This window comes from Larus michahellis, chromosome 7 (genome assembly GCF_964199755.1).
Source record: "Larus michahellis chromosome 7, bLarMic1.1, whole genome shotgun sequence".
NCBI classification, from domain to species: Eukaryota; Metazoa; Chordata; class Aves; order Charadriiformes; family Laridae; genus Larus; species Larus michahellis.
Genome location: NC_133902.1, coordinates 50,738,183 through 50,810,271, shown reverse-complemented (window position 1 = coordinate 50,810,271; position 72,089 = coordinate 50,738,183). Strand labels below are relative to the sequence as shown.

Sequence of the window (72,089 nt, the reverse complement as noted above, 5' to 3'; positions counted from 1 at the left end):
ACGAGCTGTGTGGATGTTAGAGATATCTAAAGAGATATGGAACATTTCTGTTCAATCGGGGCTAATTGTGCAGACCCTCACTCGTCTGCTAAATCCCTCTAACTTTGATTTGGAGTCATGGTGGGAAGCGTTATTATGGTCATGAATTAAAGTCTGTAAGTTGTGTCCCCTGATTCTAGCAAGAGACGACAGCACTGGCAATTATATGTGGTCAGACTTGCATATTTGGATCCTAATGTCTTGAAGATGTTTTTAATATAAATTGATTTATGAAGCTGTCTTCTATGCAAAAGCAGAAAATGTGTTAGAAAAGATGAGAATGGCTCCTCTAGTGGCATTTTTTTTCCCTATGGCCTTCATTCCCTTGTTTGCACCAAATTTCTTTCCAAGTTGTTATAAGTATGATGAATGCATTGCTTGGAGTTATGTATAATCTTTCCAAGCATGAAAGCTAACTGCATATTTGTATGCTTTATCTTTTACATACACTCTCATACAGGACTAGTTGTTTGGAATCTAAAATTCTGGGAAGCTAAATAAAGCGGAGGCATTGCTGCTTCAGTTTTAGCCCGTTGTTGGTATGTCAGTTTTAACACAAAATAGTCTGGCTCCTAATTGTCATAGTTCTGTCTGCAAAAGCCCTTGCGTGGGCACAGCTAGGCTGGCAGGTAAGTGCTTTTTTGCTGATGCACTGTCTGGAAGCTAGTTTAGGCTATACTGACAAAAGAGCTCCTGCCAGCATGAGCTGAATACCCATTTTGGAGGGGTTGCTATTATAGCTGTTAACTGCAATACCAGCAAATGCTCAAGCCAGTAGTTCTTAATCTTTCTTATATTGGCAGGGATTGACATAATAACTTCTCCTTTTACAACAGTGATTCTTGAATCTGCAATTGGTATATAGTGGCAACCTTACCCATTGTCCCAGCAGCTTCATTTGCTGACTTAAGTAAAAAGACTTTTGTGATATGCACCCACACCTTCACTCATCACCTTTTACATCATCATGCCCAGCTGCGCGTGTGTATATTAAATGAACTTGTGTATCAAGGGAGCTGGTGGCATTCAGGATGCATTTCTTCTTAGTTTTCTTTCTAAGTTAAGAGACTGAGACTTACAAATTTTATCTGATCTCATTGCCTGAGGTGTTTGTAGTTTTAATGAGAGCTTGTTTCTTACCTTCCCTTGAAACAATAAAAATGCAGAACTGGGACCCTAAATTAGGCTGGTGCTTTTATCATTATTTGTTTGCTAATTATGAAACACTTTAAAAAGTGAATTCTACAGTCAATACTGACGTGAATGACCCTCATAAAAAACACTAGTGACATACCATCACTGACACTGACAGCTATGCTCTCTCATACCTTGTTGACAGTAGGTAGTAATTCTCTTTGTAAATAGTCCAACTGAAATAAATGAGACTGCTTGAAAAACAGCAGATACTGCTGGATAGTGCCCTTTTAAATCAATGAAGTCACTTGTAGCACAGCTTTTGCCAGCAAGAACAAGGATGGCAGAATTTGATTGTCAGGCTTACTTACATGTGGCAATTGCAGGGTCAGGATTAAATTTCGATGTGAGGTGTTAGAAATCAAGTTCTGTTGATGGTTGGTTTTTTAGTTGGTTTTGACTTTTTTTCCTCCCCTCTCAAAGTACTGTGTATAATGTATGAGTAATTAAGCCTGATCCAAACCTTATCAGTTTCGTGAGAGTCCTTCCCACTACTTAGATAGTGTCAGGCTCCAGAGCCCCAGTGGTGCAGTGTTGGTTTGTGCCTTGGCCTGTTCAGCCTTTCCAACCCACGAAACCAGTCAGGTCAACATGGGAGAGAAAACAGATTCTCATTTTCTCTGCAGGAGTCACAGGCCTTCTATTTTTTATTTCTGCCTCTGACTGTGCAAGTAGAAGAGATGGGTCAGGAAACAAAGTGCAGCTGTCCAGAAGAGTGGCAGCAGATGTCACACAGGAGAAAGACGAGGCAGGAAGCAAAGTGGAGTGCCTAGTGATTTCCTGGGAGAAATGCAGAGCTATTCCTGTCTACAGAAGAAAATCCTGTGAAAGAAAGCAGGTGTTCTTCTCCCTGTCAAATGTACTGTGTGTCATATTGGTGGAGCATCCAAGAAAGTGTAGACATTCCTATGTTTTGATCCTTCGTTGTGCATTTCAGTTTCTCGTGTTCTTGTTCAAAGACCAAGAAGTATGCCAAAGCTTCACTGAGGCAGCAATGATCTTTTTCGTTGCTGAATCACACTGTAATAGGCAAAACTCTGAATTTGTGATAGTAAGCCAGATTTCATTGATGTTTATCATCTTTACTGTTGTTTAAATCAGAAGTTATTGCAGACCCCGGAGGTATAGTACAAACACACACAGAGTACCTGCCATGAAGGACAAGTAATAGCAATCACTAAAGCTCTAAGGAACATCTTAAATCAAGGGATTTCATCAGAAGCTCTGTGGTGGCATGTTTTTTATAATGCCGCCAGGAGCACAGGAATTGGGAGCATACAGGTATTCAGTAGTAGCAATGTACTGGGAATAGACAAACAGCAGAAGTGGCATTGAACTGTTACTGCTGATCAATGTAGAGAGGAATGAATTCTGAAACCAAACTCCTTTGTGTCTGTAGAAGAATTTGTGCTTGAGAGCTCTTTTCCTTCATTTCACTCTCTTCATGACACTCTCACTGGGAAGAGGTTGTCTCTGCACTTTGCAGAGCCTGTTGTCCTCGAAATAGCTGATTTCATGAATTTAGAACCTAATTCTGGACCTGGAGTAGCAGTCCTATCATACCATCTTTTTTCCCTACTGCTCCTGGAGCAGAGCCTGAACGGAGGGAAGGAAATCTGTGCCCAGTGCATAGTGTGCTGCTAGCCACTGAGTGAGAACAGCATGTGACACCGTGCAGAGGTACTCACATATGAGAGATGTCCCCAGTATGAACTTGGTCGTCTTCATGGACTGCTTTAATGTACAGTCTGTGACCATCTTTTCCCCCATCAGAACCTGTTCATTAGTGCTCATCAGTAGGCCCAAAATGGGGGGAAAGGTTTTATGTTGGGCTTGTCCTTTCTTCCACGTGGTACAGGGATAACAGTCAGGTATTGTGACTTAGGTTAGAAATTGGAGTCATGCAAAGGCTCCAGGATTGGCACTGGAAGCTGCAGATTTGGTATAGTCAGAGCTGTGTTTAGTTCAGGAAGATCACAAGTGACAACGCTGGAAAGGAGCTACATTATCTTCTTGGCCTGTGCTCTTGTTCAGACAATGCCAAATTGCCGTGGATTACCCCAGTCCTGCATAAGGGGAGGATCCTGTAGCATGGTTCCCCCACCAGCACTGTGTACTGCAACAGTGTTTGCCTGCAGTGGACTAATTTACTTTCCATGTACTTTGCGTGGGTTGGCTTATAACAAACAGCCTTGACAACATAGTCTTGGGGGCTGATAGTTGTAGCAAGGATAATCTTGCACCAGCCAGGCCAGGGAGATGAGTCAGGTCTGCAGCAAATCATATAGAGAGCAATAAAATAAAAAAAATTGAAGTTATAATGAAAGGTTGGACTTTCCCATCTTTGCAAGATGCTCTGATACATATTTTCTGATATGAACAGCACTTCAGATTAAATCAATTTTTAACTTCAAAAATCTAGTGGACTTGTGCCCTGATGAATCGGGCCCCACAGCAAGGATGAGATGCTGGCAGTCCTGTAGCAGGTGTGTATGGTGACCAAGCAGGGAGGGAGCACAGAACTGCAAAGCTGACGTGTTTACAGGGTGATTGAGCACAGGAGCACTGAGCACCGGGCCTTGCTAGAAGCCCTGTGTAAAGTCTGGCTCCTTTTGTGATGGTGCAGGCCAGGAGCAGCTGGCCAGTGGATCACAGGTCTGCCAAGTGGCAGCGCTCATGCCGGGGGCTGGCACTTGGAACGGTACCCCACGCCGGGAATGCCCGAGAGGCTGGTGTCGTGGCGGGCGAGCCTGATGGAGCGCCAACTGAGTGAGGGTCATTCACAGCGTGTGCAGCTGGTCAGCTGGAAGCAATTTACAGGGTGAGCATTAGACACTGATGATCACGGAAAGCTGAGCTTTCATACAGCTCCCAAGGTTAAATGCTTGTCTGAGTCCTGTTGAAGGCACAGGCTGAAGGACCTTCCTGAGCAGGATACTACTTACCTTTTCAAGAACATTTTGTGTATCCTTTTCAAAGGATTTCTTATGGAAAATTGAAGGAAAATATCTCCAGTCTGCCAGGGATATTTATACAGTTTACTTAATGAAAGGTTCCATGAGAGATCCCATTATTTTTCCTAAAGCACCAGACCGCTATTTGCGCTTTTATTATTATTATTATTACTGTTATTACAACATCATTCAGAAGCCCCAGGCAGAACTAGTCAAAAAATAATTGAAAAAACAGCTATGACAACAGAGAAAGTAGAAATTATGTAGATAGGAAGACAACTGCTGTCCTGTAATATACGAAAAAACACCATGATCTATTTTCACTTGCTCTTTTGTATTCAGAGGCCTGATCTAACAACCAGTAGAGTTGTGGAAACTCCTGTGATTTCAGAAGGAGCTTGACCAGGCTATAAATGCATGCTTCATTAGGGAAAATACCTGAGGACTTTTATCAAAATAATTTAAATAACTTTTTCTCACCATATGAAATTAAGTGATAAAAGAGTTGCTACTAGTAAATTCTGCAGTTCAGTCACAAGCCTTCTAAAACCTGAAGTACTGAAAAGAAAAGGCTCTGATTTGATGATGGCACACTGCAAGCTCTATCTTTTGAGTGAGAGTTGAAGGTTAAATATAGTACCAAACTATGCCCGATGCTAGTGACAAAGTCCTTTGTATGGCTCTTCCCAAGAGGCATACTTATGTAGCTATTCCTCAGGGCTAAGACGTAATCTTTCAGGGTTGCTTGTCACAAATTTGTCCTCATGTCATACATTCATCCCTTTTTGCAGAGTGTGATTAAGGATGTGCAGAGCAACTCCTTCTGCAGACAAATGGTGTGATCCTTGCTACATGAGGGGTGTCCTATTTTAATTGTCAGGACAGATGTGATTTTCATTTTCCTCCATTATTTGCCTGTGCCCATAATCTGCTGCTCTTACATTCTGCAGCCATGTCTCATGTCTGAGGGGGAAGACAAGGATATCCATCTCGAAGAGTGATTGTCTAGCCATTGCCAGTGCTTCCCTCTCCGAGTTGCTGTTCTCATATTAAATAGAGGCCCTCCATCTATTACAAAGCTTGTACAAAGGTGGCACTCGCATGTGGAATATGTAGCTAATTCAACAACAACTCATCTTTGGAGTGGTGTCAAAGTCTTGCAGTGCCTGTGATTTACCATTTAGGCAAATTTTAGAGCCTCAGGTTGCATCCTTAAACTGTTTATTTTATTGCGTTGTCTTCTTAACTGTAGCACCTAGAAGAACCTTAAACTCGCAGATACTTTAATCTTCATATTAAAATCACAAGGGAGTATCTTCTTCTGGATAGACCCTAAGCACATTAATAACTTGTGCCCAGAACCTGTTTGCCACAGTCTCGCTGCCATCTGGGGCTCTGTGCTGTACTCACTGGAGTAGCTGACGTTTTCCCCTCTCTGGTGTAACTTCTGTTGAAGCTGGAGATTTTACTGAACGCTGATTGAAATGGTGTTTTTCTCTGGCAACGGAGTACTTCTGGTGAAAATAACAAGTACATCTGAGGGAAATAAAGGAGGACAGGTGACAGAAAAGAGAAAATGAGGACCAGAAAATGCTGCTTGTCCAGCAAAGCTTTTCTTTGATTACTACCAGAGAATTTTATAAGGTAATTCACAATGGTGGCACAGTGCCTGAGGGTACGTCACTTCGGGTGCATCCTTATGCTCCCATTGTCATATACTGTGTTGGCACTGTGACCAGGTTGCAGCTGGTGCGATACATGGCTCCGTGTCTCTCCAGGAGGGTGAAGTGCCTGTGATGAGATAGCCTCTGCCAAGGAAAAGCAGAAGGCACCTAAGTTCTGTCTTTCATAAGAGACTCTCCTTGATGGGTTTACTTTCCACTGAAATATTTCCAAAGTATTCAATTTTATTTCAGGCATTTAAGATTTGGGGGGGGGAAGTGGTGGTGGTGATGAAGTATCGGCATTTTCCAAAAAGCAGACCCATTTCTTAAAACTTTACTTTAATTGAAATTCCAGTCTTTTGTTAAATATGGGTCTCATGGGAAAATATTCCTGTAGATTTAGCAGAGGTTTTTGGGGTATTCTCTGTCCCTTCTGCAGAACAAGTGGTAGTGCCAAGTTCCTGTACCCACCAGGGATGGGATTTTGAGCTCTGCATCCAGGCAGTTAGTCTGAAGAAAATAGCTTTATGTTCTAGTCAAAGACCAGGCATTTGTTGCAGGTCCCTCCCTTACACCTTAGGGAGATGACACAAAGCGTCTGCAATGGAATGAAATTAATTTACGATGCAGGCCTGAGAAAACCTAACGGTCATGTAGCAGTGTAGGGGAGTCTACTTTAGGGACAGGCAGAAGGCACGTGCCTTTGTTAGCCTTCCTCAACAACCTGATTTCCTACGAGGTATCAAGGCATCCAATAAAATAAACTGAAAAAGAATGCCCACAACACACACGGCATCATTTACTCTTTATTTAGCTTTGTTTTTCAGTCACACTCAGGAGCTTTTCCAACATAATGAGAAGTCTAGTAATTTTGGCACTCTGGGGCATTTTCTTTCTTTTAGCATGTAAGGAATGGAGTTGGGGCCTTTTGTCGTAGGTGCACAGATGTCGTGCTGTCATTTAAAAGTAATACTTCACTCAAACAAACTGTCTTGGTAAAAATCCATGTTTGCTTTTGTTTTGAGGTGAAGGAAGCTTCGCATGAACCACAGATGGTGTTTACAGCTCGTCATGCAGCTATCGCTTTCCAGACAGACGGAGAAACATGGAGAGAACAGAAAGAGAAAAAGGCAGCTCTGATGGTTGGCATCTTAATTGGAGTTTTTGTACTGTGCTGGATCCCTTTCTTCGTCACAGAATTAATAAGTCCTCTCTGTTCCTGCAACATCCCACCCATCTGGAAGAGCATCTTTCTTTGGCTTGGCTACTCCAATTCTTTCTTTAATCCTCTCATTTATACAGCATTTAACAAAAATTACAACAATGCCTTCAAGAACCTTTTTGTAAAGCAGAGATAAAAGGGGTGAAAATGATTCCTTTCTTGCATACTACAGAGATTTCTTGAGAGACACATGCCTGCGATATGTACAGTTTTCATGCGCAAGAGCTACTTAAGAGGATTTAGGAGCAATGAAGAAGATGGAAGATGTTTGAATATAAATCTACTGACAGTTTACAGTTCCCTCTTGGAAATACATATATGCTGCTCCAGGGTTTGGCAAAGAAGCTCGAAGCAGTGAATACCTCCTGTCTGCTCTTTGAATCAACACGTGTTAAGGTCTGCAAGCAAAGCACTGGCTAATACCATGACTATCAAATCTAACCGGACTGATCTCATCTAACCAGCTACAGGTGCCATTCTGTAGCTTGCTCATCATTAGCAAAGGCACTGGTGGGAACTGCTAATGGAGCAATACTGAAATGTTTGTACGGGCAGGCTGCTGGCTTCATTTTTGAGATTTATTTGGAAAGGAGGGAATAAACATGCTGTATTCAATCAGTTGTTGCATTGATGTGAAATGAAAATGGATGTCTACACAGCTCAAAACCACACCCTAGTATGACTGAAGAGCTGCATGTTCTCTAACAAGCAGCACGGGAAGTCTTGGTGAAATACAGGCTAGTTGTGTCCCCTGGGGTTAAGTGACATTTTAGAACCAAGTGTACAATCATTTAGAGCTACTGGTAATATGCTTACACCTGCTCACGCAGGAGGAGGATCTAGCGCAGAGGTTTCACCTGGCATTTTATCCTCTTACTCTGCGGGGCTCAGGCTCTCCAGGCTCTCCTCTTTTCTGAAACCCAGGTGAGCTCAGGGTAGACACCTGATACCTCCCAGGGCAGGGGGACTGTATGCAGCATTATTTTATGCTGCCATAAAACTAAGCATGTATTTGTGTTACAAACACCAAACATGCTGTATTCAATCACCGGGTTTGCTGGCAGCAACATGTGTCTGCTTGTCAGAGGCAGGTGAGTACCTGCACTGCGCTGCCTGGGGTCCTTGCATCAGAAATGTTTTGCTCGTCGCCCTACCTGAGTGAATTCCACAATTTGCCAGCTTGCATCAGCTTTCTTCTACTGTAAGGAAGGTATTGATGCCATCAGGTCTAAGTGACTCCAAATACCCCAAAGTGACTCAAAACCAAGCCTTAAATTGTTTTTCCAACATCTAACAAACACTCCTGTCCCCGTAATATATACTTAAATAAATTAAAAGATAAGTATTTCTATACATACTGTCCAGTCTCTCTCTATATATATTTGTTCCTCTAGTGGGTTTTACTTCCTCCCCTTCCCTGAGGGAGGGATACTGGTAGTATCTTTGAGTATTTTTAGTGTGGCAGCTTTTTACTGAGACAGAGTCCCAGCACCCTCTCCCATCTCCTCCTAAAGCTTCTTTAGGTACCGTAAGGGCAAAACACCGTAGCTCTGATGGGGCTGGGCACCATCACAGCTCCTTTTGAAGCTGAGGTTTAACCTTCTACACTGCCTTTCTCTGCCAATTTTGTGTTTTCTGCTACTGAAGCAACCCTTTGATTCAAAGCATATCCGCAGGCAAACGCCACCAAACTGCACAGAATGACTAAAAGTTACAAATTACAGGCCCAGCAATATACACCACTGGCATCTGGAGGCCACTGCAGGGCATCACGCTCAGCCTCGTCTCTGACTGGTACCCAGCTAACGGGCATCGCATCGACGCGAGCGCTGACGGTGCACGTCCTACCAAAGCCTTGGCTCCCTGGCAGTCTCTCACAGGCACTGGCAGCTGGGGACTGACGTACTCAACGGCCGTGTTGGAGAGGTATTATCGAGTACCTTGTATTCTGAAAAACAGAAAAAGGATGCAGCCTTTACTTGCTTAAGTGTAAAGCAGAGTTTATTGCAGTGTAGCTTAATGTGATTCGTGTATCTGCTGATGTCAATTTGTGCTTAATGTCAGGTACATGGGCAACTTGGACCGAGGCAAGTTCCAGCTCCTTTCTAAATAAGTGATTTTAACAAATGCTGTCAAAGTGCACGTTCCTCCAGTTCCTTAAGGGAAGCGCCTGGCCTCATGGTGAGATCAGGCTGTACTTCACACCCTGCAGTACTGCGAAATTCCAGTGCAACCTGCTGTGTCTGCAGCCACAGGCATCTGTGTATCTTATGTACCTGCAGAGGATGCCTCTCACTTTCAATGGGAATTAAGAAATTTTGATAACCTAGAATTTAAAAAAGTTGTTAGATAGTGTCTCAGACTTTCAAATGCCAACTTAAATTTCCCTTGTGAATCTCAATTTGCCTCCATATGGAATAGCTACACTGCAAACTAGTGTTTGGAGGCTTAATTAAACTGGAATGAAAACACGTATGTAAGAGTCTAAAAGTTACTAAGACCTGCAGGCCTTATTCAGAACCATTGATGAATTTTTCAAGTGAATTGAATTTTTCATCTAAGATCGCCGCTGTTCTAAAAACCTTAAAGTCTAAACAGATGATGTGGAAGGAGAAAACGAAGAGATTGTCTTAAGCCAGTTATTGAAGAGCATACAAATCTCCTACGTGTGGCCACCTCTGAGGCTTCCAATAATCATGCTTTGGCCAAATGTTAGTGCCTGCACCCACCTGCCTTGTCAGACACGCAGTTACCAGCACCCGGCGATCCTGAAGTTAAGGCAGGTGACAGTCTGTGCCTGCAGCAGCAGCAGAGATCCTTGTTCCAACGGCAAGTGCCAGCTGACTGGAGGAACCCCAGGCTCCGGTTCTGGTGCAGGAACCCTTCCAAGAACCTACAGAGATTTTGAAGGTACATTTTACTGTGGCTCAGCATCTGGAACTTCAGAAAACACCATAAAGCTGAAAGAGTACTGAGCGGTGCAGCGTAGTTGTACACTTCCACTGGTATTGCCGCAAATGCTGCAGCTGGGCAATCTTCAGCTCGCTTTTGAACTGGTAGTGGGGCTACTGACGTAGCATACAATGCAGCTCTGCCCCTCCTCAACGATGAATTCAGCTTCCTCAAGGGTGAATCTGAACCTCTATAATTCTACTGTGAGACGTTCTCAAGACGTAAGTAGCTCAGTGCTCTGCCCAGCCGAGGATCTGTGACAGCAGGGAGTTGTTACAGAATGACAGGCTTCCACTGCAAGCAGCCTGGCTTCATACTCACCCAGAGGCGACAAGAAGCAAGCGGAGCTTTCATTTCATTACAGCGCAGGTGGAGAAGAATCGGCTTCCCACACTGGCTCTGTGCACGTCTGTGTTTAGAAGAGCAGCAATACATATTCAGGATTTAAAATCCTGGATTTTAATCACATGGAATCCGAGTTTAGTGTGAGGGGAAGAAATACGTTACCTGGGGTTATGGCCTGGCCTGGTGGATGCTGCTTCTCACTTAAAGCCAGCAGAGGTACCGCCATCCCCTGGCCGCCCGCACAGCCTTTTCCCCACGCATTTGTGTGCCAAACCCAGTAACCGGGTGCTATGGGAGCATCGCTGCTGGATAGTCATCAACCTTGATTAAAAAATAGTTGGAACTGTGGATAATTTTCTACCTCCCTTGGTACTTCATTTCTGTGATTAATTACTCTCATTATTAAAACTTGCAACTTTATTTTAATTGAAAAAAGAGGAAACAGTAAAATCAGGCCTGCGAGCATTCCTCTTTCTGGCACTTCAAGCATTAGTTTAGCTCTTACGTTATTGCTGTGTTGTGATCCTTGGCTTCAAGATGGACCAAAAAAGATACGGAAAATACAACTCCCAAGTGAACTAAGATAAATTATACAGTGTCCTGAATATTCAAATAGAAAAAAAATATAAAATCAGCTATTCTACAGAAACATCATTTGGCAGTGCTTAGATGTAGTGTCATTTATTTCCCCAAATACAAGTTGCGAGATTGGAGTACACCAGTGATCTCTGCTTGTACACAGTGGACTTCTAGCTTTAATTTTATCTCCTGACACTGAATCTACTCATGGAGACTCTTGCTTAGCAGAAAGGCATTGCCGCATCCTGCAGCTATACTGAAATTAAGGGCTCAGTTTGTTGTGCTGTTGGAATCTACAGATAGTGCAGAAATCCAAAGGCTTTGGAAGATGAATGTGAACAGAAAACACTCCTCTCTCCAAGAGACCCACATCCATCCTACAGCTTCCATGATGAAAGCTCTTCAGTAATTTATTATTGTACCCAGGAGTTCCTGATCTTTCCACCATCCTTCAGTCTCTCTGTCTAAATAGCTGTTTTACGTGAGAATTCCCGAACAATTCCTACGTGAAGACTGATGAAAAAAAAAAAAAACCAAAACCAAACCATGAAGGGATCATCCCTGAGAATACACAAACCCCTGCGAGCAGCGCCTCGTCATCTAGTCCACTCATTCACCAAGACACCAGGTATGAGCAGCAGATTCTGGCGAGACGCTGCTGCGTGCGATGTGGCCACCAGCCCCACCGGAAGAGCTGGCTGAAGAGGCAGCGCCCGCCTCGAGCCCCAGGGACCACAGCCGGAGCAGCTCTGATGCCAGCTGGCTGAGCCGGCATAGGCGGCAGCCGGGGCTGTGTAGACACCGCATGAATAAACATGCTTGTGTTCATAAATTTTTATAGAGAAAAGACTATCCTAAGAGTATGTCACCCACCACCGAAACGAGTAAGATTTGTATATCGCCTTGTACGTGCGCCCTACTTACATGCCTAATTTAGCAAAGCCGGTGGGTGTACCGGCCCCATTCTCCAGCTGTCTGTTTTGCATGAGTACCAGCAGCTACACCAAGTGGGACCTAAAAATAGTAATACCCTTTCTCTCATGCAAGTAATTTTATGTTTCTAAACAGATCTGAGCAGTTTTGCCATGTCCTATATGGCTGGGTATACCTGTACCATAGTTGTCTCCAGAGAATAAAAAATGCAACGTCCTACTTTGTCACACAGAAAAATGCTTTTGCGTGTCATACATTTCTCCCCCATAAAATGCTGTTTGGTTCGGGAGCCTACACACTAAGGTCACACTTCAGTAATCCGATTTTTCAAGAAATAAAGAGGAAGAAGGGAAGAAACTTTAAAAAAAAAATGAAATATTGGTCACACTTTAACTTGCCTTCAAAGATTTTCTTTTATTCAGATGAGTAGTGACTTGGTGCAGTGCTCCATTCGTTTTGATATGCTGTAACAAAAAGATTGGATTTTGTCATGCTTGGATTAGGTGTATGTCACTGATTTCACTCTCAGCAGGTATTTTACAAGTGCACTTGCGGAACTACGTTTAAAGGAAGCTGTCATGATCTGAAAGGTAAGTGTATGCCTTAAGTTCAAAGACTGTCTCAGCTTCTGAAACAAAGAGCAGACTTACTTTACAGGAGTTTATTCAGCAGCGGATCAAAATAACTACATTTATTGAAATGCAAATTAAAGCTCTAAGCAGGCTCTGTCAAATAAAAAAGAAAAGAAGCTCTGTTACAAGTCCTATAAATGTTATTTTACAAGCCTGGTAACACCAAACGAATTCAGGGCAAGATCTTTCTCTTTAAACAAAGAGATCCAGCAAAACTGAGGTAATATCCAGATAAACTCTTAGCTCCTCCCTTACAACCAGCTGAAATGGAGAATTAAGACAGATTCTGCTTGCTGTAGGTTTGTATCGTGCTTTGCGTAACACGTATCTATACTCAGAATTCAGTGCCTCGCCTGCACAGCTCCAGTCACCAAACTGTGGGCATTAAAAATATCTTTAATTCTGTAGATCAAAAATTAATGTAACAATTATGCAAAAAGACCTTAAATCTGCAGTAAAGACATGGTACACATTGAAGCTTATTGATTTAAGGGAAAATAACCACTTCAAAGCACTGCCCTCCTTTCTTTGAAAACTCCACTTAGAAGTTACCTCCCGATACTGCCCTTTATTTTGACAAATAGCTGTCATCATTTTCCTGGCAGCCAAAATTAACTCAGTTGTTTTCTGTTTAGCAGGATTGTCATGTTCATAGTGTCAAAGCATCTCGGAGACAGTTCCCAAAAAATCACCTTCCCACGAGTAGCCGTGCCATGAGACGTCCCTGCTCCTCCACACTAAAACTGAGTGGGGAAGAGCCTGATCTGGTGGTTAAGCCTGACAACCATCAGCGTAAGCAAGAGGAGGAACCAAGTCATCCCTTAGCAGAATTGCCTCTTTTGTTTTGATTTGTCCCCAGGTATGAGACGAAATGGTCCCCGCAACATACACAGCCTGCGACAGAAAGCCAGGAATAGCCGATGGAGCTTTTTCCATACCTCTCCGGCTTCTTTCGCTTTCACACCAGAGTTGGAAAGCAAAGACAGTGTCCATCTGCCCTGGATTTCAATCTAGTGTAGAAAGAAAGTGACTCGTTACAGTAAATTATAACCTGGACTCTGCTTTATTTTCTATGGGCAATAACTGGATCTTCACAAACCCCAGATTTATATCTTAGTCAAAATCGCTACCTCCTAGACACAGCAGTAGATCTAATGTTTTCATATTCCATGGTGAAGTTTCCAGGTTACTGTGTGTGTAACAGGTAAGTATGAAGTTGGATGTTATACTGAGCAAATCATCATTTAGTCTACATGTAAGTCCACTGCTTACCCTACCTAGGCAATTCTGCTTGACACTTAAAGCAATTTCAATGAAAATCGTAAAACACAAATTGAAATGTCCATTCAAGTTATTTGTTTTGAAGTGCATGGTATGCAAATACGTCACAGCTTGAATTCACAAACAGCTTATCTTGGTGCCGAAGTCAAATGATTCAATTTACAAATTAGGAAGAAAGAAAACTGTCATTTTTATACAGGGCAAGGTTTGTAGACATAAATAATGTCTCCTAATATCAAAGCTGACTAGAGAAAGTCTGCAAGTAGCACTCAATGCAAATTTCCTTCTTTGAAGGAAATCTGAATGCAATTTTTTCCTTCTTTGAAGGTACACAGAATTCAATTTTGCCTTCATTATTTCACCAGCTCTAGGAAGACTGACTTTTTGAATAGGTACAAGAGGAGCAGCCTGTCTACGTTCAGTCACTAACCAGTGTGGGGGAGTAAGGTACCAGCTGGCTCAGCACGAAGTTTGTCTTTCTGTTTGCACTGAAGGAACAGGAAAAGGGTTTCAGGTTGTCACAAAAACACAGTCTCATTTCTGAGAAGGTACATCCCATTGAACCTAGTCTACCACAGTTCTGGTAGCTCACCGCATTTTACCTGAACAGAACATCAACGATCTCCTTATGCAAGGCTTAACAAATGCCTGCGCTTCTCTATTTTCAATGCTGCCGAGTTTGCATAAATTCACATGCTACTATCAAACCTTCCGTTGTATTCAAGAGGAGTGGATTCGGGTATCGTAGCGTGATGGACTTGCACTGTCTCCACTGAGAATTCTGTATCTTAAGCGGATACCTATGGAATACAAATAAAGCCTTCCATGGACCTCCTTTCCATGCACCAGCTTTGATAGTTTGTGCCAAATACTGAAACACTAAGCTTACTAAAAGCAACAAGAGAAAACAAAACGTTACCCATTGCGATGTGACACATGAAAACATGAGTGAATATTGATACAATTCTTCTTGTCACGCACTCGTAATTCAAAAGCATAGTAAGGCTTCTAAAGCAAGTGCCACCTTAAAAACACAATAGCAGAAGGTCACTGGATTCCAAACATTCTTTATTTTATATTCTCTGCCATAGAAAGTAATTGACCAGCACTGTCATCAGTGTTACTGGGAAAGAAGAACGTGGGTTTTCTTCTCCTGAAGATGTGACGCACATTAAGAAGTCAGTCCAAAATCCTGATGTTAAGTACAAAAAAGCAACTGTTTGCATTATAAAATACTGTATATACAGATATAAAAGTGTTTCAGAAAGTGTTCCACAAAGTTTCTATACTTTCAAGGGCAAATCTTCAGCAGGGTAAATAGGTCGTTGTCTTCAAAGGTGAGCGTTGGTTCATTTGAGCAGAACGTCTGAATATTTATCTTCCCATATTACAGGTGACACAGACTTTGATTTTCATCCCAGCCAGGGATAACATGATGGTCCTAGTGATTAAGGTGTTTTTTCCTGGAGCTATTAATTTAACAAGCACACTCTCTATATATAAAAATGAAACTTCAAAGAAATTTATACAACAGCTAGACTTTATAAAAATATAGATCTATATTTTTACACCAGGAATTATCCAAGGTAAGTTTCCATTTTCTTATGTCTTAACCATTAGAAATTAATTTTTATCCTTTGGAATCTTATCTATGGCTAAAGTGTAAATTAAAATAATGTGAAGTTATTAGCTGGTGAAGAGAGTTTCAAGAATCTCATTCTGTGGGTTTTTTTGGCCAGAGTTTATAAACCACTGTATTCTGCAGTGCTCATCTTGTGGTACTGGACATATTACACAGTACATATTTACTTATTCCAGAATCTTGACCTAATTCAGTGTTAAAACCCAAATAAAAAACATCCCCGTTGTCCTTACTGTGGAAAAAACCCAAACCCAAATAAATAAAATTAGACAATATTTCTATTTTGCTGTACTGTGTTAGCTCTTTACTGTATAGTGGAGGCAATAATGAATAATACAGCCATGTGATGAAGGAATGTAAAACTGAATACATACTGGAAAAAGAACCAGACTTTTACAGCTGCGTGTATATATTTTTTTTATATATATCTCTATATATATCTACATTGCAGTTACAACTGTCACCTCACAAAAGAGATTCAATGGACTGAACAATCATCTCTAAACTTCACCAGCTGGAGTTCTTCAGGAAGAATTAGCTTTCAGCTTGGAGAGCAGCATTTCATTCTTACGGCATTCCTGTTAACAGAAAGCGAACAGGTAAGGACGTAGTTGCTCTTAATTCTACTAGCTGTATCTTCACATCAGCAAAACTAAACCCTTTTATTTTGAAAGATCTCCAGAGTCCAAAGTAGTCGAGTAAATGATGAGCTGAAGATAGTTCTCATTCATCCATAATGTTATTTCAATGGAAATAGTCATTAAAGTTTATGACATTCAACCCAAAAGGAATGCTGCTTGACCATTCGTCTGAAGTTGTTACAAGTAGCTAGAGCAAATCCACCTTTTTACTTATAAATTGAATAAATCTGAAATTGAGATTACTTCTAGGTGATCTGGAACTTCACAAGACAGTTTGCAAAAAAGTCAATATTCAGGGAACAACTCCAGGTCAAGAAATATATTTACACAAGTACATACCACCTGTTTACAACACCACAACCATGACTTCATTTATTTTTAAGGATAGCAAGGTTGAGTAGAAGTTCCCTCACGAGGCAGTGTCATTCATTTGTCACGGAGAATTCATTTGTCATTCATTATCATGGAGACAACAATTAACAGAAGCACATTATGATGAAAAGCTCGGGAAAGGCTAAATCGATGAAATGTTAAACAGCGCTTTCACAGCGGTTAGAAAACAGGGCTGGTTCCTAGAGGTATTTGTAACTACGGAGACTCTGGATTCCCTCCCTTATTCACACACGGTCCCACAAACCTCTTTGCTTCAATACCTAACTGCTCATAGATCTTCAAGAGATTCCATTTGGAAACCTAAATATACAGCTTGCTTGGTAACAAATTAATCCTTCCCCTGTAATACAGAGGGGTGCTAGTCTATCAGTGAAAAAAGAATTTCCAGAATCAAATTCAGAGTCCAAGAATCACGTGGAGATAGTCACACGAGACATCGTGAACATGGTGTGATGAGCATCACAGTCGGAAATCTCGGGCATCCATTAATGCACAACTCAAGACAAAATGGGTGAACGCTTGCCAGTTTACATTAGCAAAAATGTCCTTACCTCTTTAAATTCTTTCACTGTTTTAAAGTAAAGCCTCTGTTTCTCCAGAAGCTCTAAGTATTCATCATTCAACTGGTCCCTTCGCATTTTGTTTTCTTGCTTCTTCTTTTCCATCTGTTGGTATACAGGAAGGATAAGAGACCACACACCGTGTAAGGCATATATAATATCAGGAACAACTATCTACAACAGACAATAGGAGACAGATGCTTCATAAATGACACCCCTGGCTTGTGCTTTAAATGCAATGAACATTTAAGCCAGCTCTTAAAAAAAATATTTAAAAAGCTAATGCTGAAGTCTCAGTACCAGTGGCCCTATAGGTAGCATTCAGAATTAGACTAAGGCTCACATCTCTGCAGGCCAAGAATCTTGCTCACGGAACAATCCTACCATAATGCTGACACATTGAAATCAATTAAAAAAAAAAAAGTTTTTGATGCAACACTGAGATCTTGTTTTGGTTGGTTGTTAGTTCTATCAAATGGGGAGGGCAGGAGACATCTTTGCCTTCTTCTACAGTGCTGTGCTTGCTGAACACATGCCACATGTAAGAAATTTCTTTTATCTTTTTGCCAAAATTGTGACAAACATAACTGAAGTCCCTAAGTGTGAAGAGTGTTGATTCTTATTACAGAACAGACTGCCTTCCTCTCGGGGTAGCTCTAATGAAGTTCTTCCATCACAGCACCACAGACAAGTTTGCTGCTAGTCTAGAATGTCAATTTTCCCTCCCTCCCTCTGGTGCTAGGGCACAATCACATCAAAAGTCCTGTTGTATTCCTCTCCCCAAAAATTATTTTTGCATTCTCTCTGACAGGCTTTCGTCTCCTAAATTTTGACAGGGAAAAATACAATTCCCAAAACTGCAAATATCCCCCAAAGCCCAACCAAGCAGGTAATTGCACAGCAACAGAACTTGCTGCATTTCTAGACTGATGCATCAACGTTGATCTTACCGATTCTTAAGCCTAAAAGAACTGAGCAGATCCCAAACTTTCCCTTGAGCATGAACACCGCTGCCAAGATACGTCTCCTTTACAAAGGCAGCTACTGTCTAACATCAGGGAATCTCTCCTAACGTAACTTATCAGGGCCAGCAGGTTTTTAAAGTTATGCTTGAGGAATAAAAAGCATCAAATGTGTTAATGCAGAAAAAAAGCATTATCACATGCAGCCTGTTCCTTTAGAATGAGACTTAAACCAGCATTGCTAGAAGATCTAGGAACTAGATTACTGTGAAGAGATAAGGCCCTATTACTATCCTTTGATAAATGGCTTCCTTTATGCACGACCATGACAAATCTTTCAACACGCTTCTCTCAGTAGAAAGTGTCCGGCTCTGTCCTCATAAAGTCTCACGAGTCTCTGTTATCACACAGAAACGCTTGTTTGCGAGTTACTCGTTCTCAGTAACAAGTATGTCTGATTTCTCCTTAGGCCTTTTTTACAATGCAGTTACAATATGATGGGCTTTGAAAATGAAAATTTCTCTTCAGGTACAAGGTGTAAGGTCTTCAGGGCTGTACAGAAAACAATTAAAGAGGATGTACTTTAATGTGAAACTAACTGTGAGCACTTCTAAGGCGCTGCAGACAGAAGTCAAATAGGTAAGACTAATAAACCATCCCAGGGTTGGTTTACAACTAGCCGTACAACTAGACTGTCGGTTGAAAAGGACACCCAACAGACATTTCCTAGGTGAAGAATAAGAAAATCTGCCCTTTTGTTGCAGAGCTGTTCCCCAAGGAACCATGTGAATTGTTACAACTTTCTTAGCATCCATTTGTTGTCGGTATCTTCACCAGCACTGAGAAATCAGCTACAAGAAGGTACCAAATGATTATCTACTCCATCACTAACAAGTGTTTTTTTTTTCTCTCAACTGAGATAAGCTCAGCTATTTCGTTCAGAAACTTGTTTTTCTCCATTAGTTGTAACCACTGCCTCCTGCTGATCCAGACACCTACACCTAGGAATGAAATGCCACTTGTGAACTCTCTCACACAATACGCCAGTGGTCAAACTGCCAGTGCAGAAATACAGCACAAGTGACACGAGCTGCCACTCCCTCCAGCACCCATCAGAGACGCTGAAATTATTCTCCTGAAATAATGAGCCACCTGACGCGATAGCTCCCATTCACTTCCTTATCTGCACGTGAAGCAGCTGAAAGTTTTGATTCCGCTTGAGAATATAGTAAGAGAGTCCAGAACGATTTTATGGACTTCAAAGTTTTAATAGTTCAATTGCAAGAACCTGAAGTAAGTCACCCATTTCTGTGTGCATAATGGAGGCAGACAGAAAACAAATCACTGAACTCCAGGAGAATTTCTATTTGGGGCAGTTGCTTGCTGCAGCAATTAAAACAACATTCCTCCAAAAGAATGAAATGTAATTATCTTCAAGCTCATCTTCTCACTAGTCAGAACTGCACTGTTCTAAAGTATTTTCATCATCTCAATTTGATGCTGAGTCACTCATTATGTCAGCCGCCTTCACAACAGAAAGATGACCCATACTTACAACCACTAACATGGCTATTCTTTCTGCTGTCATTTTGTACTCTCTGAAAATAAGAAGTCAAGCAAATAAAAAGAATTCATTGCAAAAAAAAAAAGCAATGAACTAGCCACCTATTCAAACACAGCAGTCTATAGTAAGCGTCATATATTTTTATCGTAGGGTTTATTAGCGCAAAAGAGCTTATTACAGCCTGAGATCCATCCTGTTCTGTTTTTCTATATACACATGCTTATCATATTTTGTACTTGACGTTTCTATTTAGCTATGGAGATAAAACAGCCCAATACCTGGACACACTGCATTTTCAGTGCACATTCTAGTATACATTGATTTATTGTCTATTATACTTCCATTTAAACTCAGATAAAGAACAGCTATAACCTGCTACCAAGAATTTTCTGGCTCTACAGAGAAAAGAATCTCAAAGCCGCTTTATGGGACTTAGGAAAATATGAGTATGTTCACATATGAAAACAAAAAGTGTAAAACAACACAATAGCTACAAGTTAGTAACTACCATTATCAAAAAGTACTTAAGCCTGTCCCCACTGTATGCAAATATGCCTGTGGACAACTTTACTTGGAGCCACTGTTAGACCTCATGCTTGCATTGCCCCAACACAACACAAGTCCACTGGGGCTCTGCTTTTACAAAACAGCCCTCGAATGTTACCAGAGGCAGTTTTGTCTTCTCTGAATGAGCCCTGGGGCTCTGCTCACCCACAAACCCCTGTCATTTGCTGTGTGGACACAACACACTCATCGGCAACGCTGAGCCTTTCCAAATCAGGTTAAAAACAACAAAAAAAACCACTCAAGTGGCTTCAGCAAGGTGTCACATGAGCGCTGCAGCTGAGACGAGGGAAGCTGGTGGCTGGGACTCCCCGAGGTGCGGTTGAGGCTCTGCAGCAGCAGAAAGCAGCTTCAACCACCTCCAGCTGCCTGAGAAACCGTGCCCGAGGTCTGACTGCGCCCACACAATCCAAATGTAAGAATTGTCACTGAATTAGGTGACATCCAGCTGTTTCAAGCATCTAAATCTGCGAATAACCAAGTTAAGGGGTATGAGCTTCCCGCCCAGAGAAGTGTTATACTCCGTTCTACTCTATTCATTAACATTTCAGTGGTGAGTAGTTTCTTATGGATGTGAAAATAAGTAATAAGTAAGTTGCTTGCTTCATTTGCACCTCACATAATGGATTTCTCCATGCATAGTTACTATCCAAGAGGCTTTTCTGAAATAATTCTCAGGTTCTACCAAAGAAAGTGAGAAGAGTCTCAGACCTTCATCCGATTCTGTTTGATGCCTTCCACAATCTGCTCCATCTGCCGTAAAAACTGCTCACGAGAACCAGAAGATGCCATTGCTCTGGAAAGAAAAAAGAGATAACAACTGTCAGGGATGTGGGACAATGTGTCCCATCTACACCTGTCTTACACATTTACCCATGCCCAAGAATTCACATTGCTTAGTGTTCTATGTAAAAATTCATCTTTTTAATCACTGATTTCAGGTAACAGCGCAGCTCTTCAGCTGGTATGAACTATCAAAGAGATGGGAACAGAGACTACAGAGCTCATCACAAGCGTTCTCCCTGGCGGTTCAAGTCTGTTCCTTTCTTGCATGTGCTGTACAGAAATAAATTGCTATTAACTAACAAAAAGCACAAACCTTTATGAAAAGCAGCTGTTGTGAATATTAAGAAGGTGAGTAGAGGACTAGTAGATGAGTAAATATTCTAAAAAATAATTTCATGCCCTAATAGGGAAAGTCCAGAAGTAATTTTAACATATCTTAAACAGATTAAGAAAAATAAAACAAAGAAAATACAACCCCCCCCCAAACACACACACTACCAACAAAAAAAAAAAAAAAACAATCCAAACCCCAGCTGTCACCAAACACAGAAGGACACAAGTGTAAAACAAAGCAAAGAGATAATTAATTACTCTGGAAAACAAAAAGCAGCTTGTAATTTCACAACAGAATTATAAAAAAAAAAAATAGGAAGAATTGTTTAAAACTATTAAACGGCCATCTCCTCCCCCATGACTCTACTGAATTGTACTGTTGTGACAAAAATTCATACTAGATTTTTTTTTTTGTGAAGTCAAAAAAAACCACAGAAAAAGTAAATGCTGGCTGCATCATAGACTAATATTTGACCTTGAACTTCCAAGGGAACCATAATTTTACCTAAAGGCTTCACACGTCATCAAAACCTTTAAATACAGGGTTAGTCTATAATAAACATGTCTGAAACATGTCTAATGTTTTGTACATAATGTAATAACCACAACGTCACAAAATGAAGAAAAATATTTAAATTAATGCCAGGAAAATTATGACTGAATGATTTGTTTCCACAACTGCAACCGAAGAGGCAGATATTAAAAACATATGTTGGCTATAAAAGTTAGGTAATTCCAAGTCTTTGATTCCCTAAACATTGGCTTAAACAGAATTAATAAACTAATTTATAGAGTAGTTTATAGTATATAGCAGTCAATAGTATACAGTAGTTAATAAAAAATTCTAACAATTTTTTACTCTAACTCATGCCCACTCCCATTTTTCCAACCATCCATGCTACTCATTTCAACTATCCAGAGAAAAATGAGCACTACTTACTGATGAAAGTTGTCGTGAATAGAATTCAGTAAGTTAACCTGTGAAACAGGAGGGGGAAAAAAAAAAAAAAAAAAAAAAAAGAAATTATACCTTTGTCCTTTCTGGTATGAGTTTTCACAGACAACAAAATTAAATTCAAGTTAAAAAAATTGACTCTATAGATGTTGCCCTGACAAGCAGTCAGCTCTAGGAAAATCACAATGAGCTTGTTTTCGGAAGGGAATCCGCAATCCCTCCGTATTAGTAAAACCTATCCCAGTGGAGGAGCCACAGAAAGCAGGAGCAATTTTGGACTACAACTGCAATTTTTAATTTTACTGATGCCCAATTATACCACTGAGAATCTTCCAGCGTGATGACTTTCTAAACCAAAGCGATGAAGTAAAACGGTATATACAACTGTTCAACACGTGTTGAAACTCGACACACAAGTAACTTACAAGTTATCATCCAGCGTTCAACAGTGACAGTGCGCAACCATATGCTGTGGTTACGTTAGGTTTGCATAATTAGTCTTGTAGTGATAAAGCAAAACAAACAGTTTCACTTAGGCATATCCCTGACTATGCTTACAAGCCAGACAGGATAGCAGATGGAGAAATAGCTTTAAAAAAACCAACAACCCACCAAACAAAACCAAGAAAACCAAGCAATAACTCCCCAGCGCCCCAGAAAAATAAACCCAGACTGTATGAACAGTACGAAGATGCGGGCTTTGATGCTGTTAGCAGCAGAGCTCTGTCAAGAAGCTGCAACTTAGCTCAGCAGCTTGAGTAATGCATTGCATCAGAGGGGAAAAAAAAACCACCACAAAACAAAAACAACCAAAGAAACAAAAGACCTCCCACTTTTGCTCCCGAGACTGGAACCAGTATCCCCACACAATACTGTGCAGACTCTGGGAGCAGTGCAGGACTAGCAGGTGAATTGCTCCACTGCTGTCATTGTGCAGCTGAGTTCTACAGGTTTCCAAAACAGCCATGCCTCATTACTCACTTTGCTTATATGTATTTTACAGGCTGTTAAAAGATGGAACTTCTAAAAAGTATGGAATGGCATTTCACATGCATGACTTCTATCACGAGATACTAATATTGCACTCAATCAAGACAGAAATAGAAATTTATAACATTACAGGAATATTTTGTTGCTCTAATCAAACTATATATCGAATATTTTCTGTGTAACAACCTTTGATTTTTTCCTTGCTTTCTATATATTGCTGAGAGCACTAAAATTCACCAAGTAGCAATTAATGGGATTCTCTCGTCTTGCAAGTCTCATGTGGTTAAACCTTCCGAGCGGTTTCTCCTTTTGATGAATATTTGAAAGCGTTCTGTACTAAAAAAACCTAAGCGTTGCGAACAGAATCACTCGCCCCACTGCTGTGGAAAGCTAAACTCATCTCTTTCAAATTCCAAATCTTCCACCTGCAGGAGACAGCGATAAGCACACGCGTGGCAGAATCCGCAGTTGTTCCTGACCTTCCTTTGAAAAATTCAAACAAATTCTGAACAGACTGCAAAGCAGCTAAGAAGTTGCTTAAGAATTCCTGTTACTTTGAGGAAAGAAATTATTGCGTGACTCATCAATATTTGCCAAGTCCGTATCCTTGCCTCAAGCTATTTCCACTAAGCGTGCATTTAAGAATGTAATTACAGTTTATACCGCAAAACATTCAAGTCATGAAAAGCAATACTGCACAACTATTGCACAGTGAGAGTGCTGATGTATTACATTACTGACAGTAAAAGCAGCGTGTAAACCCCCAAAATAAAAAAAACATTATGAAAAAATGACCTTAAAAGCATTTTAAGAGTGAATCCCAAAACATGATTAAAATATCAACCATATCCACGGAGACCTTTCATGTCAGAGCCATAACCTTTATAGCCAAAATTCCGCTGTATAGCAACTCCTGCTATTGTTATTTTAAAACAATTATGTTCAGCGTATGTTATGAAAGGGTTGGTTTTGGGGGGAGAAAAGAAGGGGGGGGGGGGTTGAAAGGAGGGTAAAGAAAAAACGCAAGCATATTCCAGAAATCTCTGTGAGGCAGAGATGCCAAAGGCATCTTTTGTACATTAACAGATAATATTTACTTGCTGAAACCTCGGTTCTAATATTAAAAGCAACACAAGGAAACCTCAACTACATAATACATTTAACGAAGTTAAGCCTGCATCAGAAGATACTCAGATCTCTCTCTTGTGATTGACATCAAGCTAAAAGAAACCCTCAATCAATTTATTTGTCTTTTGAAATTATATCCATGTAAGCGAAGCTTGGAACTGAAAAAAAAAAAAAAAATAACCAACCAAAACCCCCAAAAGGCACTGAACTGTATTGGCAAGAGTACTCCCAATTTAAACAACAATGAAATACATCTGCTCTGTATTGTCGGCTGGTTTTTATGTGTCTATTTAAAAAAAAAAAAAACAACTCTGTATGCTTTTTAAATTTGCAGGCTTGCCCTCAAACTAAATAATAATAATAAAAGAAAACAGATCTGTGTTAAACTCTAACCTAGGGGAGAGGTGAAAGTAATATGAATTCTATAGCTGCTACTTCACACAGTATTTTAAATCCGCATATTCTTATCTGCAACCTGTTGTATTATGTATTGTGAATACATTTCACCATTTGGAATAAGAAAATAAAAACAATAAAAGACTGCAGACATACAAAGCATGTGATAATCTTCTTACAGACACAGGTAAAGCATTTGCCAGGGCCACTGGCAGCCGTTACAGCAGCCACTCTTGCAGAGGGACGCCAGTTGTACAGCTGCGGCTCCGGAATAGTCCGCATGCAACTGACATTAATTGGCATCATCCCTGTTGGTTTGTAAGAAGTTGATGTTTGAAAAACTTTCAAGGAAAATTCTTAATGGTATTTTCAGGAGACAAAAAGGTTAGTTATACCACTCATTCCACAATAATTTATTTGAGGATCTTGGGGACCATCAGGTAGAATCATAGAATGGTTTGGGTTGGAAGGGACCTTAAAGATCATCTAGGTCCAACCCCCCCGCCATGGGGCAGGGACACCTCCCACTAGACCAGGCTGCTCAAAGCCCCATCCAGCCTGGCCTTGAACACCTCCAGGGATGGGGCAGCCACAGCTTCTCTGGGCAACCTGTTCCAGTGTCTCACCACCCTCATGGTGAGGAGCTTCTTCCTCACGTCCAGTCTGAATCGACCCATCTCTAGTTTTAATCCATTCCCTCTAGTCCTACCATTACCCGACATCCTAAAAAGTCCCTCACCAGCTTTCTTGTAGGCCCCCTTAAGATACTGGTAGGTCACTATAAGGTCTCCTCGGAGCCTTCTTTTCTCCAGACTGAACTACCCCAGCTCTCTCAGTCTGTCCTCACAGGAGAGGTGCTCCAGCACTAGAATAATTTCTAGAAAGAGCATTCTTGCATATTAAACTGAAACCTCTCCCAGAAATTAGGTATTTCTAGAGCACATGACAATCATCACCACAGGTTAAATTTTGGTAAGATCCTGCTTTGTACTGATCACTGACCTAACTCAAAAAAATATATACACACACCAATAAAAAAGCCATAAGGCTCAATTCAGCACAGAACCTGAGATGTTTTTACAGATATAATTTACATGTGTTGTTAAATCACCTAGTCACAGAAGTTACTTTTGAATTTATTGTGATGCAACTTGGATTCTGACATTCATAGAGCGGTACAAAACTTTTCTGCACCAGAAAGGGCCAGATCTACCCTGAAACTGCCGTCATACCTTAAATTACTTATATCAGGATAAATGGAGGAACGTTATAGTTTAGAACAGAAACAGTATTCTGGGTGGGGTTTTTTTCCCATCATCCTGGCCTCCAGAAAATCTGTAAGGAAGCCCAGTCTTGTATGTTTGCCAAAGGAAAAAGATATGATATCTCGGAGTAAGGTCTGCACGGAAGTAGAACGTCTGTGAGCTTTCCAGACTTACATGGAGCACTTTTTAAGGTTATCAAAACAAAAGCAGCTAAACTGTACTCAGTTACTGTAGAACTAAGTAGGGGAATCAGGAAGGGATGAAGTTGTTTCCTCCCCCCGCAGTTCTTGCTCTTGGACATGCCTAATGCTATTCTAGCCTGAAGGGCTGTTTGCCTTCAGTTGTGTTGTGGCAAGCAATGGTCAGGATCACATGCCCCCCCCAAAAAACCTACAGAAACGACTAACTTTTCTGAATTGAAAAACTGAACATGATCTAGCACATGTATTAGAATCAGCTGCTTAAGGGAAGGAAATGGTCGCTCATCTTCTTCAAAGACAGGAGGTAAAGTGTCTTTACATAGTCAGAAATTTGACTACTGCTTCTCTCACAAACTAAACAAATATGTCTAAGTAGTGCAAAACTAACTAATCTGTTCTTGTTTTATTAGAATAAACAGAGAAGCCTGCAGTATCAAAACATTACATATTTTTAAAGTAATGTAATAATTTTTATCAAGTCTTGACTACTGCTGTTTCTCTACTGAAGCCACATGCTTGTCATTGCAAAAAAGAAAATGGAAATCACTCGATTAAGTCACCCCAAGAGCAAGCCAACCTCTACATAGCAGGGAGAGAGGGGAGGGAAAAACCCATGAAAACTACTTTTCTGAAAGGAGATTTCGCTTTCATGAAAACTGCTCTTCTGATCCTGATCCAGTAAAATCAGCAGTGACTACAGTGCAGGCAGGCTCCGACCTCGAGAACTAACGCTGTTGTTGCTGACAGCAGCTGGAATTTGCTCTCCAAAGTTCCTGACTGTAGCACCGGTTCATAACTGTTGCACTGGTTCATAATAAAAGATATTGACCAAAAAGAGAAAAAGAGGGTAATTTGGTCCCGTGATACCAAGACAGAGATATGTGCTAATCAAATGTTACTTATATTTTGTGAACACTTCTTTTACAACACAGACCATTTCCCCCTCAACATTAGAAATATTCTTATAAATTAGTTGTTTCATTTTTACTTACAAAGACTGTTAACTGTGCTCTGACACGACCGAGTATGGTGAAAAGCCTTTATCTCCTTCTCCACAGACTGAATATTTAGAAAACAGTAATAACATTTTCTTACCTCCTTTTCCAAATATACTTTCTTATCATCCAGTGTATTATAAAGAGTAAAGAACTGCTTCGTTTCTTTGTGAGTTGCTGAGACTGCAAACAAAAAAAGGGTAGAATAATAGAAGAGCGTGAGGTGAAATGGAATCTGTAAAAATACTTCATAGGTTTTATATAACATACTTCCCACTATCAATAACGGAACACAGTCTTTAATACATTCTGGAAGAATATTCCCTCCACATGTAAATCTCCAGTGGGGTTTGCAGCTATCGGATTTTATGAGAACACCACAGCTCAGTGTTTAAATCAAGCCTCAACTCCTGACAGTCCTTTACGCAAACACAGGCTGGCACTATCAGCTGTGCTTCCTTACCGCTGCCTGTTCATCCTTCCTTCACAAGCTTTCCCCTTGCGCCATGCAGGCTGCTGTGCTGCTAACGCTCGCCCTCGCACAGCTTGCCTACGGTGGTGGGGAGGCTCAGGCCAGGGCAGGGACAGGTGGGAAACAGATAATCTGATAGTACCATGTGGAAAAAGAGCGCATTATGCTATATATGATGCTCAAGAAAAGCTTTTACCATTTGAAAGCCTTTTTTTCTCTTCTTGCAGTTTATTCATGCCGATAGGATTAAATATTACTTTCTTTTTAAATAATACTTTCTGGTTTAGGTGATTATAGCAGCTGTTGGTCATAGCACGGTGGGGACGGTAAGGCTCAGACACGCATTCCCTTCGGGCCCATAAGATGATGACTGGTACTCGAATCTGCTACGTGTTCATCTATTCTTTAGTTCTTCAGCACCTAGGGAAACCTAAGATATTCCTGATTCCCAGGGAAAGAGTTCAACAGAGGAGGACAGCTGGCGAAAATTATATTAAGTACTGTCTAGAATCCTGAACCTGGAAAAAACATACAGGTTAAAAAAGATAAACCTGAGTGAAAGAGTGAAATCATGCCCCTTACGTTAAACTCTAAAGACTAACAAGTTGCCATCTATAAATAAAACCTTTCCTGAACTGATACGCTGGACTAAACTTTTGAATGGAACCACTTACAGACAGCATGACCTCCTCCCCATGTCACAACATCATTTAAACACCCAAATTTTTAAAGGAAGTCCAACTTTTGATTTGTACAATTCTGTTCTCCAGCTGAAGCCCAACAGCAACCCACAGCTCAAAGTTCAGTGTTTAGTGACAGAAATCCAGCAGCGTTTACTTCTGCAGCAGCGAGATGTTTGGGACCAAAGAGCTTGCTCATGGCCACAGTGTGATTGCGACACATGCTCTGCACAGGCTGTCTGTGGCCTCCAGAAGCACGCTGCGTTCTGGGAGCCTGAAAGCCCCCAGGAATTCAGGAAAGCCTGGGACAGGTTGACAAATTAGTAAGGACTATTTTCAGCATGTTCCACAAAGATTTTCCAAATGCTGAAATCAGGCTGCTTCTTGAAAAACTGCATGAACACAAGGATCACCAAGAGGCTTACTTCAGATGTGCTCTCTTAATCAGTTTGCTTTTTGCAGGACTTGCTGCTACCAAATGGAAGAGGCCTTTCCCAAACCATTTCCTTCACGCAGCACTTCCCTCTCTTGCAGCAGCTCTGGTAGTCACAGATCTTTAGTGAGTGGATTCCACACACCAGCCCAAAAGAAAACTTGTCAGGATTTCCATTGGGTTAGAAAGTTGTACCAGGTCATGGAGCCTTACAGGCACACATCAGAGCCCATGTAAGGCAAGACAGACAAAGAAAGAGGAGGAAGAAGGAGCCAAGTGGTTCATTGATTCTCTTGAAACCACAGCTTAATGTTTTCAAAGCAAGAGGTTCAGTTAGATTAAAAACAAAGCAGGGAATATTGGAACTTAAAAGAATTCTAGTGTGGAATCACAGAATCACTGAGGTTGGAAGCATCGCTGAAGATTGTCTTGTCCAACACCCCTTGGATAAAAGTTCAAATAAAACCCAGGTTTTGGCAACTCTGAAGATCACCTGAATCTGGCTAAATGAAAAGTCTCTGAAAAATACCACAGTTCACAGAAGGACTTGCTAGAAATTTTCAGCTTATTTTTCCAAAAGCTTAGCTTGTACAATGCAGGTTCCCGGCCACGACCGAGTAGTGTGTTATCCTAAGTTGCTACACGTATTTTGCACTCCAGAAAACAAAGTCCCATCAAATATAAAGCATCTTAAATCTACACCCAAAGCTGCACAGGTCTCTTTGACCTTAATCTTTTTGTACTTCAGATACAGATAAAGCCTGCTCTTCTGAGCAGGCAGATGCTCTGACCATAGATTATTTGTCTGGATTCACTTAGACATCACAGGGAAAACAATCTGCAGAAAATCTAGTGCAAGACAACAAAGTTGTCTTTATAGCTGGACTTGATTAAATAAACTGCATAGCACATCAAGATGTACTCACTAAAGGAGTACATCTGTTCCATGCACTGGGTTAGACAACACACATGGAAGAGAGCACACGACCACGTCACCAGAGATGCCTCATAAGGGCAAGGGATTTGAATCAAAGTTGGATGACAATTTTAGAACTACTCAACCTTCAAGAGCTTGGTTCACACACATATTTAGTAAATACAGAATATTTTTAAAACATTAGCTAGTTCTTCTGGATAGATATTATTTTAGCTTATGCTAATACACAAGCTACGTTAAATATACACCAGTAAGTATACTGGTCTGTTACCAGTTTAATGGAACAACTTTAGAATTTTATTCAGTTTGCATTCTCTGTACCATCCATGCACAGCAAACACATACCTATCCAAAAAGTCAACCAAGCACATTTCCCCATTTTATAACTTCTTATCATAAAAAAAATAAAGAAAATTCGTACTCTGAGCCTACCAAGATATTGCAGGGTACTTATAAATCAAAAATGAAAGAAAACAATCCCTTTGACGTACTTTGGGACAACACCTTCAAGAAATTGCCTTTACTTTGTAGTTCTTGATGTCGTTTGGTTCAGATGCAGATATCTCACGTCAATGAAAACAATGAAAGCCATCTAACCTTAACTGCAATTAATTACACATGACTCAAATTTACAGCAGCCTCATTTGTAAGAAGTGAATTAAAGACTTTCTAAACACACTGGTTATTAACCTAAATGACTGAACATGTCGCAGACAAAATTTAGTCCAGAGATCTTGCGCATCGTTTCACTCTCAGGAGAATTCTTATAGCCAGCTTATAAGGGCTTGAAAATAGGGTGTATAACATGAGTATCAAAAGACCCTTAAAATACCACAAAACTAGCAAGTGCTGTTGTTACATGTTACACGCTCAAAATGCAATTGCCCTCCTCTCAGGGCTTTAGCCTTCAGCAGGATGCTCCTGCTTGATATACATACCCTGACTGTAAAGTTCAATAAATCTCTTCTGATACTGTGTTAGCTCAGCTCGGCTGGGTACTTCATCAATCTTGCGTTGTAAAATGGCTATTTCTCTGTTTCTTCGTGCCTGAATAGAAAGTCAGGAGGGGAGAAAACAAAGCCTCTTCTTGTTCTTTTCTTAAAATGGATGAAGCCCCCCCAGCAATATTTTGTTACTAAAGAAATAATTTAAAAAAAAAAAAAAAGCGTTGGCTGAGGGTCAATGTTTTTTGTAATTGATTTGTGACAGAAAAACTTTTTAAAATTAGAACAACAAAAAGAAGTATTAGTAGTTACAAGACGAGAAAAATGTCAATAATTTTGTACAAGAAAATTTACAAAGAGTTACTCACCAATAACAGCCGGATCTTTTGAAGTTTATCTTTCTCAGTTTTGTACTGCTGTTCTATAATCTTATTCGGCTCCTAGAATTTGAGAACCCAAAACAATTGGGTATTACAGTCGCACAAGAGCTGCAGTTGCAAAAACGTGCCGATAGGATTTGATTCCAGTATTTGTTTATCTTCCCTTTAATGGCTCCCACAATAACACCACCATTTGCTGGAGGTTTTTTGTCTTTTTTTTTTTTTTTTTAAAAAAGATTCATATCTGCATTAAAAAACTGACATCTTTTACTGTAAACAAATGCATTTTGCTAGCTTTTAAGCTTTTGATATTTTAGATTTTAGTATTTGTTACTAGTTTTTCCACTGCTTTACAACAATCACACTTTAAATGAAGTTATGTATCGGAAGATTGTCTTTACTCCTTGTTTGACTGTTTGCACTTTGATTCAGCAGCTGAGGACAGAACTCTGACACGTGTTCTAGATTTCCTGGATCGTGGACTTTAAGATAACTTTTTCTCGTTTAAAAATTTAAGATTTAGGCTTACATTTTAATTTTTTCTTGCTGCGCTCATGCAGCATCATCACAGAACCCGTAATCTGTCTCATTTCAGAGGCATAAATGCATCAAATGTTTACCCACTGAAAATACAAGTAATTCAAGTTTTTCCTTGTTTGTTCATTCATTATTCATTGCCATCAGTCTGGACGCATTCGTGTTAAAGCCTAACTTCTGACAGCTGCTTGTGGCATGCAATGTACTGAGCCACTAAAAACTTGGTGCTTTCATCCTTCAAATAAATCCACTTTTAAGAAAAAAAACAACTGAAACAAACACGCTTTCTGAGGAAGACCTGCCTTCGTGAGAGGTATGCTCTGCTCTTAACACAACATCCAGAGATTCTTCTCTGGTACTACAAAGAAAGAAGTAAAAGGCACAAAAGCATCTATGAGTTAGCCCCATAGTACTGAAGAATACTATGGCTATTTTCTATGTTTATTAGCCTAAACTGTAGCTTTACCGGTGGTGAAGAATAGAATTTTTCAGAGATTGCAACAGATACTTTAATGCTTACAAGAATGTGCCAGAAGTCAGGAGGACCTAAACAGCATTTTAAAACACAAACTGAAAATAAACACTTAGACATTTGCTATTTACCTGTTCCTCTCCATTTTCCACTGCCTCGACTTTCAAATTCTCTATATCTTGTTGAAGTCTCTCCATTTCTTCCTTTAAAACAAAAAAAGTTTATGTTGCTTTTAATTGAGACCTGTTCTCTTAACACGGGAGGGCAGGAAGCTTGACAACATAAAACCAACAGAACTGCGGAGCTGACCACACCATTTGTATTTAAATTTGTCAGATTAAACAGCATTCCCTGCTTAAGGGTAAGGCATCCATTATTACTCATTACATTGAGCTGTCTGCTTTTGTCGAACACAGGAATAGATGTTTTTCTTACTTGCAAATATATTAGATCCAGCTAAGACAACTAATGAGTGACATGTAATATTCCTCTGCTTCCTCAGTTTAATTTTCCAACAGCAACAGGGTGCCATGGGGCTGCAACATACAGCATTTGTAAAACTGAACAGACATACAGTTACTTGCAAGGTTGTCTCCATTACAATCCTTTAGAGCTTTCCAAAGGAATATGTATGGGAAAAAGAGGTTCCTGTGCTCAGTCTGTGCCTCAGGGCACTATTTCTTTTTTCTTCTTTTCCTTCTATTAAATCCCATCCACTCTTGTTTAAATAGAAGAGAATGAAAATAATTTGCTCCAATTGTATTTCTATGCAGTCCATAACGCAGCAAACAGGACAGCAAAACACAGTAATTAAGCAGTAAAACTGAAACCTGCTCTGACAACTGCAATAGCTTCATCTCAGTCTTGTCTCTTTTGGTGGGTTGCTCCAAAGCTAGGGGCCTTCATGAAGCTCTCCTCTCTGGCACTGTACCTCTCCTCAGGTCACTGTTGGCTGCGTTATCCAAGAGGAGACAATTCCATTTCAGGCTGTGAATAGCATTGGTGGGATCTAGTACAGCCCAATCTCAAACTTGCGTTTTAGTGCTGCCTTAATGCAGCTTTAGAGCTGCGTGTTTTGCTCTCAGCAAAAAAATCTCAAAAATTTTAGTTCTGCTCTCAGCAGAATGGCAATGGGAACAAGAAGAGCCACAACTACGACCAGCACAAGGCCAATCTGGCATTCTGTGTCTAGGAATTATCCTTCACTAAAGAGTCCCAGGCACAACAGAACACTGAAGGCCACGCTAATTGCCAGCCTTCCTTACACCTCCCTGCCTCAGGGCAGGGGCCAAGTCCTTCTGGTTAATCCAATTCCAACCTTCTGGGTCATCAGCCTGTCACAGATATGATACACTGCAGAACCGGGCAACTGTCCCTAATTCTGCTGCAAATCAAGCTGGTGACAATATTAACTATAAACCTGGAAACACCAGTAAATGGAGAATGAGGGAGCAGGACAGATGACAGACAGGGACACACAACACGATGACAAATCAGGAACAAGTATAATGCTTATTTACCAAGTTTTAAATGAATCCTTACATAAGAAACTAAAACTTACCCTACAATGTGCTTTGAACTCTTGCTCCTGGCTTTTTAGGTTTTCATTCATGGCCACCAGTGCTCGCAGACTCTGTAATATGCTAAATTTGAAGATCCAGTAAACCACATTAGATTTTTAGTTTCTAATTTAAACAGATGGAAAACTAAAAGACATTAGAACAAGCTGAGTTCTAAAAACGTGTAAATAAAAAAACCCACAAATATCACCACTGATACAGCAAGGTCAAGATAAAAATAGATTATTAAAAACAAATTAGATCAAGTATTTTGATGATTTTGCTAGGTTCTGACCTCGTTATTGTGAGAGCTTTAAGAGAGCCTCCTATTTAATTTATGTGAGATGAAGGTTTCAAATATGAAGGAAATAAAATCTGGAAGGCCTCATCTACTTGTAAAATGTGTCTAGGGTTCTTCTGCTTGAAACACCTAAAATTATTTTTAACTACAGACTGACGCAGATTGACACTTTTCATTCTGACTGAATAGTATGACAATATTTTCCTGTCTTTGGAAAGCAAGCTGGAGAATTGTTTAATTTTTAAATTCTAGTTATTTGTTAAGATTGAAAAAAAAAAACCAAGAAACATTGAATGACTCATTTAAAAACCGTAATTTTTCAGAATTTCAAAGGTCACAAAGGAAGAAACTTACCTAGAATCTGCTTGGGATTCTATGGTTTCTAAGGCTGCCAATTCCTTGTCCAGCTTTTCACTGTAACTCTTAACCTAAGGGTTGCAATTAATAATAAATTGAAACACACTTCCACACATAAAATGATTCCCGGCACTCAGCTTTCCCACATCACGGCAACAGTGAGGTAAGTTGTCAAACAGCTTCACCATTTAATACATCCCTCCACAAACCAAACTTCTCAAAAACGATTTGATTAGTGCACAGAAAAAACAAAGGAAGATTACCTCGCTTAAAGTCTTTTTTGCTTCAGTACATTTTGCCTGCAGATCAGCACATTTAGCTTGCAACTATTATGAAAGAGAAAGAGAAGAGTTTGATTCTATATTCACGCTAATTAATCTGTAGTGGAGAACAACAATATTTGAGCTGTTAATAATGACTGTCTACTAAACAATAGGCCAAGCATCACAAACATTTTCTTCTCTTGTCATCTACTCCGAGAGCGTTTGCTTGCAAGAACTGTCATTGAATATTTAATTAATAACAGCAAACATATTCCACCTGACCTTCTAGATGTATCAGATTCCAGAATAAACAGCAGCTTTTGCAAAATGGATGCCAACAGAATGGTAATTTATTGGACAGAATCTCTGCTAAATTGCTCAGTTATTCAGCCCGATTACACTGGCCTAGTTTCACACAAAGCTAAGAAGAGAGTTCCATTTTGTACTTCTCCAAATAAGTTACGGCGATTCAAGAAAAATATTTTTTACCGATAATTCACCAATAGACTGAAAAAATAGATAAAAAAATAATTTATCATTTAAGACTGCAATCCACACCTCATGAAAATTGACATAAAGATTGAGGAACTATTTGTTAGGAAAACTTTTGCTGAAACTTATAGCAGTATTGAAGCCAGAACTTCACAAACATTTTTTAAAAGGGGGGTCTTGACTGTCCCGGATTTCATTGTCACTTCTACCTCACCCTTCAAAAGCTGTAGGTGCCAAGTGGCAAAAAAAAAAACAACACCCCAAAAAAACCAACCAAACAAACAAAAAAATTCAACCAGGAAATTTTTACTTTACTGAAGTGTTAAAAGGATTATATTTAGCTTATAGCTGTCAGCACTCATTTTCCACATAAAAACAAAGCAGGGAGACTGTTACGTATTGCAAATAAGCAACACAGAATTAAAGGCCCCTCAACTGTTAAAATGGCAAACAGCATGACAACAGATTTAGAAAACACTTAAGTTTTGCTGTGGATTACGGAGTTTTTTTGGCAGTTAAAAGCAAATCTGTAGTGAAGTAAGGACTCTCTCAATTTTGTGTGGTTTACAATCCTGTCTCCTCCCCACCCCAGACTGCTTTCCTCCTCTCAGCAGTGTGTGGCAAACGAGCACATACGTTCATTCACTCACACGCTAGGGAAACTGGTAAAGGAAATCACTTGCACCAGACATGAAAATGTAATCCACTCGACATATATCAAGTTACAGGCATATTCTGTATTACTAAATCAGCAGCCCCACCATGCTACAATTCTGTTGAATATAAGAGCCATCTGCTCCAGAAAAAAAATGCTTTTGAACATGTCACTCATTGAGGCTGCATACAGATACTGGCTGATCCTTTCTGCTTTCCAGACCATAATGGCACAACACAAATACCCACAAAAGCCCCCCACAACTGCTCAGCTTGTTTGCCAGCCTGTCTTACCACTCAGCTAGGCAGAAAAGGTCATGGAAACAGGGTGGCCTGAGAAGCGTGCTAGTGCAATAGTGAAGATTTTAATTTTTTGAAACCTGAGCTAGCTGTTGTGGTTTCCTAACGCCACTCTTACTATGCAATTGTACCTAGGCTGTCCTCTCCAAAATTAAATTTGAGCTAACTGCCTCCAAGAACACAAACTCTTCTCACAATGCAAAGGCTGTGGTGGAGCATTCTAGCGTCTATACATCCAAACTGAGCACGCCTCCATTATCTCTACATACTGCCTGCAGAAAAACTGCAGACAGATGGGAGCATTTGTTCAAAATCTGTAGAACTGTATTAGAAAATCCTTAAATCTGAGCAAACGTCCCCTCTTGTGTCATAGGGCAGCGCTAAACTGTTGCCAGTCATGACAAGAAACCTTCTTATCTTTGCAACCTGCTTGCTCAGAGGGGATGCTGAAAGCGCCTGCATCGGTCTCTGCACTACTCAAAATACACACAGCAAATCTCCGTCTCCCTTCACACGCATTTGTCTCATAGCCTTCGTGGTTTAAAGGAAGAATTAAAATGCGATAGAAACATACTGCAATGACTTAGGATACAGTGAAAATCCTCTTCCTTTCCCCACTTTTGAAATTCCGAAGATCTCATTCTGCAATTTACGTTTCTACTTCAGGAAAAACCCTCAAGCCAACATGGGAATTCAGGCAGGATTTAACTGTCTGTAAACTCATATTATGATTTTGAAAGCCTGACACTTCAGCCTGCATTTAAATGCCACGTATTGTCAATATTTTTTAACTAGCAGCCAACATTTTGACAGGGCACGAAAGTTATTATTTGACATAACCAGATATGGAAAATGTGTATTCCCAAAGGGTTAAAAGAATACAAAGTCAAGTAAAAAGAAATATAATTAATTTCAGTATATCATAATTGTAATATATTATAATACTTTCAAATATTTCACTCTAGAACGGAGAGGAATTGTGACAGACATAGTTCACATTCAACATACAGTGCAAATAATTATAGTGTTATTGGCTATGAAAAAATGCTATTTTTGAACAGATGGAGCATGCCAGACACAAAACCAGAAATGCATCAGTTTAAGAGGGAAACTAATTCAGCATGTTCTAAAGGAAATGCATTCTAATATTTACCAGTTAAAATACTGTCATACTCTATCCTTTGGAAGTCCTTTTTTTGTGAAAAATACATTAAGGAGAACCTGTACCCATTCTTCACAAAGCTTTTTATTAAACTCGGAAAAAATAGAAGGGAGAAACAAAGACCAGGATAGGCAATTAGTCGTTCCATTATTTTGTGCATAACTTTTATTTCTATAGCTTTATTTAAACTTAGTATTACTTGAACGCTAGTCAGAGCCTTCAAAACAAATGGTTCACAGCATATGCTTTACTGAAAGGAGATTTAAGTTTTGAAGGGATAAATAAAAGACTTTATTGCACTGTTAGAGACTATATAATTCTCATTTAAAAAAAAAAAATTTAAAAAAGTCAGGTCCAGTAAGTGGCTGAGCAGGAAGGTTTAAAGTGTAGTGCTGCCATAGTTATAGCATAGTAGGTAGAGGTCTCAAAGCTACAATTCTTTCACCTCTGCTGTTTGTAAGACTGGAGATATCACTGTCTCATAAAACGTGCCATACAGACACCTGTCTTTCAAAGTCCCTGTACCCTCAACATTTAATAGGTAAAACCCATTAAGATGTAAGGCGTTAACACGTTACTGACAGGAGCAGAGCAAAACAAAACAAAAACCAGATGAAAGCTGCTGGAGCGGTGCTGTACTTGACAGAGTATCAACCACACAAGTCATCAGCAAGAATTCTTCCTCAAGTACTATTTGGTTTTTGGCAAGCTCTTCCAATTACTGACTCTGATGCAATATGTTTTCATCAGATTCTGCAAGCTAAAGATGGCATGGTGCTGATTACAGCTGTATGCATAATTAAAAGCAGCATTTCATTAATGGCACAGCTTTTCCACTTTTCTGAGTTTAAATAGCAGTAGCATGAGTAGGTTGAAAAACAGGAATGGTGGTTCTTGCTCTTACTTATAGATAGGAACACAACATCAGTCACAAATTCAAAAGCCTTTCCCTCCTAAAACAAACGTGAAGATGTGAACTAAGCAGCGATCGTGAAAAAACACCTCCAAACAACAAGCAAAAAACCCACTATAGTCAGTGAGACAAGCTGGCTCGTATAAAAGCACAGGAAGTGATAAAAAAATAATTTTTAACATATTTTAGAGTAACTTCCTGAACTGTTTCTTGAAACTGTGAAGAGAGCCCATTCAACACTATGGCTACCATGCCAAATGGAGATACTCTCTCTGTTTTTCTCCAAGAGAGGTATGCAAATAAAAAAGGAAAAACATGTTTTGATTAGCCCACGCCCTCCTCACAGAGGGCTATACGATTTTTAATATAAAACCAGCCACATTGTCTTAGTAATAAATGTGCAAGCAAGACATGTAGAGATGCAGAGATGAATGTTCGGCATGACAAATTGCTGGTACAGAAGATAGCTTGTAAATCTTTTCTAGATGGCAAAAACTTTGTGATCAACCATATTTATCAATGTTTTCTTTTTTATTACACACACAATACTTACCTCTTCCAGGAGTTTAGTTTTTTGCAAAATCTGCTTATTCAGAGATGCCACCTTCCTTCGATGTTGTTGGGCAGCTCCAAGCCTTTCTGGTCGCTCCTCAGCAGAAAGCTCAGATTGCTAAAACAAACAATAACAGCAGCCTGTTGGACCTCCTGCCATTACTTTTTACTTCTTCAGGAGCTCAAATGCCAAAGTGGGACACACCTCTGATATTCCTTATCAAGAACTGTGTCCCACTATCCAACAGAAAGAATGACTTACTGATTTACCTCGCAGCAAGATAAGGAAGCGGCTGGACAACTGAATTGCATCCCAAAGGTAACAGATAAAGTAAGCTAAAAATACAGTCAGATGCCCTGGGACAGGTGGAAAATACTACATTATACTAGGAAAAAAAGATATAATTTTTTTGCATCAGCATTACAGTTAAACCTGGTAGAGTTCCTAAACATAAAAAAATACAACCAATGCTAAAAAACACCTTAAGCAGTGGTATTTACTGAACTTGTTGACTCAGAGATGCTCCATACCCCAATAAGTAGATCCAGAACTTTCAAAGACCTTGAAAATTTGTGTATTTAGATTCTGAAATACTGGCTTTGATGCATCTTTCTGCTGAATGACAATGACATACTCAGCGTGGTAGATACATTTACCACTCTAAGCTGTTCTTTGCGTGTGTGTGTACGCGCGCGCACGCCTGCTGTGGACACCAGTCTTTGAAAACCACTGGATCCAGCATGCATTGCCAAGAAAGTGTCTCATAAATACATAATGAAGACAGCAATCTGGATCCAGTCTCCGGTTCTCTCTGAATTGTGAGAGGAAAGCTGCCAGAAACATTCTTTATCAGGAATAACATTTACAGTAAAAATTGTATATTTGCAGTAGACAAAAAAAAAATAAATATTAAAAATCAGTGATAGCTAGGCGCCTAAGTGATTATGTGCCTAAACATTATTTGCATCTTTTGAAAGTCCTCACTTTAATATTTGCATCCACCTGTTTTGGTAATTTGCTTCATGCACTCAGACTACTTTTCCAGTTCATCCATTTTCCAATTTTACATTAGAAAAAAGTTAATTTTCAACTACTTCAGGTGCTAATTTTCAGAGTCTGTCAAAGACTTCAATACTAAGTGCTTTTTGAAATTACAAAATGTAGACAACCAGTACAATGTACGATTAGCAAAAGTGTTACCAGAAGTGTGAAACACTCCTGACTTGTATTTGCTCCTGGTATCCACTCTAGGCAGGTGGGTCAGTAGGTCTTCATTAACAGCTTAAGTTTAAACGAAAACAAGAGGCAAAAACCTGTCTTCCTCTTTCCCATTTTCTATGTTATTCATATTAAAGAGCCGCTTAAATGACTTGTTATACTTATACATCTACAGCAAGAAAAGACCAATTCTGATATCCCAATAATTCACATACTTTCTTTCCATTTGTTAGGAAAGGAAAAATGTGTCTAAACAACACCTGTAACACTAAACTATTCAACAAACACACACTCAAAATTACTTATTCCTCTTATTATTTAGCCAAATCACATTCTCTCATCACGTCACGCATTCTAAGACCCATCATTCTCACTGTACGATTAGCCTATCTAATATGCATAACATGCAAATCAAGAAAACTGGAAATGCAAGAAAAAGAAACGTGAGCTAAACCAGTTTGGGACTGATACTGCAAAAATAGTAGCAACCCATACAGTACAGTTTTGGCATAAAGCAGAGGTCATGTCTCAAGAAATGGGCTGTTAAAGCTTGCTTTTTGAAAAGGGGAAATAACCATCACTGTAACTCAGAGGCTTCTGCAGAAAAATCCTTCTGGTCTGCAAATGAAAAAGCTAGGCTTAAACCTCGTGCAGTCAAATGCTCTGCAGCAACACTACTGCTTTAAAGTTACTGAGGAATTGGGTTCCAATTTGTGGAGAAAAATGCATCTTTCACCACAGGAGGACAAAAGCACAAATTATAGAAGCTAATTTTCTTCTGACACTACTGTTGTTACCTGGTCTCTTACTAGACTGAAATAGCAGTTCCTTGTTGAACGTAATTTAAGAAAGCTGTATCTGAGCACTAGCATCTCTATCTCAAAACAAGAACTTCAATTACATGTGACAAAAAGGGATACACGGATACATCTTTTAATTGTTCTGTTAACACACATTATCCCCACCACTGACAGGTGTAGACTCACTTCTGCATTCCTCCCCATTCGCTGCTCAACTGCCCTAAAACGATGTAGCCAATTCAAATAAACAAGTTAAACAAGAAATCTTAGTAGCCTCATTTTCTATGACAGTATTTGTTAAGTTAAAACAGCATATTAATTATGCATGAGGATCATTAATCTATGGCAGCTCAAAAACTGCTAGGCAAAATAAATGGCTAATTCTAGGCTTTAAGAGCCTGCCTCCCACTGTTCACATGTAAGTTTTAAATGGGAAGGAGGAAGGAAATATATGCAATTAACGTTATTCGTTGTAATGAGATTCTCTCACACACATTAGTCGAATAATTAAAGAAAGAGAATTCAATCATTAGTCTACAGAACTCCACATTCTTAAAAAAAAAAAGAAAAAAGAAGAGCCTCTGTACAATGATACAAAATTTTAGCAGTAAATAATTTCATTTTCATCTCTTCATGTTCAACCATCTCCTACTAGTAAATAGACTTCAGAGGTTTAGGTCTGTGACTAACCCCAACATAGTCGCCGCAGTTTGAAGTTCACTGTCTGGAGTCCTTTGGGAAAACAAAAACAATCTCCAGCCCCATAACAGCTCAAATCTGTTTTCAGTCAAGTTCGACTTAGATCTTTAGCAGTCATTCCAACGTAATTTGTCATCGTTTTTCCTTGACAGTTTCCCCAGGGCTCAGGAACCCAAAGATAAAAATCACTGCATCTCATCTTATCTTTCAGGATTTCCAAAAACAAAACAAAAACATCCAATTAGTATCTTCCTTGAACAACACTCCTTTACTAACAACACTCCTTGCTAAATGGTTGAAATGCTTATTTTATGTTACTTCAACTGACTGCGTAGCGTGCATAGTAATCTCCAATGTAAGATTCCAGAAGTCCAGAAATATGCTGAGTCAGCTTCTTCAGCTGTAAGCAACTGTCAAACCGCATTTAAAACTGTTGAAGAGGATTCTCCTTCGGGCATTTTTGAAGGGGGTAGTTTTGAGACAGCAGTTTTCTCCAGTTTTATTCATTCTCTCACTTTACAAGGGAATGAGCTTTTCGTCCTATTCTACTAGCAAAAACCTCTTGTTACATATGTCGATACTTGCAAATTCTCAGAGGAATAATCCTTCTAACACAGTAAAATCAAAAGCTACTTTGTATAATTGGCCTTCAAAAGCTGGTGATGAATAGGCAGATAAAAGCCACATTAATAATTTTCTGCCAGGACTTTTAGAAAGTGAGGAATGACACTAGAATCTTCCATCCAGTTTACCCAACAAGTTAACACAGCAGCAGAAAGGAGTGGCTAATGCAGAAAACTGCATTCATCTTCTGCAAAAATACCATCTTGTAAGAAAGGCCCTGGCACATGGCAACATCAGATGTAGAATTTTGTTTGCCAGCTATCTTCACTGGGCCCAGGAATTCTATTAAGATTGACAGACAAATAAGTACTGCTGTGCTCTTCAGACTATGTATAGTTACAAGGGGTTAAAACTATTAGAACTGTATCCAAACAATGCTGATGCATCAGTAAACTGTTCGATAACATCCTGTATTCTCTTTTTCTGGTACATGCATGCACACACAGAAATTATTTTTTTTGTCACATCCAATAGATTCGAAAAGCGATATATTTTTGGTTTGACTTGAATCAGTTCTTACTTTCCAGAGTATTAATCATTGTTCTACTATAATAGTCAAGGTCCTGCTGCCTTCTCTCAGAACAGAAGAAATGTAACATTGAAATATGACGCTTGGGCTTCTGGTCTTCCAATCCTTTATAATAAAGAAAGGCCAAGAATTTGCTACAGACTCTGTTGAGTTATAGGGTTTATCTCCCAAATGGGAAAGCTCCATACCTCATATGTGTCAACAAAAAGGAAGAAATATGAGAAGACTATTGGACAAATAAGAGCGACCTATAACTCATATCTGGCAGTGATGTATTGTATGTATTAATTGCTTGAAGAGCCAGATTTTCTTTTCACATTACTGTAAAAACAATCACAGTTGAACACAATAAATGGAGCTAATATACACAGTTAATTGCCTTGACTTCTAAAAGCAACAAAGGTTTGGGTTTGATGATACTAGATTCAGAATAAGAGATCCAGGGCATGACTGATAATTGGAGCCCACTGCAAGTAAGATCCCAGTGTAAGAGTGGAAGAGGCCTAGATTTTTCTCTGTGCAGGCCCACAAAACTGTATTTCTGTGCTTAACACTGAATATTTTAAAATACATTAAGAGTTTAGGTCTCTGGTTCGAACAGGTATCAACCCAAGTCCTTCTTTATTCATGAAAACATTTAAGCAAGAGCTTAAACCCGAACTATTCATGAATGCAATTCAGGAATACATGCTGTCATACCAAAAGCTTGTGCACGTTAAATCTCATTAAAACACCTTCATGAATCCCAACTGTGCTGTTACCCATATGAAACAGTGTTTCAAGACAATCAAGGCAATTAAGTTGGAAGCTGAAGGCCTAAATTAACAAGCTATCAAACATGCGTTGGTAAAACATAATCAGGTAACACACTTACCTTTTCAGCGTATTCTGACACTATTTGCTTGATCTCATCTGACTGGAGTCCAACAATCTGGCCAACTGTGCTCGCTGTCAACTTGCCCTGCAATTATGTCAAGAAAATGCTTGGAGTTTTGGAACTGCCTGTGCTTTTTCCATGGCAATTTCCCCAAGCTCTAATTCTAACAGAAACGTGCAAAACCTTTACACTGGCTAAAAATCTCTAATTTTTTAAGACCAAGAAACATTCCACCCCACCCCCCAAAAAAAACCTTCACTAATGGAAATTTCTCGCTTACATCCTTTTAGAAAGCAACATTGGTAATTTGAAGTAAATTTTTTGGAAATCTGAATTCAAATTTTATTCTGTATACTGAATTTTGCATGTACAGTAATGAAACTCACTTTTAGACCACATTTTGAGCCAAATGGTAACAATGCAGCCGTGTGAAAGAATACACCTTTCAAATTGGATGCATGTAGAAAAACAATCTTCAAGTACAAGTGCATTCTACAGTGCATTTCAGTAGAAAGCACGTCAATCAACTTTGAGACTAGACTAACTACTACTTTTTCTTGTGACTTCAGCATAAACAGAAACAATGTTTAACAACTGAATCTCTTTCCCAGTCCTCTCAGCCAAAAATCAAAATGTAGGAATTTTCAAAATTAGAACAGCCTAAAGGTTCCATTATATCATTGACTACAACCAATTAAGAATTTTAAAACAACATACATATCCAGTATTTTCAGTCTTACACTGATGGTGTTGTTTATAAATATTTATCAGTGCTTTGAAAAACACCTTGAAATGCATACAATTTTCCTCCACTCTCCCCAGCAAAACGATTACTCCTCTGGCTATCTTCACAAGATGAATAAAGTAAGATCATACCGCGTCTTGGGTAGCTGCACCGTGTTGTCTTTCCCCTGAAATTCTCCTTGTAGAAACCATTTGAAAGACGCACTTATTTGTATTGCTTTGGTCATTTCAAGGCAAATGATTAAGTTATCAGCCTCGTAAAAATTACTGTCTTTCTAATTCAACCATCTTTTCTCACGCTCCCTTCATGAAAATTTAAATGCAGCCATTCCAAGACTTCAGACTCACCATTATTCCAATTTTAGGAAAAATTGCCATAACCAACCACAAGTTAAACAAAGCTGTATCAGTTTTAAATGCTTATTACCTCTTCTGTTGCCATTGCAGCCATTCCAGTCATCAGAGTTTTAATGCGAAGCTAGGGCAAAATATGAGGAATTACACATAAACATTTATCTTTTCTTATTTAACTTATTTCTGCCCAGTGACAGGGACACACATATACTATTAGTATCATACAACGTGTATTTTAATGTATGTAATGGGACAGTAAGTCTATGAAAGTTAAAGAAGAGGTGGCAGAAGTTATCAAATAAAGGAAAATTCCTTATAAGAGTACAGCTTCACTCAGAGTATTCACCTCCGACTATCAACCGAAAACTGACCGCTTAAACATGCTCGGATTCCAACCCAAAAGTTGAATTTTTCTGCATTAAATATCAACAAACATTTAAGTTTGTGCATCAATTTCAGGTTCCATATTCTCCTGCGGGAAGCAACTCCCACTTCAGCTAAGCATGGAAATTCTCCTTCTCGCAGAGAAGGACTGGGCAATGGTAACTGCTGCCCTGCCCCCAAGTTAGTAACATCCATGCCTACTACGTGTATGGCGCACCTCTTCAGCAGCCTGAAGGTCATCTTCATCACACGGCTCAGCTTTTCCTGCTGCTGCAAGCCCTGGAGGTAGCACAATTTTTTTATCTTCAGCCTTTGAAAGAAAAATTAAGACAATATTGTATCTAGTTCCAGTAATCTGAAGTATTAAGAAACGTAACAAGGAGAAAACGGGAATGTAGCTGTTCTGTTTTTATGAATACGTTAGCTACGGGAACATCCTCTTCTTCCAATTCATGCCAACTGAGATGTAAGCCTCACTGGCTTCATAAGTACTTCAGCTGTTCAAGACTGTCTCTGGCTTGCTATGGACACATCTGGTGCAGAGATGCCTTATTCCACAAAGTTCTAAGAACTATCAACCTCACAAGACAACTGGATACCCCAGAATATGATGTCTGCTCTATAGGAAAAGGCTGATATTTATTTATATCTTTTTTTACATAAATCATTTTTCGCAACTTAATATAATTTAATATTGGCATAACAATCATACAACATAAAAAAGTGTAAAATTTCCTAGTTCAGTCAGAAGAATTTGTACCACTAAAATAATGAGACCTGGTGACAGACAAACTAAATTTCTAGGTCACTCTATTGCACCACTAACCTGACTATTTAATCTTCCACTTCTGCCTTACTGGTGACTCAGGCCACACAACAGACATGATGACCTTCTAATATACAATATTCCAAAGGCAATAAAATATTTGAAGAAAAAAAAAAAAAAAGAACTCTATAAACTTGACTGTAGCCTGGCAGTTAGTTTGAGGGGGAAAAAAAAGAAGTACACCAAAGATTTATAAAATGTAAAGGCTAAATTTGTACACGAAATATTGAGATAATGAAGAAGGGCAACCTTAATGTACTTAGTGTATTGCTGGGCCCATGACACGCTTAAATGCACTTCTTCATTATCTCTGCCTGTAATAAAAGCTTGTAGCCAAAGTAGTATCTGCACTGAAATAATAAAACTGCAAATACTCCGACCAGGACATTTTATGATTCCAGAATCATCAGAAGCACAGCAAGGATTCTACTTTTCAAGATGCTTTATGAATGATTTATGGCATGGTATCATGTTCCTCTATCACATTAAATAACCTGTTTTGTAATAAATGCCTACAGAATTTCTTAACAAGCTGAATGGTTCTTTAAGAAAAGGGAAAAAAAACTCTAATGATCACATCATGGGACACTTGGTTAAAAGATACTCATTATCCAGACGGGATATGTTCATTACCTCACATTAAAAAAAGAAAACAAATGAAACACCCAACCTCTAAGCGAAAAATGTTTGCAGAATGTGATCTTTGAGTACAGATGCTTTAAAAAATGCTTTAAAAAAGGAGATAGTAATCAATTGCACCTTTCACTGCATGCAGATTTTAAGTTCCAGTTAGCCATTTTTAAGAGGTGGTAATAATAGAAGCTATAGCTGTTTATTCTGTTGTATTCCTTTAACATCCTACAGTAACCAGCACTCCAACAAAAACAATGCAATTCATCCCACAATACGAATATTTAAAATTAGTACATTTTTACCTGTTCTGTTTTCCCTCCTTGTCTGCTAAATCCATATCTCCTAAAAAAACAATAGTAACATGAAAGAAATACATTTTTGTTTACAGCTTCCACAAATAAATTGTTCCTATCGTTTTTCAATGAAAGAAATGCACTGAAAGGGAATCATTTAATAAAACCAACAGCCAGGTTCCCATTAGTTTTGGAATGCCTCAAATAAACTAAATAAGCAGGTACTGCAGTGTATTTACAGATTAATCTCAGCTCTATCTACTCCACTATGATTTGCAAATCTAGACTGTTCATAAAATTTTGTCATGTAAAGCTCATGAAAGGAAAAAGCAATACTCTCTTTCCATTTGGAAGTTAATCCTCAGCTAGTAGCTATATACTTCTGAATTCTGGAAAGGCCTCAGGAAGTTGTCAGCGCAATCTCAACTCCCCCAGAAAAACATTCATGCTCATGTGCTCTGATCAATCTTCGATTTCTTTCTGAAGCATCCCATTCGGAGCTTTAAATATATACTTAAATAAACTTTTTTTACTTCTGTTTTTTTGAGGGAAATGAAAAATTTACATTTGAGTTACGTTGTTAGTTTAGAAGTATTACCACCTCAAAGCAAAAAATGGTAGAAAGAAAGTTTAGATATGAGGAAGCAATCACCTTCAGTACTGCAAAACACTAAACCCAGCACGTACATAGGTATGAAAAGAAGTGATGCTCCTAACTAACAGCTACGACTGTTTAATTTCTTAACTACTGCAGAAGCAGGACTATTTACAAGCCTTTTATGGTTAAAGGTAATTCTCAGCAGCAGTATCAATTGTCAACAGTGGTTCATTTACTCACCACTCATACTTAAGAGGTAAATTCAGTCATATTTTATCGCAGCATAACACCAAGTTTTCGAGAACTCCCTAATCTTAAGTTCTGTCTGCATTTTGAAGCTTTGCAGTACAAAGAATGTGGCAGAGCAAGCACTACTCTCCCAGAGAATGCGCATAAAGTTGTATGGGCATAAACGCATTTGTAATTAGTATTGCCACTATCGTATACCTGTTCTCGCTTTCTGTAGGCGCACAACTTTATTTTTGCACAGATAATTGCATCCAAGTAATGAACTGCACCAGAACAGCAATAACAAAAACTTAAACATCACTTACATCAACAGAGAACCTAGTTGTCTCCCAGGCTTAACATTTCACATCTGTTACAGGAACCCACCTTTGCTGATAACTGATTGATAATATGCAAAGAAGTGGCACTGAAAGCCCTCGGCTGAAACGGACTATGCAACTGCGTGGAAAGACTCTCACTGGCATCACTCCGCTCTCAAGCCAAACTCCTGCCTACCACATTCAAGCTCATTTGTGATAACCTTTAAACTACAGGATCAAAAACCAATTTATAATAAGGCACTATCACTCTCTCTATCTGAATAACGCTGCATTTGGCATCAGGACATTGCAAGACTCTATACTATTTGCTGGACTGAGAAAATGAATTTTTATGATTAGAGTGCTCTGAAAGGAGCCGTTTCTGGATAACCAAGGGGCATTTAGGAGGAAAAATATCCTCCACTCACGATTTTCTACAACTGCCGTCTACATGCAGTAAAAGAATGAAGGGTTCACTTGAACTAATGAATTCTAAAACATTCAACACTACTCTTAAATCTACCAAAAATTTACTTTTTGGTTTTTTCAGCAGTGTTCTACTTCCCCTAATGTTGCTGAAGAGCGGACAGTAATCTCTACTGCCCTGACAGATTTCTCTCTGTATCCGAGTCCTTGTACTCCTGTTATTTTATTACTAGGTTCACAGCAGACACACTATCATCCTCCTTAAGAGTTTGTTTGTCTACCAAAACACATGAACCAGACATTTTGTGTGGCTCACTACCATCATTTTCTCAGAGTTCTTCATTTTTACGCTATAACAGAAATATTTTTCTGATCAAGAGTTTTATGCTTTGAGAATTCATTATGAAAGCATTACCAAAATACATTCCAATCTTGCAACTACCCTCATTTTCTCCCACTTCCATTCAATTCATGTTAGACTCTTCACACCAAATAACTAACTGAATTTGTCTTCTAGTAAGTACTGTCCTTCATTCATATCACCAATTTAAACAGTCTAGCAAGTCTCCTCCATTTGTTCTTCTCTTAGAACTCTACACTGTCATCAAGATCATCTCAACAAATGTTATCCTGAAGAAGTATTTTTCTTCCCCAAATTCACATGTTCTTGGTCATCATTCTTATTAGTCCAAACCACTCCTCATATCTATGTACTGATGTACTCTATGCAACAGAAGAGCAGTTCCCTTGTGTCTTCAACACCTCACACTTTTCTGTTCTTATTTCCTCTCTCTATACTTAAACTTTCTCCATCACCCATTTGCATTGCTTTTACATTAAAGATTTATCTGGTTTTCCAGAAGAAATGAGCTTTACTTAGGTCTCACCTGTACCTAAAGCTAAAACAATTTGTGCAGATCTATAGAAAACGTCTTCTATTTATTTCAATTTTCAAGATACATAGTGATTTCCAGTTTTGCCTTTTTAAAAAAAAAAAAAAAGACAACGAAATTACTCTAGAAAAATCATAGACAAAAATTCCCTTAAAGTGCATAAACTATTTTATACTCTTTTTGTTTATTAGGAGATGTGTATTGACACCAATACATAGTAATGATACTGAAACACTACAAGAAACTATAAATAGACTGAATAGGAGTATACCGCTTCATTTTTCCAAACCAGTTCTTTAGATTCCCATTGTGAGCACTGATGAGGTATCAATGACCTGATCTAAATCTAAAGATTTCAGTATGCCTGTCTTCCCCTGAAGAGTCAGGGAAGAAATCCACATGCAAAGTAGACTAATCCCTGACACTGTCACCGACTTGCACATTCAATTTTCATTGGGAAGGGAGGAATTGGACTCGAATGGGTGAGGTAAATCAAGCCTAACACCTTACTAGCATTAGAAAGGTTAGTAAGACTCATTCAAGATTACAGCCCACAGAATTTGTGAATGCTAACTGTGTTAATAAAATTAGCTGTTTAACTTATGTAGACATCTATATATTAACATATATAGAAGAGGCACTGTATTTCCTTATAGCTCCCTGTGTTTTGAACAGATTAAGCTCATTAGAGCAGCCAGTCACCTTAGGCTTTCAAATGAGCTTGCGATACCTCAGATAACTGCACTGAACTCCACTGGTTGTAAAAAAGAAAGGAGAAGTTCTACAGTTAACCATTTGTATATGAAGTTTATGCAACATCAGAAGAGCTCTGCTGAGTAACAAGACACCAAGGTACCTCCCAATAGTTTCATTCCATTAGGAACACACAGAGGATTTCATCCCACTTTAATGGAAAATAAGCTGAAAGATGTTGATTTGGTCATGCTGCCCTCACAAAATACCACCATGAAAGAACGTGGAAGATTATAAGCAATCTGCAACCAGGACACTTGCTGACAAATGCGCAGAAAGGGTAGAGGGAAGGTACTCAAAATAATGAGACAAAAAAAATAGCATCTACGGCTTTGTGGGAGAAGCCACAAAAATGAATTCAAATGTCATTCGCACTCATTAAGAGCTCAGACAGCAGATAAACTGTCCATATCACTAAACTATGAAAAGAAAATTGTAAGTAGAAGCTAGAAATAGAAACTCTGTAACATTATTTTTATGTTTGGAGAGCTGTCAGTAAACCAGGGGGACTTCCACAGGTAATGGCTAAGTCAAACCTTGGTAACTTCGTTCCTACATGGAAGTTTGCAGAAAGTAAGAAGAAAAAGCACTAAACCATAATTCAGCCTCCTGATGCAGCAACTACATTAGAACTACAAAAAGCAGCAATAACAACTTCAGCTCCTTTTTTCTCCACTTTCTGGGGATTGCTTGCAAAGAGGAAATATTGACTGACGGATGCTACCTAGAAGCATGATGAATTTCAGCCACTTTTATGAAGCAAAGAACAAGTATGTTAAGTAAACATACCCTACTAGCAGCATAAAGTCAGAACTTGGGCTCCCGTTGTACAAAATATTGTTCACACATAGGAGGACTGTCCAGTCCTCAGAGAATTTACAGGGTAAGCAAACAAAATCTGAAACCAAATAGGAGTAAACCTGAAACAGTGTGATTCTCCACTAGGAAAAAAAACTCACAATCCAAATTTTATATGGAATGCTTCTAAATACACACAATACAAACCCCACAGACAATTAAATGAAGCCTTTCACCTGCCATATTCCAGAAGCGTAGCATGAACCTTTGATTCCTCGTCTAGCAGTTGTTCAGCTCCCTTCTGACGTTTATATTTTCTCTGTGGTTTGTAAACCTCCTGTAAGACAGTGAATGAATTCAGAGCTTGTAAATGGCTTTTCTAAAAGCAGTGAATAATTGTTATCTAGAGTGATATCTACCACTGTTTGTTTTCCAACTCAATATACTTACACAAGGATGTTTATTTCATCCTTCACTTTCTCTTTTTGGAATTACTTGATAAAAATCTTACTGAATTTACTTCTAAACAATCTGCTACAGGATCTGTCTTTCAGTTTTTTTTTTTTAAAAATGTGAGTGTTTAACAACAAATATGATTTCTTCAACTATTTCCTCCATGACATTTGAAAGACAAATCAAACACAATCCACATCTATTAAAAAAAAGCCCTATGATTTAGCTGATAATGCCAGCATCTAGAAATCTCACCTCCTTTGTGAGTTCATTCTATTTTTGATCTCCTATTGGATAATTAAATGTAATCATTATCTACTCAATGATCAGAGGTTAAAATGGAATTAAAGCAGATTTTATTGCAATTTAAGGAACAAAAATATCTTAAGTTTGGCACTAAAACCATTGGATCTCATGCTATCTTAATGTGATCCTACAGCTGGAGAACAGCCCATCGAACAAAACAAGGATTCATAAGTACTATTTTATGCTGACAGAGCTACTTCCAATTTAAAAACAAAACGGAAACAAAAGGACAGAGCCACTATCCTGACTGTTTACATTGACACAACTGTTGTAACACTGTAAACATGGCCTAGTACCTTTTTACTCCCTCCTTCCATAGAGATCAACTATGCTGCTATACAAGCCTACATGACAACAAAAAAATTATTCTACTTCAAGCACAAACCAAAGAAACCAAACAAAAAATAATCATGAGATCCTCAGCTTTCCCCAAATCAGAAACTGGAAACTAGATAAGAATTACTTTGATTGGAATCATTTTTGCTGTTTGTTTGGTGAGTCTGTAACGCAACATTTCTGTTGCTGGAACAAAAATTTTAAAGTTACTTGAAGTCTACTATTTAGGGCTATCGTGCTAGTAAGTACTGAAAAAACTAACCAAGAACCTGTCATCGCAAAGATTTATTTTTATTTTTTTTTACTCCAATTGGTATTTTTTAAAAAGTGTCTTCCTCAATCGATTAAGTGACGTTTTCTCTTCTCCTTTTTCTGAAATAAAAATCTAGCCCTCATCACAGCAGAGAAAAACTTCATCATCACCACCAAATAAACAGCATCAAAAAGATACACGCCCCTCTCTTCTGGTCTGTTTCGCATTCATATCTTTTAAATCCTTTGCAGCTAGGCTCAGAATGCTCAGAAAAAGTACCTTACAAAAACAAAAGCTGAAATCAAAGTTGAGCTTTCCATATATACATTTTAACTTCAAAAAATCCTATTCATATGGGACAAAAGATTCAATGCAATAAGATGCAAAGATTCTAAAAGAAAATAAAAAAGGAAGATTATTTTTTTTGCTTGGTCTGGCTTTTTGTACAACACAAACTATTATTTTCAACAAGCAATTCCTGCACCATAACATTGCTGAAAGAGCTTTCAACCTTTTTCAAAGACATGTAATCCCAAAGCAGAGATTTCAAACAAGTGAAAATAGACAGTATTCCTTGGCAAGTTTCTCCTGAATTTGTCAATTTGCAAACCCTTTGCAATTTTTACTTCATTTCTAATCTGAATTTCTGTCATCTTGGTTGCCAGCTATTAATTCTTACTACTTTTTTGCCTGCCACATGAAAAAGCTTTTTCTGATCAAGAATCTCCCACAAAATGTACTTTCACACCTACAGAAAAGCAATGTAAGTCATAAAAGTAATTACAGCTTTTCTGGTGGCATTCTATATTATACCTGCGCTATATAAAGTGTAGGCATCATACTATAAATATTAGTCTTGGCATCAGACAATCGAGTAGCTGAACAAGACCACCGCAAGATAATCTCAATTCACTAGATAGTCACCTTTCAGCTGCAGTAGTTCTTATTCCAATAACCATTCTTGATATTTAATATTCCCTTTTCTAACCTTTAGGCCTGATCGTGACCGTAAATCTCATTGTATTGTCCCCTTGAGAAGAGCAGGGCAGGTCCTTAGACCAGAATTATAATAATGAATTCAGACAACAGACTAATCTTTCACACTTGCTCATCCTCTTTTAGGGGAAAGTGGATTTCTCTTCCAATTGCAATGCATAATGATTTAAAGGTGACCTGCGAAAGAGCCTTCATCTAATAGCCGTCTTCTCCTTCTTCCAGTTCCTATGGATAGATAAAAAAGCTTGTGCACTTTCTCCCCTGGAAATTAACTCTGTGTGTTCTTCTAGACTGTGCTCATGCCTTGATGCCTTAAGAGGTCTCATGAACTAATCCCTCCATTAAGAAGATCAGGTGCCAGCTGTAGAGGATATAATCCTGACAGAGCTCATGCAATTAAGACAAGGTGTTTGTCTAATGATACTCTGAGCAGCAATGAACAAATATCAAAACTTTATCTACCGTGAAGATGCACCTAAAAACTAGGTTTTTCTGGATCTGTGATCCAGAAGAGAAGACAGAATACACCTTTATCAACCCTGCAGACAGATCCAAAGCGGGGAGCGCAGTCAGTGTGCTCAAAGGCAGGAGAGCTACTCAGAGATATTTAGACAGGCTGGAGACTCATAGCAATGTCTTTCTAAAACCTATACTGTAATTCAACCACTTATATATTAGGCTCAGCAGCACTCAGCTAGTTAATATGGAAAAACTACTACCTCCAAAACGTGGCAAAAGAGTAAGATGACTTGTCTGTTCTGTTATACAAGCTATCATGTAGCTCGTTATACTGGCACTTAACCTCTCTATTCATGGACAAAGAATTTCAGGAGTCTGGCTAGAGCTACCTGTTAATAGCATTGACTTTCCCAGAAGAGTGTGGTTTCATCACTTATTGAAGAGCTTTGAAAGCATTCCATTCAAAGCACACCCAAATTTCTCATGACTTCTCAAACAGTGAAGTGACAATATCACAAGCAAACAGGGAAATTAGAAAGAAAGTGAGGAGAGAAACACAAGTTGCTAGCTAGGGATCTGAATTCAGGTATGACACAGTGATATAGCCTATCTACTTTACATGTTCAAGAACACTGCCAGGATTGACAAGCTTTCAAAAAATATAAACAAACAGTTTATTCGAGACTTAGAAGATCTGCATCTGAAGAACACAGGTGACACCACTTTTCCCAACCGACATTTCCTACTTGGAAAAAACATTTCCAAAGTAGGGTGTGTGTTTTCATTGATAATTACAAGTAAAAGAGAGAAGTTCTGAAATGCAGACATTTAAATTGAAGACATCATCACCATTTTGATTAATTACAAGATAAACAGTCCAACTGCTGATAGCTTCAAACCAACACTTAGTCTGCCGAGGGTTTCACAGTTTGCAAGCTACCTTGTGACTTTTGTTTGATAGCATGGAACTCCACACTCTCCGTGCAGGCAGTTGATATGGTTTACCAATGCCTAAAGTGTACATCTAAAAGGTTTTCGATCTGGTATGTTGGCATTTGAGACTTGTTCTAAGAATGAAGCTCGATGTGTAACTTAATTGGGACCCTCTCAAGAGAAAACCCAGGGTCAGATGCACTAAAGAAAATTAACTGCCACCATCTCATTAGAGAAACCACTTGCTTCTTGATAATGAAAATCTAACATACTTACATAGATATCAGTAACAGTTTTGATAGCCTTCTCTTTTCTTTGCATAAATTCATCATCCTGCAAGACATTAACAGAGGTGGTTAAAAATAACGGGAATGGAGATTAAATCTCAACAATCGCAATGAGTTTAGCAAACAAAATTGTCACATAGTTTCTAATTGAGCTGCCCAATTATTTGGTGAAATGTTAGTGATTTCCTGTAACACAGAAAAGTATTTGCTTCTCTCATCAGAGAGGTAGGAGGGTCTTTAAAACTGTATCCAGATCAGCAGTCTTTCTGCTCTCTGCTTATACAGTACCTGACAAACCAATTCCAGCCCACTACCAGGATCTCCAATCACTATTATGCTATGAAGAAATGAAGTTGGGATGGGCTTAATGCGGAAAAGAGAAGTTTCTCCTACTGTTATTTTAGTTTCTAAGCATTAAAAATAATTTAAAAAACCAAAGAAAACAAAATGCAAACCACCTTAAGCTAATAAAATCCAGCTGTCTTTCCCAACACGAGGAACATCTACCTTTAATGCTGTTACTGAATTAGAGACAAAACTTGGGTTCCAGGTTTTAAATAGGGAATTGCCTTGGGATATGCATGAATACTGCACTATAGGCACAAATCCAGGCTCGTTCCAGCTTTCCTCCCACACCAAGGAACCTTCATATCATTACTGCAGAATAGGAAGAGAAGGTCACAACACTGTTCTAAGCAGGTGACTTCAAAGTGGGCAGCATTTCATTATGATCAAGGACCTATTAAGAAAACGATAGCAAAGGCAACTCTGGTATATTGTGCTGGTTTCAGAGTGGTGAAGCTGGTACTGCACCTGAGCATTTGACATATCATAATAGAAACAAGAAGTGGCTTGATCTTACCTCCGGTAGTCTATGAGTTTTTTGAAATTGTGATATAGAGTAAGAACGAATATAGTCTCCCATTTCTTCCCTTGTTTCTATTGCACGTTTTACCAGCCACTGTGAAAAAAAAATAAATACGTTTGTATCTGTGGAAAGGGGAAGAATAACAGCAGCAAACACCAAACTACTGCATAATTATTTTTAATACATGATAAAAGCTAAAAGCACATTTTAAGCACACAAACAAGAGCGTTTGTTTGTAAACATGGTAACTCAGGGACCTACTCCTAACAAAATGACTCAGCATTAGCTATTTTAAAAACTTCATGTTTGCTCTTCTTCTACATACTAAGAGTAGAGCAATCAGGTAATGCATAAGCTAAGAAACCACACATCTTTTCTTATAATAAAAGTTTTACATGGAAAAGCCTAAATATTCTTCATCCTATTAAACTATATTGAACCATACAAACCTCAATGAGCCTGTTCATACTACAGTGGGATTCCATAGTCCAAAGATCAAACTGCCTTCCCTTATAAGCTCCTTGGAGGAGGGTCTGCTATCCCAAAAAAAACACTTTTCTGAATGTTATTTGTAAATAGTGTATTGCAAAATTAGTTATTTTATTGTATGATTTCCCCTTTATTTAGTCTGCACTGTTACTTCTCACATACTGAATTGGGTTTACATTCTAATTAATTTCTTATAGTAAGTATCAAAAGAAAATTCTATTGCAAATTTCAACTATTAGGAATTCTAAGTTGACAAATTAATTTATGAACAAAACCATATTAAACCTTCACAGGCATAAGCAAAGTTAATTGAAATTTTGCCAATATGAATTTCTGTAATCCAAAAGATTGGATCTTCAATAAAATCATTCCAAAAGGAAAATTAAGAGCATCTGTGGAATAGAAATGGATGTGGTCCACTTTAAACATTATTATGCTAGCTTGAATCTTTAAGGAGGGGGAAAAAAAAATACACCACCACCCCCCGCAAAAAAAAAACCAAAAAAACCAAAAACCCAAACCTAAAGTGCCCTCCCAAAAAATCTGCGTGGCATAAATCCTACCTTCTAGCACAAGAAACCTACTACCTAAGCTAAAAATACATTTCGACAAAGTACATTTCACCACACTAAGTAATAATATTATCTACAGTATTCATTGTTAGTACTTGTTCAACATTAATAACATTATATTATCAAAATACAGATTAATACATGAAAAATACGCAGCAGTAGTTCATGAAACAAATTAATGTTAATTTTCTAGCTTTTTGTTTTCATCTATACCATGGAATAGCCTGCACACCTCACAACTCACCAGACCAAGAGCTCAGCTGTACCAGCCGGCACAACATATCCTATTTGAGGTTCAAAAAACTCAAAACTCTACTGTGCTGTAAAAGCTATCAATGTTGTCCTTCTACTTAGCAGGTCACACTGAATAAATAATAAATCCCTTGGTTCTAGGAAGCATTGGATTTACAGCACGTATACAAAAGTGTGATTGTACTCTGCATGCACACAGGTTCATCCCTCTCCACTCCAAAGAAGCATGGGAGCATACTTGAAAACAAATGGATAGTCCAGGTGGCTTTTATACCGTCTGTGGGCTATGCTATGGTCATCCTTCTACAAAGCAAGCTTGAACTGTTCACAGCATCCATCTCTATCAGCCTGAGTGGGAGGAGATGGGCTAGAGCTCTGCCAGAAATTGAAGCAATTAGAAGTCGAACAGAAAATATTCTGGGCTCTCAGTGCCAGAACCCAACACTGAACCTGTCTTCTATCATTAGTCCCTTATACTCTGACAGAAGACACCACTTGGAGCATGACCTCAACCTCATTAATCTTGGCTGTACCCCAGGTAGAAGCCGTTACATCTAGATTATATGCTTTTCTATCAAATCTTCCTAATATAGATCACCTATTGTTTTCAAAAACTACAGCTCCACCATGAAAAGACATATCTTCAAGCCTATGAAGTGTTCAAGAAGAACCACATGCCTGTATAAGAAAAAAGGCTTCTTCTGACATTTATAAGACCACACAAAAAGCCACAAGAGATTGAAGTACGTTTTAAACAACGTTGGAGAAGATAAATCTTGTGGGTTGTTGACAGCCCGTGCAGGAGGTCACATAAGAGATCAGATCAATCTTGGGATCCAAGTCTGAACCAGCAACAGTTTTCTGTGCTATAGCCATGAACCCCTGGAAAGCGAGGGGAAGATGATGACAACAAGAAAGATGAAAATGCAGACTATTAATTACAAAGCACATCTCAACACAAGATTATGTACATACTTTTCTCTGTGAACATAAGCAGAATTTACTAGGAAGAACTGCACCATTTCTGCCCACTGGAATTTTTTTTAGTCTTTTTTTTTTTTTTTCTTTTTTAAATTCTGCTACAGTCTATGGCAGTGAGCCAACTCAATCTAATTTCTTCCTGTTGGGAAGGATTAATCTAAATTCCTCCCATCAAGTTCACCAGAGTAGCTTGTACAGTGCAAGAACTACTGGAACACAATGCCAGGCAGAGGAAAGAGCTTCTGCAAGTTTTGGGGACTGATATGAGATTTACAGATAGCAAGTGAATTCCTGAATTTAACAGGGCATTGTGTCTAAATACATAAATTCCTACATCCCATGATGTGGTCAGCCTATTATAGCACTTACATGGCCTTTTTCAGAGCAGAGTATACTGGTGACACTAATAGAAGTTTTCTTGAAAGCCTAGCTTGGTTGGGACAAAATGAGGAACCAATAGTATCTGGAGTAGGCAGAACTTCACAGGGACCTCACAGAAAGCCACAATTTCTAAAAAAGATCTTCTACATGCAAAAAAACTAAGCTCATCAAGACTTCTTCACCAAGCATGGATTAGATATACCACCTACTGGTCAGCTACTAATACCCAGAATTACTGCTCTCAGAGAAAGCTGACTTCCTCCCTGCTTAGAATTAATATTCCTCCTTTCCAGAGGTAATACCCTAAATCAAGATTTTGGATAACGCAGGTCAGAGAAAAAGAATAGTTAGTGCTGTAGTTTTTACAGCAGGAGTAATAGTTCATGTTCTCACTTTAGGAGAGGAATTATTTTTCCTGTGAGAGAAGTCTTTTTTCTGATAAATGTAACCATTCATTGTCATCATCACTATCATCAAGTGACTAGGGCAAGAAATTAACCTGGGTTGGGATTTTTTTTTTTTGTAGGAAAATACAAGTTTAGAAGTAAAAACTCGCATTAACATGATACAAACTTTCCACCTTAGGCAGCACGAGCACAGCTTGAAAGCTGTATAACAGTAGCACACACCACACCTCTTTTTGTGCAGAGTGCAGTTAAGTGTGTTTTTCCTCAGAAGCCCCCTACTAGAAGATAACGAGAAAGAGACAAGAGGAAGTTTTCCCCACTTCTTACAAACTGGAATTTAGATTAAACTCTTACTTGCTAAATTCTTTCACAGGCAGAAGGCAAGGAGATATTTAATGAAAAAGAAGTTTGCTTAACAGTGTTCATTTCCCTATTTATCAAAGATACATATCTGTGTGCAGATGAAGGCAAAGTCAAAAAGACATACCAAGGATTCTCAAGATACCACACTAACTGGAACACATCACATGCTAGCTTAACCTTAATGAAATGGAGAAGTATGAGCGTGCACGTGGTCAGTTAGTGGTGCTCAACAAACACACAGTAATAGGATCACAATCATCACTATTTTTCCACCCGTACAGTTTTTTAAGTGATATGAATGAAGGATGAATTATGCTTAAAGAAAAAACCCCAAGTGGTTATTGCCTGTTTCATATCCTTTTCATTGAATGACTATCTGCATAACTTACTCCACAAGCTTAAACATAGACTGTAAGATGTCTGTTCTACATCCTAGTTTGGCAAAGTAGATTATCAGATTCCAAAACAAGCTTAAACTTTAGTTTCTTTAAGCAGAAATTCCACAAAAGGCAGAATCTGAGTCCATTTCAAAGAATTTAAGGAGTTTGGTTTGTGTTTTTCTTAAATGTGGATCAAACGATACTTAAGAATTCTATCATCTGGCACCCAATTCTTTAAAAACATTCATTTAAACTACTTCTCTGTCATTATTCTTCCCAAAGTTAACTAAAGAGCCAAACAATAATACAGATCTTGTTAAATTGTTTATGCAAGTTTTATGGCATTTTTCAGCAAAGTATCCATACATCTCAAAATTATTACCTGTACAACAGGAAATATATGAATGAAATCCAATCCCTGGATCTGATGTGGTTCCAAACGATGAGGACACTTCATTTTTGGTAATACTGACACGATTTTTTCGGTTAAGGCACTATTACAAAACAACAAAAACACACATTTATATATGCTACAATTTTCTTTTGTAAATTACAATTTATTTTTGCAAACACACTTAGTAGTTAGAAGGTTCCCTCTAGTGGCTTCCATTGTATACAGCTGCGAAAAGCAATCAAACTTTCATCTACAAAATAGCTTTTACCTTGTGCTATGGATATTATTTGTCTGTGAAGAGATGATTAAACCCCTCCCTTGCAGGCTCCTACCTTGTGATTTCATTTTAAGATCTGCATGTCTGATCAGATGAAATGCCTATGTAAGATATATCTACAGACACCTCTGCATATTGTAATATATGCACACATGAAGAAACACTATCTTTAAGAACAGTTACATTAAGTAAAAGATGTGCACTCAAAGAAAGTCCAGAATCAAATGTAAGGACTTAAAAATTGGTTTAGCAGAACTCCCAAAATATATCTTGACATTACAACCGAAACTTTATGAGTTTAAATACCTATTACACCTAAAATCTAAATAGACAGTATACTTCACATGGTTTCGAAGCGAGTGGAACTGAATTTGCTAGCAACCATCTCGTTCTGCAGCTCAGGTAAGAGCTGGTAAAGGAAAAGGATTACCCTAGCATAAGGGATTCATCTACAAGAACATCATCCTGCTTCCACTGCATCCCTTATTTTAGGGCAAGGTATGGTTTTTGCTGCCAATGCTGTCAAGCACATTTTTAGAGCAGGTGTCAGCACTGAGGATGAACACTGTACTGGGAAAACTAAAACTATTTTTCCATGAAGGAAAAAAAATGAACTGGTCCAGTGCTGATCTCAGTGATATTCAGTACTGCCCAAGTGAACAACTGATATTCTGGAAGTACAAAAGGGGAGCAAGAGATATGAGAAAAAGACTGAAGTCTGGGAACAGAGCCTGAAAAGTTACGCTTCTTAAGAGAAGTGAAAAATTTGACATAATTCTTAAAAGGCAATTTCCTCTATGGCACTATACTAACATTCTATAACATGAAAATAGCAGTGCCCCTCAGCACAATCAAAGCAAATGCCATTTTCAAAAAAGAAAGTTATTTATCCAAGAGATGCAAGATCCTCTCCTAACGTATGTTTCCATGTTTATGTCAAAACAGCAATTAAATAATAGGACACCATCAAAGCGTCTTCAGAATAGTACTGAGAAAACACAACTTAACTTTTCCTTATCTTGAGAACATCACAGAAGCAGTGAGCCACCACCAATATAAACATTACACTGACACCAAAACAGCCTATGCTTGTGTGACTGTGAACACTTTAGATTCACAAATAAATCACTGTTGCTGTTTTGGGAGAGGAGCCTGGTTTTTGTTTTGCCAGTTTTATATCCAGTCAGCTGGAAAGATAACAGAACACTTTCAGAACAACTTAACTATTTCATAACCTGCTGTTCTTAAGGATAACAACGATGGCAATTATAAAAACTTGGCAATTGTAAAAACTACCACCACCATCTTCATGCCTAGTCTCTACGTAATTCTGTGCACTTAACAATGCTTTATGTAGTGAGTTATCGGTGATGATCTGAATGTATCCAAATTAAAGGGAATAATCACAAATCTTTATTTTTAAATGCGTTACAGTCTTGCCAATGCTAAATGACTTTCAAGAAAACAGCACAGGACGATGTTCTTTCCAACTACATCGAGCAAACAAGTCTCTTCATGCAAGTGTAACTTGACTGGATATTCTTACTTCCTGCAAATTTTAACTATGGCTCTTTTATCACAGAAATGCATAAAGAAATAACATAGTTTAGAATGTATTCCCTTTCTCAGCACAAACAATTTTTACAACCTCCCTAATACAGGAATTAGCTGGCTTACTGAGCCAATTCCACGCATAAGAAATAAATCAAACCAAAATGGCCTCATTGCGTCACTATCAGGAAGGAACTCCTCCTCCTCAGTATGGGGCAGGTAACTGTTTCTGCAACAGCGTCATGCTTTAAATTCCATTTGCTGATGTCTCCAATCCCAACCCAGAACGATAAAGAAGAATCAGAGGTTATTTACACAGCAAAGCTGCAGACATAGAGAACTCAAGGAAGGTCTTCTGATGTTGCACTCCAGTTTCCAGCAGCGTGGTCTCCGTCTGCCCTTTGTTTTGGCCTCTGCATCATCTCCTTGTGCCAGCACAAGCATCTGTGCAGCTGCACAGAGAACTGGATCCAGGAAGTGATTCATGTTAAAACTATTTTCACTTTTTTTTTTTTTTGGTAGGTTTTAATGTGGATCAATTCCCAATCCAGTTCAATGTGGAGCCACATAAGCGCTTTCACTGCTAAGTAGGGATATAAGAACATGGCAGCTCAGAGGGGAATAGCACTGCCTTTTTTGGAATAAGCTACTTTTTGGTTTTACAATTTGTGGAACTACAGTCTGAGAAACCCAGAAATCAGTGCAACATTTCGCAAATGAGTGGTCTTGAAAAGCAGGAAACTCGGACTAAAAGTCTTTCTTATAAACGAGCAAATAACAGGTAACTTCCCCACCCTCACCCACTTCTTCTTTTCTAAGAAGAAAAAAAAATACCACACTTGCCATTTAATCAACTTACATTTTTTGACCAATAGTAGAGTTTTCCTGAAACAATAAATCAACATCAATATCAAAGTTGCACGTAGTGATACACCACGTCATGCCACCTACCACCTAGGAAAGGAGCAACAGCATGGTTAGTTCCATTTTAATTTGAAGAGGTAAAACCAAATACATCTGAAAGGCTTTATTTATTTTAGAAACTACAGCTTAGTATTTTCTTCATCCTCAGTATTCTTATATAGAGACTAAAATACATACAGATAGTGTACATTTATCAACTTCTACATACAATCCATATATACAAGACGACAGAAAAAAAGCTAGCAGGGTAATTCTGAAGTCCTCTCTTAGCTTTAGATACTAGTTTTGAAACAGCTTTCCAAATAAAAAAAAAATAAATAGATAGACCATAATAGAATGTTAAACGTCATGGTCTTTAAAAAGTAAGCATATCAAAATTTTATCAAGGATTACAATTTCTGTATTCACATATTTACCTTTATATATACACACACCTTTGCTGCTATTATTCTTTGCTTGCTGACACATACGCAACGCCAAGTGCTAGGCTATCAGTATAGTAATGGAAATCATCAGCTCTGTAGAAATCTGTATTTCAGACCCTATTCCTACAGATACTCAGGCGTATTTAAACTCCTGAGACATTTCATCAACTTTACATAAATTCCATAATTATTTAAAGACAACCTTGCATAAACCTATGCAAGATAACCTAAACGTATGCAAAGGCAAAAAACAGAAAAAGGGATTAAAATATGGAATAATTTACCAACATCACATAGCAAACTGGGGTGTTCTATACAAGGTTTTCTTAACACATTCCCTCTCTCACATTTCCCTCTGAAACACTTAACCAGTATCCCTTTTATACTAGCAGATAGATAATTTTCAATGGCAATGCTCAATTTTGTAAACGTTGGGCATTGTCATGAAATGGTAACTTTGCAATTATATTTAGGCAAGTATAAACCTGGTGCATCCATTTCTACACATAAATGCAACAACATTACATCCTAAGGCGGTCTCCTTGAACCTACTTTATGTCTGTGTGCACAGTCTCCTGCGCAGCTACGGTCAGTAATGCTATGTAGTTAGAAAAAACTAAAATTGCACTGCAAAGTAAAGCTGTGCTATGATGAAAGAGACAGCAGAAAACAGAAGAGTCCATTTCAAGGCTGCTGTAGTTTTGTGCTTCCAAACCTTCGTTCAGGCATTTCTCACAGAGTCAGCAATAAAACAATTCAGAACTCTCGTTTCAACCTGAACTTTGCTCACTGTCAGTATCCCATACTTCCTGTCTAGGACAATGGAAGGTTACCATACATGACATTCTAAAGATATGTAAAAACAGCCCCAAAATAATCTCACTAAGCTAACTGTTCCGCCCTTACACAGAGCCTCTCAAGACAAACATTTCCTCATTTCTCATTAATGAGTACTTCTTTTTAAAATTACCATGCTATCTCCAAGTATCAAGTCTTTCTAGCTATTCTAACTGCAGCTGAGAGGGGGGCAGATTTCCCCATATATGCCTCTAATTTAGGCCATGACACCCACAAAAAAGCACACCAGCAATTAGCATCCAATTGTCTCCTTTAAAACAGGCCTTGCTGCACAAAATCATTTTTCAAGACTGAAGAGGTCCTGTCCGTCTGAAACTGTGTCATTTGCAGAATTATTTACATAGGAAAGCCTCATGTGTTCCAGGTATCTTTTTTTAATCACCTAGAACTGCTAAACTAACTTGCAAAAAATATGTCATCTTCATGTACTTAAAAAAGGTTTTTAAAAACACTGCATTGGTCTCACCTTGTCAAAGGGTGATAATCCTTTGATTCTTGCTCGAAAATACCCAGCAGCCACCAACAGTTCCAAAATTTCAGTCAACTTGATGTTTTGTTCCTCATCTTCTCTTGTTTCAACCTGACAAATTAAACACACAACACTAGTTCAATGTTTCTCTTTCATTCTTTAAATGAATATTCTCCAAACTTTACCTTAACTTAGACCACATATCAGGGAAAACCTTGACTTTCATTAGCAACTTGGTTGTTAATTTGAAAGACATTAAAGAAACAGGGAATGCATTTCTACATGGATTTAACATCACATCCTTGTCATGCAATTAAATACTTTAATCTGCTTTTGCTCTTTAAACTTCTGGTCTGCTGCTTGCCTCCAGACAGCCAGATTGCTCCTGTTGCCATAACACAGTTAATTTATTCTCCGTATTGCACATTTCCTTCAATTTCAGGGTTCTCAAAATTGTACACCTCCCCTTAATGCTTCTATAATGTTTTTACAAAAACAGGAGGAGAAATTTGCGTGGAATTCCACCTTTTTGGGGAACGCAATTTTCAGCAAGCCCAAGGTAGGGCAGTAACAAAAAAAGTTAAACTCTGCCGGGCAGCCTGGATAGTTTGAGTGCTCCAAAGCCTCACCAGCACAGCACCCTCTGAAGGGTGCTCTTGTCCCCGTGTGATGGGATGAAAGCCCCCAGCCCCAGGGCTACACATGATTTACTGGGGGCACAGAGCACCCAGACACCTCAGACCCAGAGGCGGCCAAAGGGGGTTCAGGTCTCCCCCCCAGAGGCTGCGAGCACCCACCTCCGCGCCCTCCTCCCCTCTTCCCCAAAATCTGCTCGGCAGCCCCCCCTTCTCCCTTCCTTTCCCCACAGAGACCTGAAAAGAGGGAGACGGGGCGGGGGGGGGACGGGACAGAGAAGCGAAATGCCGCACGGAAGGTGACCTACACAGGCACTGCCTGCAGCCCCACAGGGCCCGGCTCCCCCCGCAGCGGGGCCCGGCTCCCCCCGCCCCGCGGGACCTCACCTCACGGGGCGAGGGAGGCCGCAGGGCCCAGCCCGCCGTACAGCACCGACCCCCGGGCTGCAGGCGGAACCCCGGCCCCGCGGGGAGGGGAAGGAGCCGGGGGAGAGCCCGGGGGAAGCCAGTGCAGCAGGGCGGAGGAACGACGGCACCTCCGCCGCTCTGCCCGGGAAAGACGCGGCTACGGTACCTCCTGGGGGCCCTGGTGCTCCTGTCCCCTGGGGACCACCATCGCCCTCCGTCTCCGGCAGCCTGCGCCCGGCCTGTCACGTCCGCTCCCCCCGCCGCAGCGCCCGGGCCAAGGGGGTGTTCCCAGCCGGCGGCTGCCGGGTTCCCCCGCCCCCGCTCAATGGTTCGCCCGCACCCTCCTTGCGTACAAGCGCATCCGGGCCGTGCCATTCGCGGCCAAAGGGGTGCGGCGGGGTGGGGGAAGGAGGGCGGGGGCTGCGCGGCTCCCCCGGCGGCTCATGTGACTGACTGCGCGCAGCGCAACCGCCGGCCCGCCCCGCCCGCCCCTGCCCGCGGGCCGCGCCCCTACCGACCCCCGTGCCCGCCGCCGGCCCCTCACGGCCCGCCGCCATGCCCGCACCCGCGGGCGCCTCCCCGCCCGTCTCCCTTCTCTTTTTTCGCTGTTGCAGGGGGACCCGAGGCCTCTCGCCAGCATGGAGGAGAAGTCACTGGGCACTCCGTGAGCTGAGGGATGCCTCACGGGCTCTCGTGCCCCGCAGGGCACCGCCGCTCCTCATCATCAGTTGGTGGCGTTAGGCCACCTCATAGCTGAGGGGGATTTCACTGTTTTTCTCTGTCCTGTGCTCAAGGAGCCTTTGCTGCCCCTTAACTGGGTGCTGCCTCAGCTTGGTGTGGGCGATCGGGCCCGTGTGGAAGCGCAGCCCTGTTCGGAAGGCGGGCGACTGTTTGCCGGGAGGGACTGGGCGTGCTGGAGCCTGGCCTCCCGGGCCACACTGGCCACACCACGTAGGCCCGGTGGGTGAACCTTGGCGGGGCCAGGGGCTGGAGAGCTGCACCCAGGCACCGGTCGGTCGCTAACATGCTGTGGACTCAGGAATAAAAATACGCCAACGCACAAGGAACCCACAGCTTGGGTAGCCTTTCTTGGCTTCGGAAATACCTGACAGTGGTCTCGTTTCAAGTCTATGCCAGGCGTTCAGTTTCTAGGCTCTTTGACACACACAGAGCATTATAAAAAATAAACTCCCTGTTAGGCTAGAGACATCTCCAGGAGGTGAAGGAACAAGAAAAGCCACGCGAGAGCATGGTCTGCATCCGTCGGAGGGCAGCACAGCATACCCAAGCCAGTCCATAACAACTGCTGCCCTGACAGAGGGGTCAAAACAATAATAATAAAAGCAAAAATAAGCCAGACTGGCTCAGGCCGCATACTGTTGTAACCACAGGCCACGTCTTAATTAGAGTTGCAGAAAGCTGTTATGCAGCCCCAGAGGCTAACACGCTCACCAGAGCAATACAGGCTTTCTGCTTTTTGTCTGCCTTCTCCTCGCGGAGAGCTGTACAGCTCTAATTTGATTGTCATGGAGAGGAAGACTGAAACAAACAAACAAACAAACAAAAAGCAGGGGTAAGAAGAAGGGTTGAAACAGAGGAGTGTTAGGAAGGGATGTATGTGACCTTCAGAGGCAGCAGCCCGCACAGGTTATAACATAACCACTGAAAAGAAACATCAACTTGTAAAAAAGCTTCCTCAGCCGTGATATGGTCTCAATTCCTTTTCAAAGAAACACGTTAAAGAAAAAGGATGAATAAAAAGCCAAGGGCAGTATAAACTAGGGGCTTAAGTAGTAACTGAGTATCAGACGAGGCAGGGGTCAAATTTACCCTGGAAAACTTAACTGTTTCTTTGGTTTTTTAAAGCAGAGTAAAGGAAAGGCGGGAGATGGGGCTAATTAACTCCTAGGGACTTTAAAACCCATACAACTGGCACCCAAAATCACAAAGCTGGCTTAAAATTATATACTTACAGAAAGATAACTGGTTCTTTTAGTTTGCTGTATGTCTATGTGACCACAAGGACTAGAAACATTTTTCTCCTTTACAGTGAAGGCTGGAATTTTTCTTCACCTGGTATATGGCTAGGAAGTGAAAAGGAAAGGCATGAAAATACAAAAATGTATCTCTGTTGTCATTACAGCATCAGCTTTGATAACTTGAACCTCAATAAAATACTCCACAAAGGCATTGCTTCCCAATACCTAATTGTGATGCAAATTCACCCAGTTATCCAGACAGAGCTGTTGTCCCCTATGACATGTGGATAATCAATCTTCTAAATACCAATTAGGTTTAAAAAAAGTCCCAACAGGGGTACCATCTAAAAAAGAGAAACCTCCCTTCCTTCAGATGTTTACATTTTGTGCTTGCATATCTCTAGCAGGTTCAACTTTAGTCTTTGCTTTCCCTTTTCCCGCTCTATTTTGATCTGTGAAGGTAAGCCAAATTCTGGCTCTTGCTGCAGCTGCTTTGAACAATCCTGTCTTGATTTTTCAGTTTTGTTAATGTTGACCCCTTGAAGCTGAGCTAAAGTGCTTCCTCCATTTTTTATAGCCACACGATTTATTTCCCTGTTTAGCCTAGACTTCTGACGCCATCAGACTTGGTCACCACTGAAAAATGCAGCAGTAGGTCTCACTGTATCTTTTAGCACCATTAGGTGTTTCTTGTATCAAGAATTAAAATGCGAGATGGGGTTATAACAGCAACAGCAAGGGCTCCATTCTTCGTTGGGCAGACACAGTAAATAAACAGATAGACTCTAGGTAATTTTCCAGTGATTTCTATGCTGAGGAGGCCTAAAAGGCAGATTTGTTTCCATAAATCCTGCATAACAGATAAACTAAAGATAAAATAACTTCCTGTGTAATGGTAGTGTCTGTTTGTTAGGGCACAACATTCTTTTATGTATATCATAAAACAAAGTGCTGTGGACTGATCTTGGAGTAAATGGGAAGGATCCCAGTGATGCCATGACTGTATATTCTGATTTGTATTCTTAGTTACAGGAGAAGCTGAAGCCAACTGCAGGGGACTGAACCCAACCTGTCTGAAGTCAGTAACAATTTCTGCATTGTTTTTTGTGGCTCATATCTCGGATGAGCTCTGTTTTCAATCCATTTTGTTGCCTGGGAGCTCCAGCACAGAAATCACCTCCATCCTGATCCATAATGAAATAATTCCTGCTATGAAGGTTTTCATCTAGATTTCTGGAATTAGCAATACTGCCGGGCACAGCAGCAGTATCTTCCTCAGTATGCATTTAATCTTCTTTTTTATTTGTTGTCTTGGTATCCTGTCTCCTTACAGTTACACAGCGCCCCTTCATCTATTGCTCGAGATGTAGTAGGCGTGAGGAACCATTCGGTAGGCAATTGCAAATGCCCAATTATCATCTGTGGCAGTGAGACTGTGCACTGTGAAATGACGAAGTCACAGACCTGTTACAGTGGCCATTGCGTTAGAGGCTGCAACAGACCATTGCATCCCATCAAACAGGCTGATACGTTTTGCCAGGTATAGTGCCCTTTCAGCAATCACGTATAACATTAGATAGTGATGTTTTAAACATGCCCACTACCACATCCATTGGTGACATTTAGAAGGTACAGCCAAGCCAAGATGCTATTCAGTCTCTGCACGATTCCTGTTCTCAGCATTTAATAGCTTAAAACATACAGGGAGACAGGAAGACATTTTTCTTGAAAATGATGTTTGTGTCATTTCTAATATTGATTTATTAATATTGGCAACATTAACATGAACATTTTTAGCTCACTTACCAAGCTGTTAGTTCATCCCAACCAACCCAAGGCAAATGCAGGTAAACCAGGTGGGAGTCATGGATGAGAAAACAGAAGAAGGTCCTGTTCATGGTCACCTATGATGTAGTCAGCAAAGGGCCATGCTGTAGTTCCTTTTTTAAGCAGGAGGAAGAGGAAAGACTTTATGGCCTGTGGAATTTGTAGAGGACAAGACAATCCAATGATGAAAATGATGATGCTCTGGTAAGAAAAAAAACACAGCTCCCTCGTGGTCTACATGACAAAAGTTAACAAAATTGGTGTCTGGTCCTCTCTACAATTTCATCCATGCAAGCTCTTTCATAGCAGTTTTTCTGGAGAATAAGAGAATATTACAACTAGGTATCTAGATTAATACTAAAGTTTTTACCAGACTTCTCTTTTGCAGTGTCATGATTTTGGTTGCATCACTCAAAGACTGTGGTCAGAGTTTTCAAGTAAACTAGTTATTTTGGGTGCTTCATTTTTTGAGAAATTTTATGAGAGGCTTGATTTTCAGAGAGCGCCTGCTGTACCCTCTTTGAAAATCAGGCTACTGGAGAGTTTCTCGGTGTCTACATGGGTACACATTGCGAAGCCCAGGCAAGGACGGGCACAATACACGCTGACACGGAGTAATTACCCATCGTGAAGTTGGTTCGGGACAGTGCCATTAGACATCTGCTCTTCTGAGAGTCTCAGGGCATCTGTAGCTATCACAGTCAAGAGAAATTAATCTATGGGAGAATGAAGTGGATTTTTCTGACTCAGTATCATCCATGGAACAATTAATTAAGTCTGAGTCATCGAGCCTTTACCTGAGAAGGTACAAAGGAAACGAGAACAATTGCACTGTAAGTGCGTCACACGGTCCTCGATTTGGGCCAGGATATTAAATTTCAGATCGCAGCTGTGCCTGTGATGCTAGAAGAAATGTTTTCTTTCGGGTTTATATTTAGACTGAGCAAATCTGATTTGGAATTGTTGGAAAACAAAAAGCCCAGGAACTTATAATGTACTTTTAAAAGGTAAAACTTTCCCAAATAGAATCACGCTTTAAGATTTATTTGATGTTCAAAGACCAAGAGAATATAGGTTGCTGGCTTGCTGGCTGTCTTGGAACAAATCCTTACAAAGGGGCAGAGAGGTGTATATTTTCACCATGGCTATTTTAGGCAAAATATATGGATTTAGACTTTACCTTCTATGTGTCATAATGGTATAGCACATCCTTCAGTTAAAATAGTTCTAAGAATGAACAGTTAAGTTCCCTGATGGAGCCAGATAATCTGAAACAGTAACAGACTTCTGACAGGTACACCTCACTCCCAAGAGAAATAAGATCTAAAGTGGAGGAGTTTCTTTGTCTCTTCTTCTTCTGTGTCAATTTTTGTGAAAGAGTATTGGGAAGGCAGAGAAGTAGTAAGAGGCGCAAGAGAAAATAGCAGTGCTGTAGAGGTAGAAGAGATACAAGACGAGCACTTGAAGTGTTACCTTGAACAGAGCTAAGCAAAAAGGAAAACAGGCTGAAGAGTGAGTGGAAAGGCGTGTGAAGTACTGAACAAAGACATTCCCGCTGTTCTGATTCCCATTTATTTCAAGTAAGCATGATTTTGCCTTTTCTCTGAATTACAAGAATTCCATCAATAATTATTTCACTTCATTGACTTTAAAATAATCTACAGCCTTTTGTGATGAAAAAATATGGATGAAAAATGCTAACGTTTATAAGTCCTCCATCTTCTTCTCATCCTAATATCTCATTATGACACTACTAGCACACCTTTAAGATATCCGGCACCATTTACAAGCTGCTTTACAATGCAGCTTCCCCGCAGAAGAAATTAGCTGTACGCTGTCTCGGTAGACGCCACATTTACCTTGATTAATTTATACATGTATTCATTCTGAAACAATCCCACAGAACAATGTTTAACTTTGGTTAACATTGTTTAGCAATGTTTTAAGCAACTTAACCCTAAATGAAAAGCAAACTGCTACCATTCAGTCTACTCCCTCCATCATCCGGCTACTTCTAAGCAGTGGATTCTGGCGTACTCCAAAGCTGCCATTAGAACAACGCATCTTTTTAAGCATCAAATCTGGCTTACACAAAAGCAAACACTTTGACAAATGGTGTAAGAGCACCATCTGGTGACACCAGACACATCACTATATTCTGCTGCCATTAGAAAAAATATTCGTGGTGTACAGCCTGTATTTTGGAAAGCCTGTCTCAATGTGTTTTAATAGGTTTTTAATCCATTATTCAATTATGCATAAGGAGTAAAAGAGTGAACTTGCTGAAAACAAATCTGAGCTGGCAGTGACTACCTCTACTGTCCCTTAAATCACTGAGAAGGTCTTGTAATTTGAATCAAACATTTTCTGTATTGTTCTGAGCCATTTTTAGGAGGCTTTGGAGCAGATTTTATGGTCACCATGAAATGGAGTCCCAAGTTTTATTGCACTGGACATTTCAAGGTTTTTCTGTGTGTGATCCAAGTATTTTCTTGCAGTGTTCAAGAAACTTGGCTTAGCTGTCTTTTCAAAGGTTTTCTTTTTCCACAGAAGCAATTATTAAGAAAAATGAATTACCTTTTGCCGTTCTATCTGTTCAAAGGTAAGGAAAAAGGATGGTTTTTAACCTGACTATTATTTGCAAATCATAGGTAATTTCAGCACAAATTGAACCTGAATATGCTAACAAATAAAATACATGGTTTTTCTGAATAGGTTCTTTTTCACAATAATGATCACACCCATTTCATTAAAGTTCAAGGGCAAACTAATGTGAGTTTAGTTAGGGATTAATAAAAGCAGATCATAAGTATAATAAGGTTAGAAAACACTTTTAGTCTGCAAAGAACTAGCTTTCTAAGGCTGTGGTTTGTGCAGACCAACTCTCACGCTTCAAAAGCTGTGCAAAACCGCTAAAACTTGGGGAACCTTGCCAAAAATTAGATAAAGGTCAAGAATGTGGGAATCATGGAAGTTCTTAACTGTCACATGGGATTTGTGTATAATTCATGAAAAACATGGTCACAGAACTACTAAGTTATTTTTTAATTT

The 72,089-nt window shown here is 39.5% G+C and overlaps 2 protein-coding genes across 3 annotated transcripts in view; one reads left to right on the top strand and one right to left on the bottom strand.

Annotated features, from left to right (window-relative positions):
- LOC141746763 (5-hydroxytryptamine receptor 5A-like) overlaps nt 1-7,688 on the top strand; it is a 9,630-nt gene extending 1,942 nt beyond the window's left edge. The window contains exon 2 of the mRNA XM_074595841.1: nt 6,877-7,688. Within this exon, the coding sequence (XP_074451942.1) occupies nt 6,877-7,209 (333 nt within the window). The 3' untranslated portion in view covers nt 7,210-7,688. The remainder of the gene's footprint in view (nt 1-6,876) is intronic.
- Nucleotides 7,689-14,846: 7,158 nt separating this feature from the next.
- CCDC93 (CCC complex scaffolding subunit CCDC93) lies at nt 14,847-65,715 on the bottom strand. 2 transcript variants are annotated; one of them, XM_074594535.1, is made up of 23 exons: nt 65,399-65,715; nt 64,187-64,300; nt 62,373-62,467; nt 59,674-59,785; nt 55,461-55,559; nt 54,588-54,644; nt 50,812-50,912; nt 46,569-46,608; nt 45,025-45,117; nt 44,497-44,547; nt 43,323-43,409; nt 38,579-38,695; nt 34,505-34,567; nt 34,239-34,312; nt 33,586-33,667; nt 32,156-32,227; nt 31,004-31,075; nt 30,630-30,738; nt 27,270-27,352; nt 22,181-22,218; nt 20,833-20,941; nt 17,023-17,136; nt 14,847-16,015 (listed from the first exon to the last, which is right to left on the bottom strand). In XM_074594535.1, the coding sequence occupies exons 1-23, from the start codon at nt 65,438-65,440 to the stop codon at nt 15,962-15,964; spliced, it is 1,878 nt and encodes a 625-aa protein (XP_074450636.1). In that variant the 5' UTR covers nt 65,441-65,715; the 3' UTR covers nt 14,847-15,961. The 2 variants fall into 2 exon arrangements, with proteins under 2 accessions (XP_074450636.1, XP_074450637.1); XM_074594536.1 differs by having other exon boundaries at nt 20,833-20,917.
- Between the last annotated feature and the right edge of the window lie 6,374 nt (nt 65,716-72,089).

Excerpts from the sequence above, each read along its gene's own strand:
- CCDC93 (XM_074594535.1), bottom strand. The coding sequence starts at position 65,440 with ATGGTGGTCCCCAGGGGACAGGAGCACCAGGGCCCCCAGGAG. Across the intron at positions 43,410-44,496 it reads CTGCAATGGCAACAGAAGAG|GGCAAGTTGACAGCGAGCAC; the intron begins GTAATAAGCATT and ends ACATAATTGCAG. Across the intron at positions 27,353-30,629 it reads TATTGAACTTTACAGTCAGG|TCTCAGCAACTCACAAAGAA; the intron begins GTATGTATATCA and ends TTTTGTTTGCAG.